At 38.1% G+C, this 70,252-nt stretch overlaps 5 protein-coding genes and 1 long non-coding RNA gene across 8 annotated transcripts; 2 read left to right on the top strand and 4 right to left on the bottom strand.

The window, feature by feature from the left end:
• Positions 1 to 23,523: 23,523 nt before the first annotated feature.
• On the bottom strand, positions 23,524 to 25,533 carry LOC106368396. 2 transcript variants are annotated; one of them, XR_001274039.3, is made up of 5 exons: positions 25,039 to 25,533; positions 24,659 to 24,770; positions 24,438 to 24,570; positions 24,056 to 24,201; positions 23,524 to 23,858 (listed from the first exon to the last, which is right to left on the bottom strand). It is a non-coding gene; the product is annotated as an uncharacterized LOC106368396 (long non-coding RNA). The 2 variants fall into 2 exon arrangements; XR_001274040.3 differs by having other exon boundaries at positions 24,696 to 24,770.
• Positions 25,534 to 27,930: 2,397 nt separating this feature from the next.
• On the top strand, positions 27,931 to 30,174 carry LOC106368395 (tobamovirus multiplication protein 1). Of its 2 annotated transcripts, XM_013808347.3 has the most exons (9): positions 27,931 to 28,233; positions 28,320 to 28,459; positions 28,594 to 28,665; positions 28,809 to 28,881; positions 28,990 to 29,035; positions 29,139 to 29,202; positions 29,275 to 29,328; positions 29,407 to 29,489; positions 29,754 to 30,174. In XM_013808347.3, exons 1-8 carry the CDS (start codon positions 28,128 to 28,130, stop codon positions 29,455 to 29,457), a joined length of 606 nt encoding a protein of 201 aa, XP_013663801.1. In that variant the 5' UTR covers positions 27,931 to 28,127; the 3' UTR covers positions 29,458 to 29,489; positions 29,754 to 30,174. The 2 variants fall into 2 exon arrangements, with proteins under 2 accessions (XP_013663801.1, XP_013663800.1); XM_013808346.3 differs by lacking the exon at positions 29,754 to 30,174 and having other exon boundaries at positions 29,407 to 29,615.
• A 7,313-nt stretch (positions 30,175 to 37,487) lies between these two features.
• LOC106365064 lies at positions 37,488 to 38,835 on the top strand. Its single transcript, XM_013804519.3, has 3 exons — positions 37,488 to 38,302; positions 38,391 to 38,468; positions 38,564 to 38,835. The coding sequence occupies exons 1-3, from the start codon at positions 37,802 to 37,804 to the stop codon at positions 38,567 to 38,569; spliced, it is 585 nt and encodes a 194-aa protein (XP_013659973.1). The 5' UTR covers positions 37,488 to 37,801; the 3' UTR covers positions 38,570 to 38,835.
• A 12,158-nt stretch (positions 38,836 to 50,993) lies between these two features.
• On the bottom strand, positions 50,994 to 52,312 carry LOC106368394. The gene has a single exon (XM_013808345.3). The coding sequence runs from the start codon at positions 52,044 to 52,046 to the stop codon at positions 51,189 to 51,191; it is 858 nt and encodes a 285-aa protein (XP_013663799.1). The 5' UTR covers positions 52,047 to 52,312; the 3' UTR covers positions 50,994 to 51,188.
• A 1,007-nt stretch (positions 52,313 to 53,319) lies between these two features.
• On the bottom strand, positions 53,320 to 55,078 carry LOC125581800. Its single transcript, XM_048747826.1, has 4 exons — positions 54,904 to 55,078; positions 54,628 to 54,829; positions 54,224 to 54,281; positions 53,320 to 53,557 (listed from the first exon to the last, which is right to left on the bottom strand). The coding sequence occupies exons 1-4, from the start codon at positions 55,076 to 55,078 to the stop codon at positions 53,324 to 53,326; spliced, it is 669 nt and encodes a 222-aa protein (XP_048603783.1). The 3' UTR covers positions 53,320 to 53,323.
• On the bottom strand, positions 55,023 to 62,055 carry LOC111204234 (transposon Tf2-1 polyprotein). Its single transcript, XM_048747825.1, has 4 exons — positions 61,821 to 62,055; positions 61,095 to 61,152; positions 58,586 to 59,915; positions 55,023 to 58,505 (listed from the first exon to the last, which is right to left on the bottom strand). Exons 3-4 carry the CDS (start codon positions 59,913 to 59,915, stop codon positions 55,123 to 55,125), a joined length of 4,713 nt encoding a protein of 1,570 aa, XP_048603782.1. The 5' UTR covers positions 61,095 to 61,152; positions 61,821 to 62,055; the 3' UTR covers positions 55,023 to 55,122.
• Between the last annotated feature and the right edge of the window lie 8,197 nt (positions 62,056 to 70,252).

Below are 70,252 nucleotides of genomic sequence, written 5' to 3'. Positions count from 1 at the left end.
GCAGGTTTGATCTCATAGTCTTGCCGAGTGCAAAGAGGAGGGTTGATGGGGGAGCGGTTAGTAGCGAAGTTCCGCGGAAGGTTCTGCTCCCCAATAGGAGCACCACGCTCTTCTCGTGCGGCGTTCTCAGCTGCTTCTTGAGCAACTTGTTGCTGATTTTAGATGGTCTACTGCATCTGCAACATCTGTTGTTGCTGAGTCTGCATTTATTGTTGAATGATTGCCAGTGCAGCAGTGAGGTCATCCTGATTGCCGTGATCACCCATGTTGGTGTCGGTTGTTCTCGGCTGTTGACGGTTCTGTCTTTCTAATCTTGCGAGTTCATCGTTGGTCAGTTGATGTAGTGGTCATTGTGCGTTGCTCCGAGTTTGTCTACTGGTCATGCACTTGGATCATCTGTTCCAACAAAGAATTAAAAGCAAGTTAGATATCTCAGACTAAATATTAAACTGAAAAATAAAGGTAAAAGCCTGGTCCCCGTCGCAACGGCGCTAAAACTTGATACACTAAAAATGAATCCTTGCTACTGTCAAGTTAATAGTGGTAATCGTAATATTTAAGATTCAATCCAGAGAACCAGTTTACTCTTTACTCTTATGAGTTCAATATTAAGCTGGGAGACAAGTGGAGTTTTAAAATCAATAGTGACGCAAGTAACTAGAATACCTAGAGATTCAAATTCGATTTAAATGAAAACCGGTTTAGGGTTGTTCATCGGTTGTCAATGCGGAACCAAACAACTATTCAAGTGCAATGATGTGCAGTCTAGAACTCGGATCACTCGGCTAGAACAATCCACTATCGCGGACTTGTTCCCTTTGCTGATCGGTCTTGAGTCCTAAGCTCTCACTTGGAACAAGACGCGATAGCAAACCTTAGAGATCAGGTTCGATTAGTTCACTTAATACCCTAATATCTACTCTCGCTGATTAGGGATATGAAGCTCATTCAATATATATCAATTTATCTCCTAAGCGGTTAGCTAGGTGATTAAACTAGAGATCGAACATTAAGTAATCAATTCAATGCAAGCAGTAAGAACAATATGAATGAAGAACAGTTAAAATCACTTATTTGCGTTTAACTCATGCGATTGACACCCTTCGGATTGATCCGACTGGCTGTTCTGCGTTAGACATTCCAAAATGACTTCTTCCTTCATGGCACTCTCTTCTTTACTCTTTCACCTGCTCCAAACCCGGAATGATATCAAATAAGCACGAATTATGATTGAGAATTAACTCAAAGAACACATATGAAATTCTTAAAAACACCATATATGAAGAAACTTATCATAGAAGTCATGCCGACCAAATTGCTTTATTGGAAATTCAAATTCATTAGATATCTATGTCGCCTGAATATACAAATAGATAAAAGTGAGATGGTAAGTTTCCAATTTAGTGTATTTAGCACCTTTGCAAATTTGTTGTACCATCCGACTACGTTCGTGTAGTTAAAATTATTTTTTTAACATAATTATTGTTTTAAACATAATTATTTCTCGAATGAAATATGAAATTATTGTTTTTAACATAATTATAAAATTGTGGGATATTGAAATTTTTTTTGCCACTAAAATTCCAGCATAGCTGATTGTTAAACAAAAATGTGATTTCATAGAATGTTTAACTCCGTAAGAACTTACAAAACTATATAACTCACGTGCTCAGATTTATTGGGTTTTAATCTTTTTTAAACCCTTTATTAATCATTTTATAGTGGCCAATAGAATACCAAAAGTGGTGGGTATGAAAAGTCTAAAAGAAAATTTTGCAAGTTTGCGGCAAAATTGAGCTTAAATTACTAAATTAGTCAAAAGGGCCTCACTCGACATTTTCGTTATGCGTTTGAAAGTGATACGGCTCCAAAGTTCTGAGGTCTATATATGCACGATTTGTTTTATATTCTGGATTGATCCTACATAAGCATATCATTATCAATCAAATTATAATTGGCTATTTACTTGGAGTTGTCGCGTTTAATTTCTTGGTTCTCATTTAGAAAATGTTATATATATTTAAGAACTTTGCGACGCCTATTTTAACCAAATAAGAACTTATAAATTCTAGAATATGCCGGTCCATGTTATTGTTAGTCTATTACCGTACTAATCTATTGTTAGTTATAAATGTTTTCACATATGTGGATTGTAGGACCAATGAATCCTTAGTTCAATTATGGGAACTAGATATGCTTTAACTCTAACTTATCAAAGTCAATTCTCTTTGTTCTTAAGTTTGATTACCAATTCTCTTTATTCTTAAGTTCAATTATTTGTGAGCATTCGCTAGCAACGGCTATAAAGAAATGAAAAGTTTATAAAATCCAGAGAGTTTTGGCGAATATTAGTATATGTATATGATGTAGACTTTAAAACAAACCCTTTTTGGAATTACATCCTGGAATGCCCTTGAAAATATTATGTGAATGGAAGTTTTATATTAAACGTGTACATATTATAAGTTTTTTTATATATACGCTATCCACTGATTCGGCAATTTCCAGTAGAAACACACTTAGTGATACATAATGAACTACCCCAAAAATGTATTGTACAGTCTAACTTGAGTTTAGAATACCTTTTAACTAATGCCAAGAAATAGACCGATCATTTGTTATGACCCAATATGTTAACCATTTGGACTGAAGCCAAAGTACAGATTGGCCAATTAATTATAATTTAGTTTCCAGCAAAAATCGAATTCAAGACTAACGTAGATCCACGCTGAGCCCCAAAATATTACGACTAGGCTACCATCACTTGGTTGTACATATCATAAGTTATGTATAATGTTTGTGCAATGTGCATGCATAAAACATACATGATCCGAATGATACCAATTCGTTTAAATGGTTGTGTGACTAGAGGTGATGATGATTATGATCCGTTTGGACAATAAGTGTGACTTTATTTCCTAAAACTCTCTCGAACAGAGCTATAATCTAGTTTGTATCTCCGGTGATTGGTGACCAGTTCTCATCGATCGGTCCCCATCTCTGACTCCCCTTTTTTTTTTGGTCTTCACCTCGTACCCTTCTTCTTTCTCTCTCTTTTTCTTACTCCAAAATGCTCTCTGTTCTGTATCACTACCGGTGTTTACTCTCCGACAGTCCTAAAAAAGATGTTCACAGGTGTCTTCGTCACCCTCTAGAACATCGGCGAGGAGTCATGTTTTAGATTCAATTGAAGGTTCCCTTGCGTGTCATCTCTATGGTGGATGACTACGAATCTAGGTCAGATCTACCTTTTTGGATCGACTACAGTTGTCAAGACTTTTGCTCTCTCTCTCTCTATTTCTCTCTCTCTCTCTCTCTCTCCCACTGTTGTTCATTTTTCACGGGTTGTCCAGGCTTCTCCTCGTCAAGCGAGAATAGCGGTACTGGAGGTTACCGTCGAGGACCCCTGCTTTTGGATCTCAGCTAATCTCGGTGATTTTTTTTTTTTTTTTTTGATAATCCAGTGGTTCCTCATTTACGTGGATCATTCCTCTGGGCCCGGTTACGCAGCGGTCCACTTCAACCGGGAGAGCTTTACCTGGGAAGGGGACAAGGCCCAACATCCAGTACCGTATTTGGTGACAAAATAAACAGTTTGGCTCCACCTGGCGTCGAACCCGTGAGCATGACAATCGGCCCACAGCATCCTTACCAAGTGAGCTACCTCATCCCATCTAATCTGGGTGATTTGGTATTATTGTTTTGACTCTTTCCTATCTATCGGAGTTTTGTGGGAATTTAGAACTAGCCTAGATCTAGGTCGTTCTTGTGCGGAGAAACTTCATTCATCAGTCTTGTCGTCTTGTTCGTTTAGAGCTATGACTCTTGTTCTTCAATCCCTCGCAAGAAGCTTCGTGAAGAGGAGTTCTACCTCATTGATGGTTGGGAAATCTTTACCCACTCCAAGGAAGTGGCCGGTGCAAGAAAAAGTTTATTCATCGCCTGTTTCCTCAAGAGTTATTGTGCTTCACCACTGGATTTTGGCTTCGGTAGTGTGGATCTCCGGTCTCCAAATCGTTTTGCCTTTGGTTTTATCGATATGGTTGTGTGATAGCGTGATGGACACCTAATCATCTCCGCCTATTTTATTGTAACAAATTCTTTGAGATTTCTGACTCTAACCTTTTTCTTGACCAATTAACTTTTTTTTTGCGAGTTTCGGCAATTAAGGGTCCTCTTAGTCCTTGTAGGCCATAATAGCTATATTTTTTTGATCTCTTGTTCTAGCTTTGGTCTGGTTCATCAAAATTAGATTGAACCTAGTGCTGGATCTAAGGATCTTTTCCTTTTTTAAAAGGGATTTAAAGTAGAATTTTGCTTTCCTAAACAATTTCAAGCGGGTCACGGTGGGTCAGGCCTGCGCGGGACGCTGTCTCTGGAATGGCTGTCCAAACCCGTCCCGCTATATGTACAAGCTTTTGTGGGTCGGCCCGCGGGACAGGTGCTAATACACGCAACATGACGCTTCATGCCATTCGAGAACGCTTTAGGCCACTCTAGGACATGATTTAGGTCGTCGATTAAATTGTATCTGATTCATCAGTCATGACTTGCTTATTTTTTTATTCAAAACAATAATTGAAGTTACTTTTGTCACACTCCAAACATATTGACATACCAACTAAAGATAATTTCAGAATATTTTTTCATTAGCTTATAACTTATAAGTTCATAACCAATGCTTTAGTTTGAAGAATCAAAAAATTAAATAAAACCAAACACCAAATCAAAGTTGTGAATCCCAAAGTAAATAAAAAGAGAACACCAAATCAAAAAATTGCCAGAGCTCGAATCACCATCGTCGGAGCTCCTTTCATTTTCTCGGGGGAAGTCACACGAATCACCTCTCTCTCTCTCTCTCTCTCTCTCTCTCTCTCTCTCTCTCTCTCTCTCTCTCTCTCTCTCTCTCTCTCTCTCTCTCTCTCTCTCTCTCATTTTTTCCGATAAAACAAGAAATAAAAAATCCCGGCCCAATACCGTCCCGCGACGGTCGTTGGCCCACCGGGTCCGCGGTCAAGGTCCATGATTGCCATCTCTAGTTCTAGATTCAAGTCACCTAGTATCTTATTACCATTTATTTGAAATGAATTCATATACATCACAAAAAAAATCATGGTACGTTTGTGCCGAAATACAAAATACAAGCACTTTATCTAGTGGAGAAAATCTGACGCTAAGCTGAAACTTATAAACAGAAAATGCATATATGTATATATATATATATATATATATATATATATATATACATTTTTTCATATGAATGTGTATTACCAAAATAAAAGAAGAACAAATTTTTATTGGAAAATATAGTGCGTACATGTAGAAAATAATAGATGTCACTAGTTAGGTAGGAATCCCCGGATACCGGAATTTGAGATAATAAGATTATTATAATCAACCATATGTATATTAATATGTAGGGAGGTAGGCCAGCGCATTTCATGTTTAAACATGAAATGGGATCCTAGTCACGATGACCCAATAATTTATATACAAGACACAAAGTATATCTTTGTTTTAGGAAGTTTAATAATGCAATAGGCAAATATATATTGTATAGATGCTATGGTGAATTGGGGCAGCTGGGCAGTACGAAACTTAAACAAAGGTTTAGAAAGTACTTTTGAACATTGATTAGTAAGAGAATTAGAGGATTGGATGGAACGATTTTAAGTTTGGTATCAGAACAGTCCACGTAGACACTTTTCAACCACTTGGAGAAATTGGCGTTTCCATAGTTGCTAAGGAGCTTCTTTGATTTTTTGTTTTTGTTTTGTGTAAATACTAAGACCATCAAAAGGTTATGGTTAGCTTTCTGGATTCCACATCGTCCACTCAGCTTTGACTGAGTCATAGTCCAATGCGTCCAAGTAAATTTCATGTGCAATGAATACCAAACTCAAATTGCTCTTTGTCAATGACTTCAAAAGAACTTATGTTATGGGATCTGTCGTATAAATCTAGGGAGTAGAAACCCACTTCATTGGTGACGATGGTCTGGTAACTACATACGTGCGTATCTGTAAAGGTACCCTTCTGGAGGGGAAACTTTTACAGAGTCCTAAAACATGCTCTTTTGCTGCATCATGTGTCCTCTTTAAGGAATCCTCAAAGTACCCATCACACAATCAATCATGCAATGTATCTACCCTAATCCTAAAGACACCCACTAAGTTATAACTTGCTGTCATTATAACTCTTGAGGGTGCGTCTTTATTTTTGTATTTGCTTTACCTCTGACAACTACACATTATACGTTGCATATATACTCTCATCTTCGTATATTATCAAATCTCAACATTTTTTTTTTTACTGAAAATCTCAACAATGTTTCTTCAATAATGTATCTCATGCATGCATCTATGCATCCCCATTCCCCACTGAGCACAAAACCAAAGTACAAGAAAATAATGGTTTCTACTTTTCTCTACACCTGGACAGTAATGTAGACTTGTAACATAGCAAAACCAAAATCTTGAATAACAAAAAAAAGAAAAAAAATCTCGAAGAACATGTGCAATATATGTAAGTGCGGATGAGTCAGAGATATATAGCAGTAAGTAAATGACACACAGAGTTTGTTAACGAGGTTCGTTTCCTACTCCCCGGGACCTTGTCCAGTATTCATATTCACTAGAATGAGAAAAAAAATTACAACCAATTCGCAAACGCGTAATACAAGCACAACCATCTTGAATCACCGCTCTCTTCTATAACATGAACTCTTCAAGGTTAACCAACCTTGAGCTAAACTCCCCCTGAGTCTAGGCTTCAACCTCCAAGTCTCTGAAGGTACGTCACCAAGTACTTCATCCAAGTACGTCACCGAGTACGTCAGAACCTAACGCACACCAAGGATACCAACGAGCACGCCAACACCAACACACAGATTGACCACCACACCACAACGGACAACTCCGCTACACGTAACGCCAACACCAACGTCACAACACCAAGTACAACGGAACACTCCGTCAGACACTACGTCAGACACTCCGTCAGACACTCACCAAGAACACAATGAAACTTTCTCTCACTTTAATCTCTGGGTGCTCTATTTCTAATAAGGGCACGTCCCTCCTTATATATAAACCGTAGACTTGCTCTCCAAGTTAATTAAATGCACCTTAATGAACTTCCATTCCCTTATAAGGAAACTTCCTATTCCTCTCCAAGTAACACTTCTTCTCCAAGCAAAGCCTCTTTGCTTAATGGAAAACGTCATTTGTCTTCAACAAGATATTCTCTTTCCTTTTCCAATCTCCAGTTACACACGCAATCACCTTAGACAATCTCCTTGTAAGTGAAATTGACTTTTCAAGGGTCCAATAATCAAATCATGTAGTAATTAAGATGTCAATCCATTTCTAAGAGTTTTGAATCAAAGAGAATTCAGGTTTTCAATTAAGCTAAATGCAATCAATAAGATGAGTGGTTTCAATCAATCTAACAGGTTTCTAAAGCAACTAAACATCAACTTTCAATCAATTGGAATAAGGAGGAATCATGGGCATAGGATTTTGATTTCAGATGACTAAGATTAAATCTAAAATGACAAGGTTTCAATCAACACATTCCCCTAAGTCTAGATATCAATTCTAAGCAAGTTCTCTTCCAAGATAAAAGCTCATTTACTCTCATGATCAAACATCAAATTCCTTTGGCTTGTGTCAATCAAGCAATCATTAAGGATAGATCATTCAAGTTTCCTAACTCCCCTAACATCAAATCCCTTTGGTAGGGTAAGCTAAGAACTTGATGAGTTGGCTCAGACATATTTCATCGAACACTTTCCGAGCAATGAAATGTCTAGAGTTTTAAACCAAAATGGCAAACTCAAGCTTAACATTAAGATCACTCAATCAAGCAAGGAAACACATTAATCTACTCTAAACATTCTAGATCATCACTTAATCATCCTAACCCATGACTCCAAAGATGACTACTCACTCATAATCATGGTAGACACTAGATCATTAGTTGATCCAAATCTAAACATGATTAATGGTCTAAGTAATCAAGCAAAGATAAGAAATTATGATCAAGATTAGATCTTTCACCCAAATGTGGCTTTTGATTAGATAGAAAACAAGATAAAATCCTAAAATTAGGTCTGATAAACATTTATAGGAGCTTAAAATCGAACCGGGTTAACCCAACAAACTTGGATTAACCCAAATACAAATGCGTAAATATCGGGTCAAACTCAGAAATGTTGACTTTCTCGAATCGCAGCGGTCTGCCTTTGGCTCTCACAGCGGCTTCTTGCAGTCTTTGTCATCAGGCCGCTGCAACAAGTACATATGCGGCAGGGAGTGGGGTGTTTTCCCAGCAGCTTCAGCAAACCGCTGCACAAGGCCGCTCCCATACTTAGTCTCCGTTCCTCGAGCGCTTGCAGCGGCTTCTCGATGGGGTCATAAGGCCGCTGGGACGTCACAAAGCCGCTGGGACACTTGATCATCTCTTCTCATGCTCGAAAATCACCAATCTTGCCTCCAAACCATCTCTAGATGCTCCAAAGTCACCATTTGAAATCTCCATCACCTGATAAGGACATATGTAGTGCAATGCAACCTAAACATGTCTAAATGTTATCCTAAATGATCAACAAATGCAAGAATGAATGGTTAAAACAATGCAAATCATGAAGATATCAGTAAGCAACTTCTCCACTCGATGTCCTGCCATACGTCTTGACATACGTCTTGACACACCTTCTGATGTACATCACGAACTACATCAAAACCTTTGTGAAAATATCATCTACAATCTTCCCCTTTTTGACTATGCATGTGAACTCAACAACTCAGGCATGAAGAAGCATCTTTAATCTCCCTGTTTGAGTCACATCATGGTCAAAAACTAATATGAAGATGATCGCCATCCTCCATACTGAGGATAGAAACCCATTCCACCATCTCCATAATGACCAAATCTTCCAGACCACATATCCATGAGCCTTATCCCTCCATGATTAGCTCTATGACCAGAATTAAGCCCACCACGCTGAACATGACCTTCAGCTTCACATTAACATACTGGATTATGAAACCTCATACCATATGTTTGCTTCATCAGATGTTTCTCCCTCAACAGTTGAAACACCTTGGCCTAATATGACCACGAACACCACAATGATGACAAACAGGAACACAAGCTCGTCGAGGTGCACTCTGCACTCCTAGAGTTTTCCTTGTAGCAGTCCCACCCCTTGCAGCAGTCGCTGTCGCAGCCCTTGCAGCAGTCACTTCACCAGTCCTTGAGACAGTCACAGTAGCAGCCTTTGCTGCAGTCGCAATAGCAGTCACAACCTTCACATCATCAGTCGCAGCTTGGCCATCTGTTACAGTTCCTCTTGAACTCTTAACAGCTGGTTTTGTAGCATATGTCGCTACATTCTCTGTCGCACCAGCAGACACAAAAACACATCCACCATTAGAAGATTTACCCTTGAACCCGAGACCACACTGATCACTTTGCTCAATGCTGAGAAGATGATCCAACTGATCCGTACCAGTATTAAGCATCCTCAGACCTTTCAGAGTTTATTCAAGTTGAACTCTAGCTTGTCTTGCTTCTTCTTCTTTCTCTGAAGCATGTTTCAATGCTTCACCAATCTGAGCCTCTAGCTTGACTTTCTCCTTAGCCAAAACGGAATTCTCCTCAACCATCGTGAGCCATTGTGCATACAATGTCTCATACTTCTTAGCCAGATCGAAACCCTCAGTATCATCCTCACTTCAAGCAACATCATTATCTCCACATGTAGACCCTGACACAGATGATGACACAGATGATGACACAGATTCTGCCGCAGACTTCTTCACAGAACCCAAGGTTGTAAACGCCACAAAGTTCTTCAGATTCTCACCATGATCTGAATCAGTATCAGAGTCACTCTTATTGTTCCTCTTCTTATCGTGCCTATGTAAATTTGGACATTCCAACCGAACATGTCCAATCCCATTGCACTCATAGCATTGTAGCTTTGATGGTGATCTTCTCGAACCACCTCTCTTTCCATTGTCTATTCAGTCTCGCTGTTGCTTCAGATACTCAGCAAGATTTCTTGACAGCATCGCCATAGGATCTCCAGAAGGTGAGACTTTCAAAGCAACACCATAAGGATCTTCCGTCACCTTATCCTTATCCTTCTCCTTATCTTTATTTCCATACGCCTTGCTCAACCCAAAGGCTTGGAGAATCCCAACAAACTCATCAAAAGCCATCTCATCCCGATTTTGAGCTTCTTCTACAGCGGAAATCTTTGACTCAAACTTCACTGGCAGCGACCTCTTCAATTTCTTCACCAGTTTCTTGTCCTTGAACTGCTTCCTAAGCGCAAAGCACTCATAGATATGTCACACAACTTGCCACTAAACTGAGCCACAGTTTCTTCTTCATCCATCCTTAGATTTTCAAATCTAGATGCTAACATATCCAGCTTTGTTCGCTTGACACTTGAAGTACCTTCAAACATGTTCTCAAATGTCTTCCACGCCTTCTGAGCTGACACACATTGAGAAATCAGCTTGAAGTAGCTCGCATCAATAGCATTGCAGATCGCCGTCTTCGCCTTAGAATTGCAGCTTGAAGCCTTCTTCTCTGCAGCAGTCCACTTCTCTCTAGGCTTAAGAACTTCAACCTTCTCATCATCAAGCATCACAGGAGGACTCCAACCAGTCTCAATTATACTCCAACACTCTTCATCAAGACCACTAATGAAGGCTTGCATACGGACCTTCCAATATCCATAATTAGATGAATCAAGCCTCGGTGGCTTTGTCATAGACGTCCCTTCTCGATATCCCTCCATCAAGACGGGTTTTCAAACTCTGTCGTACTTCCTGACGCAGTCTCTGTCACTCACCCTGATCTACTCGAAACTAGTCGTTAACTCTATCGAACCTGGCTCTGATACCATTTGTAAGTGCGGATGAGTCAGAGATATATAGCAGTAAGTACATGACATACAGAGTTTGTTAACGAGGTTCGTTTCCTACTCCCCGGGACCTTGTCCAGTATTCGTATTCACTAGAATGAGAAAGCAAATTACAACCAATTCGCAATCGCGTAATACAAGCACAACCCTCTTGAATCACCGCTCTCTTCTATAACATGAACTCTTCAAGGTTAACCAACCTTGAGCTAAACTCCCCCTGAGTCTAGGCTTCAACCACCAAGTCTCTGAAGGTGCGTCACCAAGTACTTCACCCAAGTACGTCACCGAGTACGTCAGAACCTAACGCACACCAAGGATACCAACGAGCACGCCAACACCAACGTACAGATTGATCACCACACCACAACGGACAACTCTGCTACACGTAACGCCAGCACCAACGTCACAACACCAAGTACAACGGAACACTCCGTCAGACACTACGTCAGACACTCACCAAGAACACAATGAAACTTTCTCTCACTTTATTATCTGGGTGCTCTATTTCTAATACGGGCACGTCCCTCCTTATATATAAACCGTAGACTTGCTCTCCAAGTTTATTAAATGCACCTTAATGAACTTCCATTCCCATATAAGGAAACTTCCTATTCCTCTCCATGTAACACTTCTTCTCCAAGCAAAACCTCTTTGCTTAATGGAAAACGTCTTTTGTCTTCAAAAAGATATTCTCTTTCCTTTTCCAATCTTCACTTACACACACAATCACCTTAGACATTCTCCTTGTAAGCAACTTCTCCACTCGACGTCCTGCCGTACGTCTTGACATACGTCTTGACACACTTTCTGATGTACATCACGAACTACATCAGAACCTCTCTGGAAAAATCATCTACAATATACACATGTGAAAGAAAGTAAAGCATTTGATATAGTATTAATCACACTTGGGGTCCGATTAAATCGAAGTGCTGTGGATACTAGTTAAAATGTGTTAAATCACAAAAGAAAAAACATAAAGCATATTATAATTTAACTTTAACATGCATTTTCAGAAGTTCTTTAGACACAATTAGAACTTCCAAAGAGAGTGATTTCTCAACTCTTTGAATACAACATATACCATACATGATGTGTTATGGTTGTTTACTTCGACGTGGTATTTAAATTTAATATTTTTCCCCGGTAAGTCGTCTGACTCTTATGAGATACTAGAAGTTGTCTTAACGATTTCCAAGTAGGTCATCTGGTGTTGTTGATCTTAAAAACAATTTATAAATTGTTTAAAAAATATTTTGACAAATTAAAAATTAAAACCATGTAATTATAAACAGTTTTAAGTGATCTAAATTAAGATATAATAAAATTGAATAGTTTTCAACATAGATGAGTGAAAGTATTTAATCATGACATTCTTTAGTTTAGGGTTTGGCAATATATGTTGTAGTATTGTATGTATTCTTACGGTTAGATTCTGGAAAGCTTAAATGTTTTTTTGAAAAATTTAAATTTGTACATGTATGTGTTTATTTATGTGTATAGTAAACACTTTTTGAGTTTAATTTGATTTTATGAAGTGTTTAGTTAGTTAATTTAGTTTAGAGGTTACGTTTAGGGTCTAGACGACTAACAGGTAAGTCGTCTAGGAAGTTTTCTATTTTAGTTTCCCGCTATAAATATTTTAGTTTTCCGCTAAAAATATTGAAGTCTTCTGGACGACTTACAAGTAAGTCCAAGAAATCGAGTTACAAGTATTAGAAGACTTACTTGAAAGTCTTCTGAATCGAAAATATTTAACCTAATTGAATTTTTTGTTCCCCTATATAAAGAAAAATTTACACATTCTCTCTCATTCTCTCAAATGACTGCAACAAAAATGTAATGTTCCTCATTCAAACACTCTCAAACCTCTCTCTAATCTCTTTGAAATTATAAACATCAAACTTTATATCAATTTATTGTTTTTTTCTCATGTCTTTCTCACTAATTTATTTTGTTTTTGCGGGTTTTTCATCACATGGTTCTCATCTTCCACTCATTTAAAGGTCTATTAATTTTAAATATGTATTTTTGTGTGTTCTATAAAGGTAGATCTATCTAATATTCTTCTCATTTTCTCTGTTTTTAAGTCATTTGAATGTTTTGGATATGCAGGTTTTTCAGATCTGGATTTGGATAAACAGATTTTTCAGATCTGGAAGACTTCTGGGATAGAAGACTTCCAGAAGACTTCCAGACAACTTTTAGGAAGTTTTCCAGACGACTTCAAGGAAGTCTTCTGACGGAGTCTTCTCCCATATCTCCATTTCATAACAGATCTGAGCGTTTTGATAAGTTTTTATGTCTGATTTTTCTTCATTTGGTAACCTCCTATTGCATAAAGTTCATACATTTTTCTCAAACTAAAACTATCCAAACCCACTCTAATCTCTTTGACTTGAAAACACTAAACATTATATGAATTTTTCATTTTTGTCTCATGTCTTTCTCACTAATCTATATTTTTGTTGCAGGTTTTTAATCAGATGGTTCTCCTCTTCTACTTAGATATGTACTTTGTGTGTTCTATAAAAGTATATCTATCTAATTTTCCACTCATTTTTCTGTATTTTTAAGCCATTTGAACGTTTTTGATACGATATGCATGTTTTTCAGATCTGGGTTTGATATACATGTTTTTCAGATCTGGATCAGACTTTGTAAGACTTATGGGAATTCTTCTCGGAAGTTTTCTAAAATATAGTGCGCTAGAAGACTTCCTGACGGAGTCTTCTTCCATATCAAGTGGAGTCTAAGCTTGTCTTTGTAAAGAAATGATCTATAATAGTTTTGTTTGTGGTCTGTTTTGTGATTTTCATGTGTACTCCTTTAGTTGTGACATTTCTTGTAAACTTGAAGAGATATTAATCAAAAAATTTGGTAAATATGTTCATTCTCCACTCCTACTCCCTCAACGAACTTCCTCACCTCATCATCGTACACTCTCGCCCTCAATGCACCAACAAACATAAAGGTACTAATATTTTTTTTATTACCGATGGATTGGCCAGGGAACTGGTCAACAAGCGTGACAATTTCTTCATCCTTGATCTTATCGGTCCTGAAGATACCCTTGCAAACACCGATACGGTCCTCACGGGTCGGGGCCCAGTAGAACTTCTCCATACGTCCATCACGATTGAGAGGAGCGTAGAGGGTGTAGAGGGTGGAGAAATCGTTACCGGTGACGATGATGGGGACACGCAATCGTAGTGGCTTTCATCATGCTGTGGAGACTCGCAATCGTAGGCTTCCCATTCATCGTTCTCCTCTTGATCCCTGGATTGATGTACGGATGATCCCTCATCAGCATCACTAGGAAAATACGGGAAGAGTACAAAGAAGCTTGATCTATTGCTGAGCAAGCCATCTCTTTGGTGAGAACTGTCTACGCATTCGGCAGTGAGACTAAGTTGATTGCCAAATTCTCAGCTGCACTTGAGGGCTCGATGAAGCTAGGTGTAACCGTGTAAGACAAGGATTAGCTAAAGGACTAGCCCTTGGGAGAAACAAGAATTCTTCTTGTAGACGAGTGCAATGTTTAAGATAAAAGTACGAAGAGTGCAATTTTACCTAAACAGTTTACGTTATGAGACTTGATCTTTTAGTCTAATAATTTAGATAATAAAAATTTCTTATAATGCTTAAGTCTCTGACCAATGGGAAATAAGTAAATAATTGGTATAATTTTTAAAATTACATAAAAATACAAACAAAACCCTAAAACAATATTACCTAAACAGTTTACGGCTTTACGGCTTTCACGACCAAAACCAAAAAGAAACAACCAGAAACTAAACCTAACGAAGAAGAGAGAATGAGATGACAGATGATGATTCAAGTTTCGATCCAAATTTTACGCCCTTGAATACAATGGATTTAGAGAGTCAGCGACTCATTGGAGTTCTTTTGGCAGCTGACGAGGCTGATGATGGTTCTGGTTCATCTGATGGAAAAAAAAAAAGAAACACAGAAGAAAAAGAAGGCTTATTGAGGTTGCTGATGATGAAGATGATAGTGATGTTGAAATCAATCCTCCATCAACCCAAGCTACTACTCTGCGCAAACAATCCACCTGCGGAACCGGGCAAGCCTTGAAATAAAAAAAACCAATGATACAGTCTACTCTAGATGGTGGCATTGGATCCTCTTCTAAGGCCAGTAAAAGGAAAACCAAAACCAAATCTATTCATTTTACCATCCGTGGGGGGAGAAAGAGTTCCAGGCTGACACAAAGCAATGGTAAGAAAAAGAAGAAGATTCAAGAGGAGCAGCTTGATTCGGAAGGTGAATTTGAAGAGGACGAGATGGAGAAGGAGATGGAGAACGAGAAGGAGGGTAGGCAATGGTCTGATGTATGGCCCCATTTTACTAAGATTCGAAATTCTAATGGTGAGGAGAAAGCTAAATGCAATTATTGTAAGAATGACTATGAATGGAGTTCCCACGGGCATGGAACAAGTGGTTTGAGAAGGCATCGTGATAGATGCAAACTCTTTCCAAGGAATCTCCGAGCCAAAAAACTCGATGCTGAAGCCAAATTAGTAAGTGGCAAGTATGATCATGTTGTGTTTAAGCAGCTGGTAACCAAGACTATAATTCAGCATGACCTACCTTACTCTTATGTTGAGTATGAGCAAGTCCGAGAAACTTGGAAGCACTTGAATCCTGATGTCAAATTCATTTGTCGGAACACAGCTAAAGCAGAGGTCTATCGTTTTTATGAAAACGAGAGAGAGACATTGAAGAGGGAGTTGGCCAGTCTTCCTGGAAGAGTAAGCTTCACTTCTGATTTGTGGTCATCATTGAAACGGGAGGGTTATATGTGTCTGACAGCACATTACATTGACCGGAATTGGAAGCTGAACAGTAAAATACTGACTTTTTGTGCTCTCCCACTGCCTCACACAGGTATGAATGTTGCTTTAAAGCTTCTTGAATCTGTGGAAGAATGGGGACTAGAGAAAAAAATGTTCTCTCTCACATTAGACAATGCTACAAGTGATGATTCGATGCAAGATATAGTGAAAACTCAGGTGCTTTTGAGCAATGATTTGTTGTGTGGAGGTGAGTTTTTTCACGTCAGATGTGCAGCTCACATACTCAATTTCATTGTGCAAGATGGTTTGAAGGTTATTAATGACTCTTTGCACAAAGTTAGAGAGAGTGTTAAGTATGTAACAGCGTCAGAGACGCGTGAGATGACGTTTGTACAATGCGTGGATGTTGCTGGTATAAAGGAGAATGCTGGTTTGATAATGGATGTGCAGACAAGATGGAACTCGACATTCTATATGCTTGAAAGAGCCCTTCCGTACCGTGAAGCGTTTGTTAAGTTGGAGATATATGATAGGAGAAACTATAAGTTTTTGCCTACAGCTACAGAATGGAGCAGAGCTGCGAAAATATGTGTTTTTTTGGAGCCTTTTGCTAAGATTACTAGTTTGATGTCAGGTTCGAAATACCCAACATCGAACTTGTATTTCTATCATGTATGGAAGATCCATAATTGGCTGCAGATAAATGAGGAAAGCGATGATGAGATTATCCGAGACATGGTGATACCGATGAAAGAGAAGTTCGATAAGTATTGGGAAGAAGTCAGTGATCTTTTTGCAATGACAGCTGTCTTTGATCCACGCCTGAAGCTTCCAGTTGTAGAATATTGTTTAGGGAGACTTGACATGAGTACACGTGATGCGAAAATGAAGAACTTGCGTCTGAAGCTGGAAACTTTGTTTGAATCATACGACAAAAAATCAAAGTCAACATCACCTTCTGCAGAGCCTCGTGAGATGGATCAACAAAATGTTTGTGGAGGACCGAAAGGAACATTTGAGAACTATGGTGTAAGTTTCCTTTTTCATTTTTTTTTAAAATTAATTCTGAACCTGCGCTAAGATAGCTTTGAAAGTTTGGATATTCCATCAAATTGTTTTTAATTTTTTTTAAACACTACAGGATTTTTTTGCGTTTCGCAAAAGTAGTGTTGCTGCGAGTGGAAAGACAACTCTCCAAGCTTATTTGAATGAACCTGCGCTAGATATGGATAGCTTTGAAAGTTTGGATATTCTCAACTGGTGGAAAGATAATACTCACAGGTTTGGTGATTTACCAGCAATGGCTTGTGATCTGCTTAGCATTCCGATCACAACAGTGGCTTCAGAATCCTCCTTTAGCATCGGTTCAAGAGTTCTGAACAAATACAGGAGTCGTCTACTTCCCAAAAATGTCTAAGCTCTGATATGTAGTAGGAATTGGCTAAAAGGATTTGAAGCTTCTGAACATGGTAAATTATTCACTTTGTTATATATTTTAGGGTGCCATGTTCTTTAAATCTAATTAACTTTGATTTTTTTTTAATATTTCCAGAAGATGAAATAGTTGGTGAAGACGGACAGTACCGTGGTCTGATGATGAAGTTGAAGAAGAAGAAACTTGATTTTTATTTTGATATGGTGTTTTTATTTTATTTATATTATGGATTTCGTGGCGCTCCTTTTTTCTTGTCGGGTTTTGTCCCAATGGGTTTTCCCGATAAGGTTTTTACCGAGGCCACATTACATTACTTGGATTTTGTTTTGGTGTTCATTTACAATACTTGGATTTGATTATTTGGATTTGCCATCGTTCACTCATATTTTAAAGAAGTTTTTTTCATTAAAACTCCTTAATGTAATCAAATATGGTTTGTATGCAAAATACATAGATTACTACACCATTACATAAGCTTCAGCTGATCAACTTATTCTAACCCATTTATATTAAAACACTGAACTGAAATTACAGTAATTACTCATGTTATGTACTCGTGCTGTTTCTTGAAAACAAAGTTACAACGGTTTCAATCAGCTTTGTTTTAATGTTCTGTCTCTTATGTAAGACATTGATTCCATTTACTAAGATGCATTATTTTGATGTTGGTGTTTGGTATGCAATGTTCACATGAACTGACATGCAGGTTGCAAGTCGTTTCTATGATAAAGGAGGAGAATGATATGAGCATATGAAGGACACTATCATTCTGATCTATATTAACATGTTACATTGAGTTTCTATGATAATTACACAATAACTAGGTTACTAGTATATACTTGTGTTCTTACATAGATCTCTTTCTTTCTATGTTTCTATGTTACATTGAGTTTCTATGTGCGCTTTCGATATGATTCTCAATCCTTTGGCTGAGCATCATTATGTTCAACTGATTCATAGGACATGTTGTGTTCTCATCTCTATTGGTCTCTTTTTCTTGCAGGTGCTATGCTCAGGATAGAGATCGCGGGACGGGAAAGGCGGGTCAGTACATCCCAATTGCCAACAGTAGCGCATGTGTTGATGAAGATCGGAGTCCCGCGGGCCTGTACCGCCAAGGCTTGTGCAAGTCGCGGGTCGGGATTGGGCAGCTCTTCTAGGAACCGCATCCCGCGCGGGCCTGTACCGCGAAGACCCGCATTGACTGTGTACCGCGGCGGGGCGGGACAAGGCGGGTCGGTACAACCCAATTGCCATCTCTACATAAAACCATGTTACTTGATATTCTTGAAGTTACTTAACACTTTTAAAAATTAAATAAACATATCTTAAAGTTACTTAACAAATTTACAAAAACTAACGTAGAAGACTTCATAGTTATAGAAAAACTTTACTAAGCATGAATGTTGTTAACCTCATAAATATCACCAATTAAGTTATAAATTTCATTCAGTAGTCCCAATATTGACTAACATACATGAATTAATTAAAAAGTCTTTATAGTTTTAGAGAAAATGAAAGTTTAATAAAAATTGACGCAGACGACTTCCACGGAGGTCGTCTGGTAGACTTCTAGGAAGTCGTCCATTTAGGTTAGTTTTGCAATTGATTTATAAGCTAGACGACTTACATGGAAGTCGTCCATCTTTGTTTGTTAAAAAAATTTTTTGAGACGATTTCCATGTAAGTCGTCTAGGGAAAACGAGTTAGTTTTGCATTTGACCGGATTGTGTCAGAAATTTGACTTTTCATCGACGACTTATACATAAGTCGTCTACTAGAAAATAAAAAAAAACAATATTTTGTTATACCTAGACGACTTCCATGTAAGTCGTCTCAGGTTAGTTTTGCAATTGAAAAATAAAACGAAAAATATACTTTTTTAGACGACTTACACAAAAATCATCTGTCAGACGACTTACATGGAAGTCGTCCAAGATAAGCAAGGTTTGACCAGAATCTCGGAATAAAATCATGTACGACCTTTCGTGTAAGTCGTCTGATAGACAACTTCCGTGTAAGCCGTCTAGACAAAAATAATTTTTTTTTTATTTTTCAATTGCAAAACTAACCTGAGACGACTTACATGGAAGTCTTCTAGGTATAACAAAATATTGATTTTTTAATTTTCTACTAGACGACTTACATGTAAGTCATCCAGGAAAAGTCAAATTTCTGACACAATCCGGTCAAATGCAAAACTAAACTCGTTTACCTTAGAAGACTTACATGGAAGTCGTTTCGAATTTTTTTTTTAACAAACAAAGATGGACGACTTCCATGTAAGTCATCTAGAAAAACACATTTAAAAGTCAATTGCAAAACTAACATCTGCATTGAGCTGAAGACTTAAGTCGTCTGGACGAACACATCTGGAAAAAAAAAACTAATTTCATAGTTTCAACCAGCGAGATAACTTGTTTAGCACACAAAAGTCTTCTCTAAGCACCCAAAATCTCAAACAAAAGTGACCCACCAAGAATCGTAAGCTTCAATGGCTCTATGAACCATAAAAAATTTAGAATCAAAATCTTGGGTTTTTTTTGGATGAATATGGGCAGAAAGTGAAAGATATGTTGTTTTTAGTTTATAAGAATTGAGAAAGAAAGAGTGTAAATCGATTTGAGGTGCATTAAGAGCTTCAAATTGGTTGTCCATGGTGGTTGGTGTATTGATGGCAATGACAATCTTGTAAATACTTGAAGATGATGAGGTTGAGAGAGTAAAAATGCCATTTTCGAAAAGAAAAAAAAAACTAATGGCATTTTCGTGAATAATATGAACTTGTGGGGTGAATAGGGCAAAAAAAAAATCCAAAAAAAACATTGGTTAGTTTTAAGTTTGACTTTGAGTTTTGATTCAATTTTGCAAATAGCACTTATATCATTGTAGGCATATATAAAATAGATATAAGTACACATCGACTTCATCGAAATCAGCCCCGAATGTGAAGATAAGGTAATGCCAAAGTACGTTGGAGGTTTTGGTAGGTTTGGGACAAACATTAAGAAACATCATACTGAGTCTCGTTGGTTCTCGTGGGCTTGCGTAGAAAGTGATAAGACATGAGTAAGAACAATCCATTGGGTTTGGCTTTCCTTGACGCGAAATATGGACAAAGAAGAAAGATGATGGGGTGTTTGTCGAAGTCTCGTTGGTTCTCAGTGAGTCTATAACTTGTATGCCCGAAGAAAATTCCTTTCTTTATAAACCTTTTGTAATTATGATGTCGATAGAGGAATTATATATAGGATAAGAATGAAGTACTAGATCTTGTCGGGGTAAGCCATTTTGCGATTCTCGTTTGTTTGTAAAATTTGATAATCAGATGAGAATTTTTTTTTTTCTTTGATAACAAGGCGACCGAACTTTTATCACCTGACTAATCACATGTATAGTAGTACACTCACTGGCACCATTTGGACTCGTCAAATGAGGGTGAAAGAGATCACTGACCAAACCCAAAAGAACCATGTGACATGTTCATATACCTTTACTAGATCACCCACCATTTTTTAAACAGATGAGTGAGTAACATGTACTATATACTTAAAATCAACCGAAATGAGCTTAAACTAATATGTGGATATCGACCTTCAGTCCGACAAATATCAAACTTGGGTCACAAGTCACATTGGGCATTTGCTGGTCCAGAGCTCTACTGATACTATAGCACTCACCTGATAAACCCCAAGCGTAACTGAAGTATATGAAAATGTGAAACTCCAATGAAATCTACCATTGTGGCAAATTTGAACTTAGAAATAAAGAAACCATGATTAAAATCCATGATATTTGGCAGTTTCTTGCAATAACTGTAAGATATGAATTGTTTCTAATGTGTCCTGAATTACATATTTTTATGAAAAAAATGATAAACGGATAGTTATTGACTCTTAACAAGATAAGTTGATCCGGTGACCTAGTTATCCTAAAACACACTCCATATTTTTCCGTTCGAGCTTTAAACATTATCAATGCTTGTATTTAAGCACAATCCAGGTTCTGTCAGCGTAGTCTGGGCTCTCGGTTCTCGGTGGCCTCAAGTGGTGGAGGTGGTTCTTGGGGAGTCATTGACCGCCTCCGTGCATGCCAACTCTTGAGTTTAGTTTCACATCCGAGCGCCGTAAAGCTTCTTTACTCTCTTGCGGTGGTGTTACTTGATTTTTTTATGCAGGATTAGAGGCCTTCAGGTTTGGTGGTGGCGGTGACATCAACCCGCTCTTGCTCGGTTAATGGAGACTTGGAAGTGTGTATAACTTGGGTTCTCAAGCATCTTCTAGGTAAGGTTCTTGATTCCTCCTCTTCTTTAGTCCATCAAGCGCGTCATCCGCAGTAATGGTTACAAGTTTTGAGGTGTTCATCGGAAGCTAGCTACTTCGGAGATGATTTGGAAAGTTTCAGCATCTGAGACAACGAAGAAAACTTCACCTTCATGCGATCCTCGTCGAGAACAGCAATCGATTCCAAAGAGTTTCAAAAATTGGACTAGTGTTATGTGCCGAGTTTAGTGGGTGGACGAAACTAGAATGTAATAGATTGACTTGAAAGTTTTGTTCAAATCGAGTTTGTAACGGAAACTGAATTTTCATATTTCGAGTTAAAATATTAATATTTATTTATTTTAAAAAAGGAATTAAAAACTCACATGGAGCGATTTAGCACGAAAAAAACTCACATGGAGCGTAATGTTTGCTCGTTTTAATTAATTTCTTAAGTCGTTGTTCCACAAAAAGATATCATATTGGAATTGAAGTGACCTGAACAAGAAAACAACAAACAAAGTGCATTTACTTCTTCAATACATACATTATAGTATATAATCAGTAATGAAGAGACTCGAAGTGAACTAGCGTACAAAACTGTCCTACCAGTTTCAGAACACAGGAGTGGTTTATAAACACTTCTGAGTCTGATTCTTGTCGATCTCTCATTCGTTACTTCATCACCTCTTCCTTTTATCACCATCGTTTGCTGCATGTATGTGTGTTACATAGCGTCTAATAGATATGGAATCTATGCGAACATGCAACCATTGGAAGACCCAATAAAATGGCTGAGGGTAAATTGCCATAGGCTATAAGATTATCTCCAACATCTCTTCATCCCCTCATTTTGAAAGGTTTTTGCATCCTGACAGCTTTTATCCTTTCAAAATTGAAGAAGGGTGAATAGTATATCCTAAAAATTGATGGTGCACTTTTTATATCCACCGATAGCTATTCACTTTTCAGTTTAATTCCTATAATTATATATGTTTCATAATCGTATAAAGAAAATTTTATCATCATATTAAAGTACTTACCATTATATTTCATTAAAAAAATTTTATTAACATTTTTCGTCCCACTTATGATTATATTTGACTACTTGTATTATATTTTGTCATAAATATTTTATTTATTTATGAAAGTTTAGTGACTATAATTAATTATTAATAAGATTGAAACTTAAATTGTAAATTATAAATTCTTTCTAAAATATATTTGAGGGTGACCCTCGTCCCTTTATTTTAAGGATGCTTGTTTGGAGATGCTCTAAAAATTTGTAACGGGAAAAACTCTCAGTATGGGGCACCTAAATTAATTCTTTCGATCAAAAAAAGAAAGAATTAATTTAGGTGGTTGGCCATATAATGTTATCACATTCATCATTACAGTTAAAATTTTAGATTACATTTAGGATTTAGAGTTTTAAATGTTTAATGTTATTTTTTTCTCTGTTATGAAATGTTTTCTTTTAATAGATTTTAGTTGATATGTTTAATAAAGTTGACTGTCATATTTCAGTGTTTATTATTTTTAGTGACTACAATTAGTTTTAAGTTTAAAAGTCATGTTTAATAGCTAGGAATTATACTTAATTTATAAATTAGGATACATATTTGAAAAATAAATTTATAATTTATAATTTCTATAAAAAATGGGTTCTAGTCTAGTAATTAGAATATTTGAAAAGATTAGACTTATGACTTTGTATGTAGGGTTTAAGTTTGGGGTTTAGGGTATTATATTTAGGGTGTAGATTTAAGATTTAGTGTCTGAGGTTTAAATTTAAAATTTGAGATTAGATTTTAAATATGATTAAACTATAGATTTTGTATTTAAGTTTTAAATTTAAATTATATTATGAAAAGATTTAAGTTTTAAAATGAATGTTTAGGGTTTAGGGTTTGATTTGTTTAAAAAAAATTACAAAATAAAATAAACAAAACTTTTTATACAAAATTTGTATACAAAATTACAAAACACAAATAAACAAAACTTTCTTCGTATAATCAATTACAATTCCCTTTATATAAAAACCAAACTAATATAACAGAAAACTTTAGACTCATAATTATATTTTCATTAAATTTATAAAACATACAAAATCAGTACACGAAACACATGAACTCCATTAGAGAACATGTAACCATCAAATCTAGTCATAAACAAAATCAAAGAACAAGTTAAACTAACTTTAATACTAGTAAAAACAAGACACAAAGACAAAGTAGGAACACAAGCTCAAATCTCAGAGACAAACATATACACCCAATAGCTTCTCCATTAAAAATATTCACGAGCTCCTCTGCATCGAGTACTGCATCTCACTCCATCCTGGACCTGTCTCAATGCCGATGCATCTCCGACTCCACAACTGCATCTCCAACTCGTCGCTGCAACCAGAAGACACATGTAACACATTTGTTCAAGCTATAACCAGAAACACACAGTGACGAAGATTGTCATGACTCCTAAGGTTATTAGTAACTGGAGATGTAAAGTAAGGATTTCTCACAAACAACAGATTGTTATATGAAATTATGATATAGGATGTACAATTTGACATAATGGAATAGAAAGGGAGACAAACCTAAAGGCAACCTTAGCATAATTCTGAACCCATGACTGAAACTAAAAACTCCATAGAAGAGAATGATTCACAAGAGAATGGGAGTGAAGCGTATACTTGCCAACACTTTAACGAGCTCATCCTCTGCTAGAGTTGATCTTGAAATACTGAAAATGTAATTCAAAAAGATATGTCACAGAGAAGTGATTCCATGCGCAAGATGAATTTTGATGTCTAACAAGTTGAGAAAACATTATGTATCTAACAACAGTAACAGAGGAAATATCAGAGAAAATATTTGTCAACAGCAACTTCATCGACTCGGACTATCAGAGTCACGTTTGTATGTATAAGAGGAAGTTACAGTTTTCTAAAGAGAATTCACATCAATCAAATCACATACCTTGTCACTAATCCTGATGAAATACAGCAACATATTAAGCTCCTCATTGCTCGTGGAAGGCTTTCTCTGCGGAGATTTCATCCACGTTCAATGCACCATCGAACCTTTGAGAAGCAGTCAAGGAAGAGATAACCTGAAACAAAATCACATCACTATAATCAAAATCAAATGTGGGTTAATGATAATGATATGACGAGAGAAGTAATGATAATCAAAATTACAGATGAATCTTTTTCTTAGAGGAAGAAGAGTTTTTACTCCTTTTTCTCCCCGAAGACTTCCTTCAAACCGCGCAGGCAGAGTAAGGCTCAGTAACCTCCTTGTCACCAACACCTAAAGCATAACACAGTTCTTAAAACATGAGCTAAGGAACATGACGATGACACCCAACCCAACTAGTTCTTCCACAATAGCATTTTACGTGACAAAGAAAGTACGAATCTAAAGATGCTTCCTTTCAATTCCTTAAAAGCAACTCATGTATCAAAGAGTCCAAATACACAAAAACATAGACTTGAGCGCAAATTCAATTAAACTCAAAGTAGATATCCTAGAACTAAATTCAAGCAAACCCATTGTAAGTGAAATCAATTACTCTCACCAGAGGGAGGCCGAGGCGGCGCGGAGGCAAGAAAACCTAGATCGGCGGACATACGGCTCTAACACTCGTGGAATAAAACGGACCGGGAAGCATCTGGTTTATTGACATCATCGGGTTGCCAGACCGGCGGACGTACGGCGAGTTACGAGACTAACGGACTTGGAAACGCTTCCCATTCCGGCAACAACCTTTGAGAGCTATTGACATCTTGGGTTTTCTCCTTTAGCGAGGTTTGAACTACTAGTCTCCTGAGAGAAGAAGTGAGACCCAGTTTCTCAAATTTGACGGAGGAAGAAGAAGAAGATGGATGTCGGGGAGTTCTGTCGATGGATGGAGAATGGGAAAAAAGGACTTAGCAAAAAAAAAAAAAAATTTCCCAGAAACCAAAAGTTTTTGTGTCAAGACCAAAATTTCGGCAAGTGTCGGCGCTTCCAAGTGTTGCCGAAAAGAAAAATTGGTTATACAATGGATTTTTGATTTCCGGCTTAATGAAAATTCCGTGCAGCCTAGCCTTGATTTAATGCTATGGTAAAGTTGGCATTAGGGGTGTTCAATCCGAATATCGGTTCGGTTTAGGTTCGGTTTTTTTCGGTTTTCGGTATTTCGGTTAGTAAAATATAACTACCATTCTAAATCCATAGTTACTTCGGTTCGGTTCGGTTTGGTTTATATACCGTCGGTTTTTGGTTTATTCGGTTTTATACCAAAAAAACATAATTATTTAGTTTGAGATCATATTATATGAATTTTAGAGTCATATTGTCAACACAATCATTTATTAAAAATATATTACATGTTCAAATAAATGAACAAAAAAGTAAAAATACTTCTACCATCAAATAAAATAATCAAATCTATAACTAAAATCAAAGCTTGAAATTTTGAAAATAAAAATATGAAACAAAACATAAACATGAAAGAAAAGTTTTTCCACTCTTCCATATTTAGTGTTCATTAAAGTCATGTTTTTTCAATTGAACACAAAACTCAGTTTGTTTACAGATAAAAAAAAAGTTGTGAAATTTTTTCATTAATTATTGTCCATCAAATTTATAATCTTCATATTAATTTAGTGAAAACTAAAATAAAGGAAAAAGATCAAAAGAAGACTTAGAAAATAAGATGTCTGAATTGCGATGTATTGTTATTTAATTATTGTTCAAGTGCTTTACAAATTAAGGTTCTTTATTACTATAAAATTATGGTAATAGTTATTAACACAAATTTAACTTATATAACAAATAGATTTTCATGTATTGTTATAAAATAGATACATATTTACATGTTTCTACTTTTAATCGGTTTTGTTCGGTTTATTCGGTTTAATCGGTTATATACCAAATCATATTCAAATCCTACGATTTTTATAAAATTATATCCATTCGGTTTATATAGTATATACCAAAACCAAACCATATTGTCTATTTCGGTTCGGTTCGGTTCGGTACGGTTCGGTTTTACCAAATTGAACAGCCCCAGTTGGCATCTAAAATTGTCATTTTTAGTAGCAGTTCGTGAATTTGTGCTATCATGAACTGCTATCAATATTCATATTTTTTCTAGTGAGTACAATATAAGATAGGCATGAATTTGAACTTTGGTTGAAGAAATCTCCTTGGTGTCTCAATAATCTCACGTGTGACTCCATGAAATAGAGGTACATTGAGGTTGTCCAATCGCATGCATTAACACCTTTGAATCACTGATAAAAGGTACTGTCTATATTCTAAAAATGAATCTACCAATCAACCTGATAAAACTTGCAATATAATAGCTATTAGAATTGAAGTAATTGTAACTAAGCATGCCATGGAATATAGCCATTAGTGCAAGTAAATCTGGTCAGGAATGGATCTTCATAAGACGGCTCAGATGATGCAGTTAGGCGTAGATCTTCGTAAGGCATGTAGTATTGTCGGTCGTCGATTGTCTATGTAATATTTTTCATAAATATAATGTCATAATAAATCAGCGTTAAAATTTTTTTTGAAGTAATTGTAACTAAGCATGCCATGGAATATAGCTTAAAAACCTCACTTATATATAATCAAGATATATTGATGAGTTTTTATTGGGTCAATATTGATGAGTATCATCTGTTACAACTATTTATCAGCAATTACTTAAATAACACTAAACTAAACACTATCTATAATGGATTTGGATACTCTTTTTTTTCTCGTTTTCATGTTCTTTATGGTTTTAGTACCTTCGGGTCTTTAGTTCAATCGCCAAGCTTAAGTTGTCTCTACTCCGGATTTCAAGTTTCCACTGTTTATGCTAAGTTTCCCTCTTATGAGTTTTGGTTTTCTCTTCTCCAACTAAAGATTATGGGCTTTTATCTAAACTAAAAACTCTAATGGGTAATCATTGGGCCTATGATTTTAATATAATGAAAGCATTTGGATTGGGTAGCTTGGTCGAGTTCGTTATAGGTAGCTTGGTCGAGTTCGTTATAGGTAGCTTGGTCGAGTTCGTTAGAGCATCATTATTCTACATCTCCTAAATAGATCTCTTAATTTTATTCTAAATAACAAAATATTATTATTTTAGTTGATTATGTTTAAGTAATTAAATTTAAATGTAAATAAAATGTCTAAGCTACGCATACCTTGAGAGGTGGAAGAAGTGGGTTAGAGACGTTTACTATCGTAGCAAAATAAGAACCTTTTCCACTTCTCTTTCTTACTTTTTTATGTTTTTGATTTTTCTTTAATTACAATTACCCTAACAATCTACTTAAGAGCCCAACGATAAAGATGTTCTTACAGCAAGTCCATCGGAGTCTCTTCCTCAACTTTTTAAGCCAAACTGGAAAATAAATAAATGAAAAAGAAATTAAAAGAAAAGAGCCGGTGCTAAATATAGGTTTTGTAGAACTGGTAAGAGCCCTTACGTGTCACTCTCCCACTGAACCTCACATTTATGACTCTCTCTCTCTCTCTCTCTCTCTCTCTTTCGACGTTGTCGAAATCAGTTTGGATTCCTCCTCCAATGTCGATCTATCCATCTTCTCTCTCGATTCTCTCTTGAGATCACTCCATCTTCGATTGTAAAAGACCAAAGGCAAATCCAATCGACATCACTCCATGTTCTCTGTCTGGATTCAAAGACGGTTCTGTATTCTTTCATCGAAGAGCTTCACCGAAGATGGATTCAAGGAGGAAGCAGATGATCTTATCAAGTCTCTGTATTGTGAGTTTCTGATCCTCCAAAAGAGAATCTTAAATCTTTAAAGATTAGTTTTTTGGTTCTTGTCGCTTATGCGGTTTTGATCTCAGGTCTTTTGAAATTAGACGAAGGAGTTGGAGTTCGTATAGTGAATTGCTCAAGCTTAGTGGATCAGTCGAAGCTTGTTTCTGGGACCATAGTTACTCTTCAGAGAACAACGTTTACTATAATCAGAATCCTCCCTCCTAAGGTTTCAACTCTCTGTCTTTATCATGAACTCTATGTCTCTGTTTTGATGTGTGTAGACAGACTCTCTTTTTAATATACCACACAAACTCTGAATGAAAGTGTATATATGTTACTGACAGTGACACTTATGACCAGGCAAGAAGCTTACCAACGGATAAGCTGCGGATAACCTATATATCAGTCAATGTGGCTGTTTATTTGGCTCAGGTTCATGTTTGATTCTTACTGTTTTCCATTTTTTTTTATTTTCATTGATACAAAGAATCTCTTTGAACCGTTCTCACTTTTTGTAGAAATTTGTGGTGAATCGAAAGACTTAAGTCTCATATTGTAATTGATGTCTCTATCAGGTTGTTATATGGGTATTCATCTGGGTAAATGATAACAGCACTGTGGAGTTAGTTGGAAAGATATTTATGTCAGGTAGTTTTTTTTTTGTCTGATCAAGCAAGTTTGCTAAGCCCGTTACTGAAGTTTTGATTACTCTGTATTGACTTTTTTTTTATTTGTATTATGTACTTCTTCTTCTAGTTGTGTCTTTCATCGCTGCGTTAGGCTTCTTGCTGTACGGAGGAAGGTAGTGTTTTTGTTCATCTCTGCTGCTTATCTCGTAAATTAAAGTGTCCTAAAGTTTTTCAATGGCATTTCTTATGTGTTCCCTTCCCTTGCATGCTTTGTAGATTGTTTATTATGCTAATAAGGTTCCCTATTGAGTCAAAAGGAAGAAGGAAGAAGCTCCATGAGGTAGTCACTGTGCTTGTGCTTCTTTGTCTTAGTTTCACAGAACTTTGTAACAGAAAAGTTATTCAATTGCAGGTTGGATCTGTGACAGCCATATGCTTCACCTGCTTCCCCATAAGATGCATTGTGGTAAGCTCTGAGATATAACCCAAAAAAATGAAATATTCATCTTCAGTTAATGTCCTAATCATTGTTCGGTTTTATCAGGTGGGTGTATCAGCTTTTGACAGGGATTTCAACTCTCTCTCTTTATCATGAACTCTATTCTTAAAGCAGAACGGGAGTCACAGGTTTGTCTCTGACTTCTAAATTTGCTCAGCCACTTGTATATATGTGAATATTCTCATGAGTTGAATGCTTTTTATTTTTGTTTTTGCATTCTTCCAGATGTAAAACTTATATTAAATCATTCTACTGAAAAAAAAAAGAAAATTTTAAGAACCCCTATGGGGTTTTCCCATTGGAGGAAGAAAAAATTATTTCTACAAACCAAAGTTCTAAACTTGCCAAATCACCTTATTTATTCTTAATTTAATCATTAGACTCCATTATAGGTTCTAATGGATGGAGGTGGTCTTAGACCCTTAAAAACATACAACAGCTCTCTAACCGAAATAAAAACAGAGAGAAGTGGAGACGTAGTATTCATCTTCTCAGTTGAGCTCGCTTGTTCAGAGGTGATAGAAAAGCAGCTCTGTGGCCCAAATCGGATCGTCTAAGTGTATGTGCCATATTGGTACATGATGAACATGAGTAAGAAAAAGTGATTAGAAGATTGATTGTATATAACTTGTGATTCTTTGTAATCTCCACCATAGTAGTTTTCTGGCGAAAGAGCTAGTGCAGTTGAGAGCACTGTGTCTTCCTTGAGTATTTAGATTCAACCATAAACAAACCAAGAGAATACGAACTGGAATCGCAACATATATTTATGTTTTTAACCGAGGATAAAGCTTTTGTTTGGGGTTCTCTCTCTTCAAGTTCTCGATTTCAGATTTTTTAAGTTGAATGTTTATGATGTTATAAACTATTTGATCGTTGGGTTTTTTTTTGTTTGTCTATATAGAATGTCTAGCTAGATCGCTCTATTCTGGGATGTACTCGAGTTTCGTAACTTCTTTGATAAGACTCATCTTTTATAGAAGATGTCATACTTGTTTCTTGAATTATCGCCAAAATGTCTGAAACCCGTCTCGTTTGCTCAAGTTGGGAGGGAAAGCAATTTAGAGGTCATATAAAAGATTTGAGTTGATGATAATCATCAACAGGAGTCTCTTTAGAAGGTTAGAACTGATCTTTGTTTCTTCTTATGGTTTAATTATGTCTTTGTTCTTCATTGTACCTGTTTCTTCTGTTAATAAAAATTCATAGACGAAAAACACTATTTACTGCACGATAGTTTACTAAACGAAAAGGATCGGTCAAATCAAAATAGAAGCAAGCAGGTGGTTGAACAAGCAGGAGCCTTTTCAAAATTAGATATAATGATAAGATGAGTTGTGACATTGGGCTCATACAAACTTGGCACACAATCTTGAAAAATAACCGAGAGATCAAGTTCGATGGTCAAACAAAGAGGTCCCATTTTCCACAGCCAGAAAAAAGTTTTTTTTTTTTTTTTGATAAACGAGAGTGTCCGGTGGACCAAGACCCAACCAACTAAATTTTTTTGGGGTATGTTTATCGGTGCCTGTGAAACTTGATTGCTCGCAATGGGAATTTGCTAGATGCACATAAAGATATAGCATCAAAAGCACATCTGCAAATAGACAAGACTAAATTGAGATGAAAAGGGAAAACAACCAACGGAGAGCACAATGACATAAAAATATGACCAACTTTTCGATCATTTAGAGAGGTGGACAAAACATTGTTATAAAAAGCGGGATTGTTGCTGTTAACTTATAGTTTTTTTTAATAAATTAATGAACCAGGTATCATTTTACCTACTAATATTTCATCGTTTTGTATGATCAATTTTTACTCTTCCCGTATAAGGTATATCCATAACACAACGTTACTATTGTTTGACTGGTTTCAGAATCACGATATCGAACACGCAAGAACACAAGTTGTATAACTCAGAATAAGAACTCTTCTTATTAATTCTCTCTTAAGAAAACTACTCAAAACCTTAAGCTCTCAATCACAAATCTCTCACACATTATATCATCTCATGATATCTCTATTTATATTAATAAGTAATCCTAATCTCTTTAGTACTTATAGATATAGATAACTCCTAAATCTATTTTAACTCTTATCTTCATAACTCGGTTAGGATTAGAATTACTTCTTGCTCAAGCTTCTCTCAAGCTTACTTCAACACTCTCCCTCCTAAGCTTGAAATCTCTCTTGTCTACATCATGGACACCAATCAACTCGCGCATCGCTTTGTATTTGATCCGTGCTAGAGCCTTTGTCAAGATGTCGGCTTTCTGCTCATTGCCGGGTACATGCTCGACCTCCATAAGACTTTTCTCAACACACTCCCTTATAAAATCAAACCTGGTGTGAATGTGTTTGCTCCGACCATGAAACACCGGGTTTCTTGTAAGACCTATTGCAGATCGATTATCTATCCGAATGACCGTCTTTTCTGCAGGAACACCAATGACCTCATATAGTAAATCTTGAAGCCAAATAGCTTGCCTTGCTGCTTCAGTACCTGCCATAAACTCAGCCTCGCACGATGACAGAGCCACTGTATCTTGTTTCTGAGAACACCAAGTTATTGGACTGTTTCCGAAGTAAAATATGACCTGTTGTGCTTCTTCCATCATCAGGATCTACATTTTGGCTACTGTCACTATAGCCTATTAACTTTGACGCATTCTGTCTTGTCTTCTCGAATGTCAAGCCGTATGAAGTAGTTCCCTTTAGATACCTTAAACACTGTTTCTTTGCATTCCCATGTGACTCCTTTGGACACTGCATGTAACGGCTCAACACACCTACACAGTAAGAAAGATCAGGTCGGGTGTGTAAGAGATATCTGAAGCAACCGATGATCTTTCTGTATCCTGTAGCATCAATGTCCCTTTCTCTCTCTGACTTCTCTAACTTCAGACCAGAGTCCATTGGTATCTCAACGGGGTTACAATCCTTCATACCAGCTTCCTCTAATATCTTCAACGCATATCACTTCTGATTTAAGGTAATGCCTCCTTCATGCTGTGTTACTTCGATTCCAAGGTAATAGGTGAGTAATCCGAGATCACTCATCTCAAACTTCGTTGCCATCTCCTTCTTGAATGCGTTTATACTCCTCATACTAGCTCCCGTCACAAAGAGATCGTCTACATATACCGCAATAACGAGAAGACCTTCACTAGTCTCTTTTCTGTAGATGGATGGTTCCTTTAAACATCTTGTCAACTCAAATCCCAACAAGAATTTGTTTAACTTGTCATTCCACGCTCTAGGTGCTTTCTTCAAACCGTACAAGGATTTCTTCAACTTATAAACCTTTTCTTCACTTCCTTTAACCTCAAAGCCTTCTGGCTGCGTTACATAGACGGTTTCCTTCAGCTCACCATGAAGAAACACTGTTTTAACATCCAGGTGTTGTATTTCCCAGCCATTAGTTGCAGCAAGATTAATGATGAAGCGTATTGTCTCTATACGGGCTACAGACGCGAAAACTTCCTCATAGTCTATCCCATAACGTTGAACGTATCCCTTTGCAACAAGACGAGACTTGTATTTGTTGATACTTCCATCAGAGTTCCTCTTGATTTTGAAAATCCACTTCAATCCTATTGGTTTGGCTCTTGGAGGAAGATCAACAAGACTCCAAGATTCAAGACGTGTGATAGAATCAATCTCGTCCTCACATGCTCGCACCCACTCTTTGAACTTCTTGGCCTCTTCGAACGACCGCGGTTCATCATTCAAAACCATAAGTAGTATCTCTCCTTCCTCTTCAGCGAATAGTACATAATCTTCTTGGTATTTTGGAGCCGAAGTGATTCTCTGAGATCGTCTCAGAGTGGTTTGCGACTCCTCTTGATCTTCCTCGCTTTTAGTCTCGTCTTCCTCTCCTAACAACTCCTATGTTTCCTCTGTTTTAGTCTGAAGCTCATCAGACTTTGCCTCGTGTATCCCATGATTCCCGAACTCTCCAACCATTATCTCAAAACTTCCAGTGTTACCTTGATTCTCCTTTCTTGTGATCAAGTTCCACCCTTTTCATTCGTCAAAAACGACATCTCGACTCACCACCACTTTCTGTGTTTTAGGATCAAACATTCTGTAGGCTTTTGAGCCTGGTTCTGTCCCGAGATGAACCAACAAACGTGACCTATCATCCAGCTTCTTCAGTAGTTTCCCATCAACCTTTGCATACCCTATGCAACCAAAGATCTTGAGATGACTGATATTTGGTTTCCTCCCGTGATACACTTCATATGGTGTGCGATCTTTAACCACTCTTGTAGCTATCCTATTAATGAGATAGGTAGAGTGCCTTGTCGCCTCTCCCCACAAGTAGTTTGGGATGGACATATGCTTCATTATGCTCCTTGTCATTTCTATCAAGGTTCTATTTCGCCTTTCGACAACGCCATTTTGCTGTGGACTGTATGGGGCTGTAAGATGTCTCTTGATGCCTGCCTCATCGTAGAAAGAGTTAAACTCATATGAAAAAAACTCTCCTCCTCGATCTGTTCTAAACGTTTGTATACGTGTTATTGTCTCTTGCTCTACCAATTTCTTGAAGTTTCTGAATTTTTTGAATGCATCGGTTTTGTTTTTGAGTAGAGCTGTCCACATATATCTTGAGTGATCATCTATTAGCCGAAGATGTACTTGTTCCCTGCTAGTGTGGTTGGAGTTATAGCCCCACAGAGATCACCATGAATGAGTTCAAGTACCTTTGAAGCTCGATATGATGTTGCATTTGGGAACGTTTGTCTTGCTTGCTTTCCAAGTAAACAAGAGCCACAGATCTTCTTCTCGACATCAATATGTGGAATTCCTGCAACCAGATCGCGCTGTATCATTGAATTCATTGTCTCCATGTTTATATGACCGAGTCTCGCATGCCATCTACTTGATTCACTCGTTGCGGTGGAGAGATAACACATTGTCTCCTTTAAGCCCATTTGTACCTTATATAGCCTGTTCTTTGATCTGACTTCCTTAGCGATCAATTTGCCATCTCGATCACACATTATTCGATGTTCTCCTCTCATTCTTACATCGCACCCGGACTCAGTGGCTTGCCCTAAGCTGATGATGTTGCTCTTTAATTCGGGAATGAAATACACATCTGTTATATTTCTTGGTTCTCCATTCCTATCAGTGAATTCTATTGTTCCTTTTCCTTTGATGTCGATGCGCGAGTCATCACCGAACCGTACTTTTCCTGTAATGGAGTCATCAATCACAGAAAATATCTCCTATATCCACTCATATGGTTGCTTGCTCCATTATCGAGATACCAAGTACTTTCTTCTTCATTGTTTACTTCGTAGTTGCTTGGAACGATTTTCCCTCGTTTAAGAAAACAACCTCATGCATCATAAGTTCATTAGCTTCTTGTGTCTCTTTGTTCTCATCCTCTTGAGTTTCTTGCAGCTTAAGCAACCTGTCTGGACAGTCAGCCACAAAGTGTCCGATCTTGTCGCAGCGATAACATGTTATCTGAGAAGCATCTCTTACTTCATTGTATCTATTCTCATTGTATCTTCCACGGCCCCGACCTCTGTAGGGAGCCCGTCCTCCACGTCCTCTACCTCGATACTTGTTGTTGTAATTGTTGAAGCTTCGGGAAGTCTGGGATTCACTATTAGCAAACATCAACTTGCTTTGATCTTCCTCTGTTTCTTCTTCTTCGGCCACACGCTCCTCATAAGCCTCTAAGCGACCTATAATGTCCTCAAAACTCGTGGTCTTAAGGTCAATAACTTGTTCCAGCGCAGCTACTATGTGAATGTACTTCTTTTGCCGAAGACTTCAAGAATTTCTTGACAAGTTTTGGTTCCTCTATCTCTTCTCCAAGAGCTGCAGATTTGGAGGAAATTTCAGAGAGCTTCCCGGTAAAATCATCACTTGTCTCAGTCTCTTTCATCTTAAGGCGATCAAACTCAGCCATCAGGGTTTGTAGCCTAGCCTCTTTCACACGTTATGCTCCCATATGCCTTGTTTTGATTGCCTCCCAAACCTTCTTTGCTGTATCTAGCTCTCCGACTTGAAGTATAACCGCCTCAGGTATGGATTGAAACAACAACGCCATCGCCATGTTACCTTCTCATCATCGACCGTCTCGGTCTCTATTATCTCCCATACTTTGTGAACTTTCAACAAGATCTTCATTCTCATGGCCCATACGGTATAGTTTGTTGAATTCAATATAGGACACTTGATTGAAGATCCACCTTCCTTCAGTTTTGTTGATGACACGACCAGATCCCCCATCGTAAGCTCTGATACCAATTATTGTTTGACTGGTTTCAGAATCACGGTATCGAACACACAAGAACACAAGTTGTATAACTCAGAATAAGAACTCTTATTATTAATTCTGTCTTAAGAAAACTACTCAAAACCTTAAGCTCAATCACAAATCTCTCACACATTATATCATCTCATGATATCTCTATTTATATTAATAAGTAATCCTAATCTCTTTAGTACTTATAGATATAGCTAACTCCTAAATCTATTTAACTCTTATCTTCATAACTCGGTTAAGATTAAGATTACTTCTCGCTCAAGCTTCTCTCAAGCTTACTTCAACACAACCAATGATCTTTTTCTCCAAAACTGACAAAACATAAATCAAAATTTGAAAACTGTTATAAGATAAACTTTGAAATGATCCTCCACTCCTTTACCAACTCAAGCACTATGATCATCTACTCACCAAGCACTATGATCATCTACTCACCAAGCACTATGATCACCCACTCATTTACCAAATCAAGCACCATCTTTGTTATTTTATGTATTGTTGCTCACTATAAATACCATCACTCATCTCACTCTTTTGTACACCAAAAACAAGAAGAAGAGTTTATAAACAAAGAATCATTACATCTCATCTCTATTCTCCTTCTTCATAGTAAATATTCTCTCTTGCATATTTATCATATATCTTCTTTCTGCGGGGAAAATATTTCGCCCTTATCTAAATTTTTCGATACTATAAATTATAAGTTATTTCATAACAAAAACAAAATTTTGTAGAATTCAAACACACAAAAGGAACAATAAGTGTGTGCAAAATATATTACATCAAAATGTTTTCTAAAAGATGAATTATACACGAATCTTCTAATGTAGATTTTTTTTTCTTTTTCTTTTTTTTTGCTAAGCAAATTCTTTTTTAGTAAACAAAATTTTGTAGAATTCAACCACACAAAAGGAACAATAATTCTGTGCAAAATATATTACATCAAAATGTTTTCTAAAAGATGAATTATACACGAATCTTCTAATGTAGACTTCTTTTTTTTTTTTTTTTTTGCTAAGCGACTTTTTTTAGTAAACAAAATTTTGTAGAATTCAACCACACAAAAGGAACAATAATTGTGTGCAAAATATATTACGTCGAAATGTTTTCTTAAAGATGAATAATACACGAATTTTCAAATGTCGACTCTTTTTTATTTCTAAGCGACATCTTTTTTCTTTTGAGAAAGATCCAATGTAGACTTTCTTATTTGTAACACTGATAAACTCGAGATAAATAAAAAATATATGTGAAAATCCATATTTTAAACTAAATAGGTAAACTATTCTTATTTCGTAGTGTTATAAACTTATGAGTAACATTTTAGGCGATTATCCAAGCACTAAATCGGAATATGTAGTGCTTATTTGTTAAACAATATTCAATAAAAATGTTTAAATTAAAATCCTAGCTATGACTCGTAGGCTATACAACAATAAACAATATATGTCTAAGTTAAGTACTTAAAATTATATAATGTTCATTGCAGTACATAGTATATACGTAGTTAAGTACTTAAGTTTGCAGGCAGTGATCTATGTCTAACTAGTTCAAAAACAAATGTAAGGTATAAACTGTAACTACACATTTGACATTTCTAGCTCAAGCCCAGACTAAAAAATGGTAAGGCCCAAAAGATATACCCTCCTCCCCCTCTTGGAGACGAGTTACGATTCTACGAGATTATGCGGTGGGCTAAGATCTACGGCTATGATGACAAGTCAAAGAATCGGACGGTTGATAAGCTATCTATCACTTAAAATGATTTCCCGAAAATACCCTTCTCCCCTTCCAACATTCATATACAAATACGAAACTCGTCCTTCTTTGATCTTCCATCCCTTTTTTATTGCAGCAATACAAAACCAAATCGAAAACAAAGAGTCTGATGAAAATTACACTATATTAAGTTTATATATTCTATTTGTGTGTTTTATACAATCTTAAACATGAAAAAGTATTAATGTTATACACAATTAAAGATTAACATGTTTTATAACATAGTAAACCATCTAAAAATTCCGCCCCGCATAATTTCCGATTAATCCCCGATTTTCTCTTTAGGCGTTAGGCCCAACCCGACCGACCGATTAGGGCCTAGGGCTTTCCCTAACAGGGGTTTTTTCTAGTGAAAGAGGAGACTATATGGCGAGGACGGGACGTGAGAGACCCAAGACTCTTCACAATTTCACCCTCCCGGATTTGAAGTGGGGGTTTCAGCGAAGTCTCAGGTGCATGAAGCTCCAATCTAACGGCGGCTCAGTGGAGACGGAACGGTGGAGATCAGAGGAAGGGATCGAAGAGTATGGAGAGAAGATCATCTGGGATCTTAGAACAGAGGCGGAGAAGATGAAGGCATCAATCTTCAGGGAACGGATTGTAGATTTCGAAGATGAAGATAAGAAGGAGAGGGAGAGGGAGGCTTCTCCGCCGGGAGTAGCGGCGGAGGTGAAGCCGTGGAATTTACGGAAGAGAAGAGCAGCTTGCAAGGCTCCGGTTGCAGAATCTGTAAACTGCGACGAAGACGCGAAGTTCATGTCGACGCTGTCGAAGAAAGAGATGGAAGATGATTACATGACGATGATGGGTCACCGACCACCTCGACGGCCCAAGAAACGTCTCAGAACCCTTCAGAAACAGATCGATGTAACTCCAAATACCCAATCTTTTTTCTTCTTAACAGATTCAGTTTTTCAAATTCTGAATTTGCTTCTTCTTCTCGTTTCAATTACAGTTGTTGCATCCAGCTTTTTATTTTACTCAAATTACTGAAGATATCTACCAAGTTCCAGATGCTGCAGAGTACAGAAAGGTATCATCTGTGATTTTTTACAGTCCCCAGATTTGATTCTTCTTGCAAGTAATCAAAACTATGTTTGCTAATTTATGCTTTTACTAATTTTGTAGAGGTGATGATGATGATGGATGATAAGTTCCAGTTTAAGTTTCACAGCCCTATTTTGCTGACTTGTGGAATCTATTGAAGTTTTGGAGTTTCACAACTTTGTCTCTTTAGCTATTCTTTTGTTAGTTTAGTTTGGTTTATTCGTGTTACAAAATGGATGAAATAACATGTAAGTAGGTTCTCATGTATTTAGAACAATATACTCTTTCTTTCAATATATCATCAAACTGAACAGCCAATAGCAATCAATAAAAAGGATGAACACTTTCACCAAGTCTTGCCTTTTGTGACGACTGTTCAAGCTCCTTAGCTTTAGGCTGTTGTTTGTGTGTGTATGCGTTCATGATTCTGTTTTTTGGGTGCATTCTATCCTATATGTAACGTCTTTTCCGAAGCGTGTACGGTCATTATTAATTCAAGGAACTATACGAAAAAGTGGACTTATTGTTCCGTGTGGAGAGCTTTTTCTTCTTTCTTTCCCGCGTTTGATTGTTTCCTTGGAGGCTGACTCGCTCTCTACCGGTTTACTCTCTAGTTCAATTCAAACTTTACAACTTGTAAGAAGTTAAGTATTTGGTAGTTTCTCAACTATTTAGAAAATAGAAAAATAAAAAAAATAGAAAGGAGAGTAGTCTCTTTTTTTCTTTTGTAACACTGAAAGGAGAGTAGTCTCATTTGAGAGATTTTGTTGCATTATAAGAGAACTTTTTATCCTTTGGTACTTTTTCAATACTTGTAATTTTAATATTAAAATATATTGATGAAAAAGTTCTTAAGCAATGCTGATGTTCTTAGCATTAGTGAGCTTTGTGGTTGGTTCCTAGAGCAGTTTCAACATCCCACACGATAGGCGACTGGGTTCTGTCTAGTGGTTGAGTTTTACACTTGGTCGATTAGTTGGACGAATTCGCCTTTTGCCGTCATCAAAGGCGGCCCTGTAGCTTCGGTTTGTTTTGGTCCGTTTGATGGCCATGGAATGTGATAGGTTTTGCTGGTGACTACGGGTATAGTACTAGAAGCGCCTTTGGGTGATGAAATCGTTGGTACATGGACTGAATTCAAATCACTAGGAAACTAATGGTTCATTTTGGAATAGAATCGGGATTAGACTTATCTTGTCTAGTATAACTATTTTCATTGTATCCGATGGCGGATATAGAAAATAGTTTGACTGGGAGCAAATAAAATTAATTGATATATATATATATATATATATTTAATATTATTACATAAATATATTTATATTTTAAAGAAAAACTGTAAAATAAAATTAAAGTCATACAACTAATATATTTTTTTATAAGAATCATGAAATGAATCACTAACAAAATAAAATGAAATAGAAAATAATGGAATAAATTGTTAAAAGAAAATATAAAAATTGAGTTTGAATGACAAAAAAATAATGAACAAAAGAATTGAAGGAAAGACAACCTAGGGAAAAAAAAGAGGAAGTAGTACCGCTGGAGAAAAAGAACTAGAAAAAGAAAATACAATAAAACAATAAAGCACGATAGTGTGGGTGATGGGCAGGAGGAGTTTCGAACGGTGAACGAGTGGGTGCAACTTAAAGGTTTTAACCGTCTGAGCTGTTGAACCCATGCACCCTTCTTAGGCACTGTAGATCCACCCCTGATTGTATCTTAGCATCATGCCGCTCGCAGTGCGGATTAGTTTTTTTGTTTGGTGTTTAACGGTTTGAGCTGCAGATTTCTCTTCCTGTGGTGGTTATCGCAGTTATATCTTGTCGGTTTGATTGTAATGAGTGTTTCTGTTATGGGTTTGGATCGTTGAGACTTGTTTGTGTGAAGGTTTATGGTGATCTTCTATTAAGGTGTAAAGTGGACGTCTGAGAATGCGTTCAAACGTATCGAAAGTTGTGTGGATTGTGAATTGATTCTGCTTGTCGGGTTGTGAAGCTTTGGTTCTTGGTTGCAGGTAGAGATGGTATAGTTCGGCCGGCCATAGGCGGAAGCGATAAATACGGGTTGAGAAGACATGGTGTCTTGGATTCTACAAGTGGATGGTATCGGACGGCTGATGAGGACATCATCAATATTTCCAGATCATTGCTTATTGCTATTTAGAAGGATTGTTGCATTGGATTTTCGTATGCTTGTGTGTAGTTAGTTTCAGTTTGATGTGTGTTTTACTGTTTACTAGGTTTTCTGGTTTCTCGATGTTGAATTCGTAAATTGCTCCATTGTGGATTTTTTTTTTTTTGTGGCTCAACTACTAATTTCATTCTCCAATTGAGTTCATATTTATAACATGCATATCAGCCTCACAAACAGATTTTAACCAAATTGGCAAGATAGAATACAACTTAGGAACATGATTCTCTAAAGAAAAAGCTTCCTTCGCTACTCTATCAGATGCCTTATTACCTTCTCTAGGGTAGAAAGTCACTCTGAGACCAGGATTTCCAGAGAGAATGTGTTGTATTTCTTGCAAGATCGGCTTCAGCTTTGGCCATGTACTCTCCTTTCCAACGACCATTCTTGCAAGAATTTGTGAATTGGTTTCAAAGATCACCTGCTTATATCCAAGGCTACACAAAGATTGCATTGCCCATTTAATACCTTCTGCTTCCGTTTCTATAGGTGAATTCATTCTCTGGAGATTTTTTGCCCCTGCCCAAAGCATTTGTCCGCTGTTGTTGCGAGCGATCCAGCCAACCCCACTGCGGTGATGGTCCTTTCTCCAGGCACCATCTGTATTACATTTGATCCATTGGGGAGGGGGCGCTTTCCGTTTGGCTCGGGTGTTGCTAATGGGGGGTGATCTGGTCATCGTGTGTTCCTCCTCTTGTCTCCTTTTCCATTCCTCCATGTCCTCAGTTGCTTTTGCGATCGAGCTTGGTGCTGAGTAGTCTATTCCTTTGAAGATGAATTCGTTTCTGTTTTTCCAGATTCTCCAAAGCAACCAAGGCACTAGATCTTCATAGATCTTGAGATGAGGACTGTGATGTTTTAAGTTCAGGACTCGGTAGATATTAGCATACAATGAGTCTGACATCTCACCACTTGGAGGGGCTTGGATAGGAGATACCGCCCAGATCAAGCGAGCATAAGGACAAGTGAATAGGATGTGGTTCACTGTCTCGCTGCCCGTTCCACATCTCCCGCAACTGCCATCTTTAGCAATGTGTCTGTAATGCATATTTGCTGCAGCTGGTAGAGAGTCGCTGATGCATTTCCATAGAAAATGTCTGATTTTTGGGCTAGTTTGCAGCTTCCAGATTTGTTGATAGAGTTCATCCGGACTCGGTTGGTTCACCTTTTTAGCTGCTTGATCTGTATTGATGAAGTTTCTTTGGACCCAGTAGCCTGACTTCACTGTGTAGAAACCTGTGTGTGTGTAGTCCCACGCGTATATATCGTTGCCTGCGCTCCCTTGGGGGTTTATTGCAAGTATTTTCTCTGAGGTTTCTGCAGTAAAAATTGCTTCAACTGCTTCTCTGTTCCATTCCTTTCCCGGGATTGTCATTAGTTCACTAACACACATGTCGGGCTTCACTAACTGCATGTATCTGATGGGGATTATCCTGGTTGAGGTGGGTTTGATTGCAGGGCTGCTTCCAATCCAACGGTCTTCCCACACTTTTGTTGACTCACCATTACCAATTACTCTTCTAGCTCCCTGCCTGGTCAGCTTTTGAGCTGCTAATAAGCTTCTCCATGCGTATGAAGCGCGAGATCCGAGAGGAGCATCTAGCGGGGTGGAGGATCTGAAGTAGCGGCTCTTATATATTCTTCCCAACAGTGAGTTGGGACATGTGATGATCCTCCATAGCTGTTTTCCAAGGAGGGCCACATTAAAGTCCTCAAGGTCTCTGAATCCTAGTCCGCCTTCGCTTTTGGACTTGGTGAGCTCACTCCAGCTTTTCCAGTGCATTTCCCTTGAGTCCTTATTGTTCTTCCACCATAAGTTAGACAGAAGTGACACTACTTGCCTACAGATTGCCTTTGGTAGAAGGAAGCATGCCATAGTGTAAGTGGGTAGAGCAAGGGCGACTGCTTTCAGCAACACCTCTTTCCCTCCTGCGGAGAGAAACTTGTTTTGCCATCCGTCGACCTTATGCTCGATCCTTTCTTTGAGGAAGCTCATGATTGATACCTTGGATCCTCCAAAAGACTCTGGCAGCCCCAAATACATGCCATCTCCTCCAGAGTATTCTATGCCAAGCTTGCGTTTGATGTCTTCTCTGCTCGCTTCGGGAATGTTTTTACTCGACTTCTGATAGTTGATCCTCTGGCCTGAAGCAAGGCTATATTCGTGGAGTATTGATCTAATGCTGTTGAGTTCCTCATCAGTGTTTTTGCAGTAGAACATACTGTCATCGGCATAGAGGAGGTGAGAAACAGAAGGTGCTCCTCTAGCTATCTCAAGTCCTGTGATTTCACCTCTGCGCTCTGCCTGCATTAACCTTTGCACTAGCATTTCTGTACAAATCACGAACAGGTAAGGCGAGAGGGGATCCCCTTGCCTTATACCTCTTGTTGGGCGGATATCACCGTATGGGTTGCCGTTTATCAGCACCTGGTACTCCACTGAGGTTACGCACTCCATTATAAGATTGCACCAGTCTTTAGAAAAACCTAGTGTTCTCATAGCTTTCTCCAGGAAGACCCACTCTACTCTATCAAAAGCTTTGGAGAGGTCCGTCTTGATGGCAATGTGCTCCCTGGAGCATCTGTTGTTGGAGTTTACTGCGTGTAGGAGTTCATGAGCAATCAGTATATTGTCGGATATTAGTCTCTCTTCAACAAAAGCCGCTTGCGTTTCCGTAATGATGCTAGGTATGATCTTTTTTAAACGCTTGCTCAACAGTTTTGATACAACTTTATATGCAACATTACATAGACTTATGGGTCTGAACTCATCAAGACTTTTGGCGCTCAACTTCTTCGGGATGAGGCAAATGTTCGTCTTGTTAATGCCCACCTCAAGCTTCCCCGTAGTGAAGAAGCTTGTGACCATTTCAGTTATCTCCGAACTCATGGTCTCCCAGAACTGTTAGAAGAAGTGGCCAGTCATTCCGTCTGGACCGGGGCATTTATTGGGGTTGATGTCGAAGACCGCTTCTTTGATCTCTTCGATAGTTACCGACATCATTAGCTTGGCGTTCTGAGCTGCTGTCACTATCGAGGGGATCTCTTCCCAAAATGGGAGAGTAATACCCATATCCTCCGAAGAGTGAAGGTTCCGGAAATGGCCCTCTGCTACTCTGCCAAGATCCTCCTCTGCATACCATTCCTTGCCTTCACCGTCAATCAAGCTTAGAATTCGGTTTTGTACTCTACGGTTCTTTGTAACAGCATGGAAGAACTTCGTGTTTTGGTCCCCTGATCAAAGCCAGACCAATCTGCTCTTTTGTTGCCAAAAAGTTTCCTCATTCTGATATTCTTCGTTTAGCTCCGCTCTGAGGCCATGAAGTTCTTCTCTGTCGATGAACTGTTGTCTCGTTGCTGTGTCTATCTTGTGGTGGAGCTCTTGAATTCTAGAGCTCCATTGTGGATTCTAGTTGCTTTTCTTTAGATTTTTTTTCTTTGGGTTTTCGTGTTTGAGGATTTTTTTTTGCTATCTGCCAGTTTTTTTAACAAACTTTGGATTTCACCTTTGAATAAATATTATCCGATGAAAAAGATGCTGATGTTCTCCTTTAACTTTTCGTAGTATTTGTGGCTGCATGTGTTTCAAACCCAACATACAAAACAATTTGAAGTGTTTCTATAATAAAGTTTGAATTTATCTTTTTTTACTCAAAATTTTATTGAAATTTTCAGAATAAAACACATCATGGATTACAAAAGCCGGTAAAATGGTAATATCTCTGGAAGCAATAGCCCAAAAGAGGAAGACAAAAACAATGAGGTAGAATAATACGAGAAATAAACATTAGAGAGCCACATGTACTAAAGCTGGAACTGATGGACTGATCATAACTCGCAGACACTCGTGAGGAACATTAGACCGAAGATAACCAAAGAACCAATGACTTAGGCAAACCCAACCCTGAAAGGTACACCACCAAACCAAAACAAGCGCAACATCGGAACAAGCATGTGTGAGGATAAACTTATCTAAATCAAGAGTTTTTAATTTATTTAATTTTGCGTTTCCGGTGGCGATCATTTATAGAAAACTAGTTTTTTTTATATATATAACTAGGTCGTCGTTATGTACTCGGTGAATGCGGTAATATATTGTAACATTTAACTTAATAACAATTCATAAATTATTATAGAAAATTCCATAAAATTAGATTTATATTACTGTTACACATGAGTTTATATTGATAATTTAATCCAGCTTTATTATAATTTCAAAATACTAAAATAATTTATTTATATAATTTTATTTTTGAAAATAAATTCATATATGATTTAATGTATTTCCTACTTATGTTTGAAATAAAATTGTACTTTTAAGATTAATTATTTTTTAGCTAGCTATTTATATATATATATGTACAAATGATGTTTATAGACGTATTTACATTTTTTTATAAAAGTATCTATTTTTATTTTTAAATAATACACAGTTTTTATGCATATAAATTAGTGATATATTAATGTAAATATGTTTTAATATTAAATTTATATGTATTTATATTAGAATGCAAAGACGATTACTCTATCTACATGATTTTTTTTTTTTTTGTTATAATGAAGATTGTTTGTTCTGTTTGCAATTAGTGATTTCGTTTTCAAGAATATGTCTCACTTCAAAAAATGGCTTAGAAATTGTTTAGTAAGAATTCAGACAAATTCTTGACGACCAATATTCTAACAAATTTTTAATCATAAGCTCGTTAATGTTGTCTGTAAAACATTTTCCACAAATATTTCCAACAAATTCTTCACATATAATTTCTATCAAAAATGTTTTTAACAAATTATCAAGGGAATTTATCAGAATTTGTCCATCGGGAATTTTTTAAAATTAAAAATGAACAAGTAAATGTTTTAAATCTTAAAATAATTTTTCAAAAATATTTACCAAAAAACTAAAATTATTAAAAATAATAAAATGTGTAAATATACAAAGAACACAAATACCTAATCTAACAAAAAAATATATGTACCACACATTATAATCTATATCTATAATCTAAAAAAATTAAATTAACAAATCAAAAACTGATAAATTTTAAACTAATAAAACTATAAAATTATATAAACAATTTATAAAATTTAGAAATTGTATATTATATAAAATATTAAAATGGTATGAAAAAGGAGAAACAACCTTCTGAAATGTGGAATATAGAAATAAATAAAAATTAAATTTCTAAAAATATAAAATTATTTTTAAAACCTTTTTGAACATAAAAATATTTCTTAAATATAAAAAGTTTTATATATTGTGAAAGTTCATAAAAATACTTATAAAACGTTTATATATTGTAATATATATTGTAAAAATATTTATAAAACGTTTATATATATATAAAGGTTTAGTTTTTTTAAAATAACATAATTAATTTAAAATCCAGGTTTAGTTATGAAAAAATATTTTAAATTTTTAACAAAACAAAAAAAAACTACTTAAACTAACAAATCCTAAAACAAGCATCAAAATCTTATGATTAACATCCAAATCCTAAATTACATTCCATTCTAAAATTAACATCTAAATCTTTAAAGGGAGAATTTCATATTTACCACTTTCATTGTACCACTTTTCATCTATACCACCACTAAATGGATATTTTCAAAATTACATTCTTCGTTAAGTGGTAAAAGACTCTTATACCCTTGTTCTCTATATATATAATAAATCATTATTTAAATGAAAAAAAAAAATATAATATTTTTATGTTTTCGAATTATACTTTTTCAAATTCTAACTTTTTTATTTTTATTTTTTAAATTTTTTCTTTCAAATTTCCTTTTTGAAAATCGAAAATTATGTTTGAAACTATTTTTTTATATATTTTAAGTATTTATTTATATATTTATTAGAATCCTAAATTTCACATTCCAAAATCCTACACCACTCCTCTTCTCTAAACCTTAAGTATAAATTAGTCAATCCTAGAGGTATAAGTGTCTTTTACCCTTCATTAAAAGTGAGGGTAAAAGTGGTTTGTGTAAACATGAAAAGTGGTACTATAAATGTGGTATTTGTGAGAATTTCTACATTCTAATCTATAAAACTATAAACTTAAGATAAATCTAATCTAACAATCTAATCTAAATACAAACTTACATGTTAGAAAGATAGTGTAGAGAGCGATTTTGAGTGTGTTCTTTAGGAGAGAGAGAAGACTTGATGTATTTAAAGAGAGAGAGAATCGAAGGGGGAGGAGAAGGGCTTCAGACAAGTTATGTATTAAAAATATGGACCGCATCCATCGGTAATTCGTCGAAAATTTTCCATTTAGGTGGTTGCAAAAAAATTTGACACCTTTTTCTGCATAAAATTTTAGATTACCGACAGATTTCTGATATATTGTCGTAAATCCGTTGAAATTTTTAAGTTTAGGTGGTTTCCAAAAAATATTGATGCTCTCTTGTTTTCGGAAATTTTTTCAGATTTCTGACAGATAGTGACAAAAGGTATATTTCGTTGAAAATCCATAAGGAATTTTATTTTTGATCAACAAGAACCTAAACCCCATTTCATCGGAAATCTGTCAGAAAATCTTGACGGATTTTTGACGAATTCCCGACGAATTCACGACGATTTAGGGGTTAATGTTATCAAATTCAAAAAACAGCTATCAACAATATCCATATGCAGTATACAAATGATTTGACAAGGTTTATGACCATTATACACCTTTAAAATCACTTAAAACAGATTTGAAAATACTACGAACGATTTTCGAACCATTTTTGTAAGTATATCATATGTTAGCTGATATCACTCAAATTACTCTAAGAAGTGATTTACTTTCTCAGTTAAGAGGTCGAGTTGTATCACTTATGGATCGAATTCACAGAGAGCTAAGGCAGACAATACATCTATCTAGTTATGTAGTTAAGCTAGGCAATTAGGTTTAAAGCAGTAAATAGCAAGGGTAAACAAGTAATTGTTCGATTGATTGATTGGGGGGTTTTAAGACATATATGGGAAACGTTAGACTTAGGGTTTCTATTCAAACAATCATGATTGTAGAGATATAGATTACTAAGCATATATGGATATTCTAGAACTCAAACAATAAGAATAGCCGATCAACTTCCGTATATTTAGACTATCTATCGCCGGATCTAAGACCTACCGGATCTAAGACCTCAGCTGTCGCTTGTTGGTCCTGAGAAAGTGTCGATCGATTCCAACAACGGGGTGTCGATCGATACACCTTTCAGCCCGTTGATCGATGCAACTAATGAGTTATCGATCGACGTTCCTTCGAGGGAGCGTTACGCACGGGTTTGACGTGTTCACTAGGTTAAACTGAATCAGCTTTTGCTTGTTTCTAGCAATCCTAGCACAATCTAATCTAATCAGACAGAGAACCTAACTTCCGCTTGCGCCCTACTATCTATAGACAAAGTCCTAGTTAACTACTTTAGAACACATGCATTAAGAACAGTTTAGTTGATTCATATTCCTGACACTTAGCAATTCTATATTTTCGGCTAATCCCTCATGAATATCTGAACCCTAAATCTAACAAGATGAACTACTCAGACATGGTTAAGCAATTCTTAACAATAAGATAAGAAAACTGCATAAAATAGAATAAAGTAGAAAAATTGGAGTTCCAATCACAAATCTCTGAAGGAGTTATTGGATCTTCTCTCCAAACCTAAAACTCAAAGTATTTTGCTGTATGTAAGTAATGAAGCGTGTGTTGCCTAGAACAATAGCATATCATATAAATATTAGGTTAAAACTCGTCAGGGGTAATCTGGTAATTCTTGTGGGACTTGGGCTTTAAGTCGGCTCGAACCCAATCTGTCTTCCACGCGCTTCGCCGTCGATCGACACCATAGGGTGTGTGTTGATTATTGCCTTCGCCCATCGATCGGTAGTCATGGTCGATGGTCAGCTTCGGGCCTTTGTCATTTTATCTCCAAAATGCACCAAAATCACCACTTTCCTCCAAATCACTCCAAAACCTGAAAATATATTGAAAAGACTCCAAAACAACTATAAAATATTTAAAAACACCTATATATCATAGCTAAAAATGGGTAAAATCCATGGTATATCATTAACGTTCAAGTTGATTCTTTTGATTTACTATATGTAAATTTTGTAAAATTCGATTATTGAGTATATGTTATATTATATGAAGTTTAAAGTGTTATTATAGTACTTGTGCATATTTAACGAATCAGGTGTTACCTAATTTATACATATTTTTAAATCTTAAACCCTAAATTCGCCGAGAATCCGTCGGGAATACTTGACAGAATTGCCAACGGATTTAATAAAAATAACTATTAATTTAAATTTGTCTGGAATCTATTGGAAACTCCCAATGAATTTAATAAAATAAATATTTTTAAAAATATTTGAAACTTTTTTGGAAATTTCTAACTGGTTTTCTGAGGATTTTTGTTTTATAATATTTTATGTAAATCCGTTGGAATTTCCTCACGGATTCCCGAAAGACTTAACAAAAAAATGAAAATCCATCGGGAATTTGTCAAAAACTTCCTACAGATTCCTGACGGATTTACATTATTTTGTCGATATTTGGTCCGGAAATCCATCAAAATTCTTCTTGGATTTTATTATATTGGAAATTCTTATGTTTTCTTGTAGTGTTTGTAACAAAATTTTGATGGAAAATCTGCTTTGAAGTGATTCACAAAGCTTGAATGCATCAAGAATATGGGATATGATAGCTTCTTTATGTAGCAGATAACAGCCGGGCTATTAGAGCGGGAATCATCTTCAGGGAAATATGAGTTGATCATATAATTTCAAGCAATCCAATGAGCAAGCTTAGGATTTGAAGAAGGTTTAATGATTGTGTCATAAACAAAACCAATCCTTTACTTAGTTTGAAGAGAGTTTCAAAACTTAGTAAAACATTATACATAACTCTCTACAGAGTTCCTCTTTGTATGAAACATGAAAATTATACGGAGATTTCGACAGAGTAATGTCCTTCCATTGTAAAAGTAGAAGAATAATTAGTCGACATATTTGAAAATATTATATTGTAGTAGTAGATAAGAAGTTAGTATGTATAGAATTTGCGGAAGTGAAAAATATCAAAGCGATTGAAAAAAATTAATCGGAGATTCAATTATGCTCTGATACTTATATATTATGAATGAAAAATTGATTTTATTAATGTATAAAGAAGAATATATGTACAAATTTGTAAAACTTAATCTTAATTGGGATAACTTAGATAGATTACACCAAATATATTATGTAATATTTAATAAGATAGAATATTTTCTTATTTCTGTATATCAATAGAAATTTTTCTACTTTTTATATGCTCTGACACTGTCGTGGCCCTGCTGCCATAGTTGAAGATGATCTAGCTTATTTGATGTCAACAACGAGGTGGTGAGAGTGAAAGAGGTTGAGTTGTGGATTTGATTTTACCAAAAAAGTTTAGTATTGTCGATCAGCGTTAGGAGAAGATTAAACAACTGATGCTTGTTCCTAACTTTCGAAATTAGTCGGGGTTTTACAATTTGAATGATCCATGTCATAAAAAGAAATCTAGCTAATTTGTCAGTATAAACTAAATCAATGAGAAACGTAAAAAAAAACTACTAACACAAATACTAGTCTGGTCACTACATAACAATCACATCATTATTATTTTGTTAATTAGTTATAGTTCATTCTTTGTTTTTCTAACTATTTGACTAAAAGAATAAACATATAAGCCCAGCTCTTGGCTAAGGAGTGAGACGGTCAAGTCCAGTGATGCTGAATCTACTCAAGGTTAGCACCATTTCGGTGTTGAAGAATTGGTTCGAGTCCGGAATGCATATCTTTAGGCGACTAATGCTTGGTTTCTAAATGTTAAATTTTGATTAGTTTCAGTTTATCTTCGGACTTTCCGTTGTTCACTCGTGTGGTCGAATTTAGGGGTCTAAGAGATAGTGTTTTCCGAGTCGTGGGGAATGCTCGTGCTCATTGGGTAGAATTACAACAGAGTCTCGATCGGGTAGCGTAGGATCCATCTATGTCTTCCTGCGCGATATTAGATCACTTTGTTTGTAAATGTGGTTGAATCCTTTGTGGTTAAGATTATGTACTATTCCTTTGGTTAATGAAAAGTTGAAGTTGAGCTAAAAAAAAAAAAAAAGCCCAGCTCTTCTTGTGTGCTCTCACGACCTTGTGAGCGACTTAAAAAGCCATTTAAAGTCATTATTCACACGATTCACTTACTACATCTTATCTTTATTACTTTACCACATATTATCTTATTTCTTGATAGATTTATATACACGAGATGATACATTTAATAATACTCTAATCTAACCCCAGAGATCCAATCAAACGAGGCGTTCCTATTCGTGTTTTTTTTTTTGGTTTTTGAAAATACAGACAAAACTCACATGATGTCTAATCTTCACATGTGCTGTCGATATTCCTTCATTATACAACAAACAGTAGAAATAAAAAGAAAAGACATTTTCTGTTTACATTTTTCTCTCCTCAGGCCACAAAAGACAAAAGATGTTTTCATGATATTGTCTTCCTGTTCATGTTACCATTACAGAGCGACACAATGCTGAAAAATCCGTCGGCAACATTCGAGATGAACGCCGGTGGTGGGAAATTTAAGACCGGACTAACTCGAATGCCACCGTTTCCGTTACCGAAGCTGTTTTTGGCGGGTTGTTTCTTGTAAGGGAGTGAAGATGAGAGCGAAGATGATCTTCTGAGAGAAGTTTGTTTGGGAAGATTGTGGGTCTTGTAAGGGTTACTAGATTCCTTGGGGAGAAAGTTACGTTTAGGGTTCAGAGCAGAGCCTGTGGAGTTGCTTCGCGACAGGAAATGAAGCGATCTGATGCTATTTCGGCTCTTGTCATAGTTGAGACTTATGCTTCTCTTGAACTGCAAGAACAGTCCCTTTGGCTTGTTTTCAAAATCAGAGTCAGGATTCAACAGAAGCTCTTTGAGTCTCATGATCTTTTTTTCTGGTGCTGATCTCTGGTTGTTGAACGATGATGAAGAAGAGGAGGAGGAAGAAGATGATGATGATGAGAGCGAAGCTGATCTTTGAACCTGAAAGGTTACTTTCTTGATCTGGACGGGAAGGATCTTGCCATCGGAGAAGAGCTCATCAGCCGGAGACACATCTTGAACAGAACAACTCGAGCCAAAGCAGAAATCAAACTCCGAACCTGAATCAAGAAGTGTTGAGTCTAATCTGACTTCACCGTCTGTAGAGTCTAAATCGTAGGACAAAGAGTTTCTTGGGCTGGTTCCAGAACCAGGAGCCTCCGTACAAGAAACCTCAATAGCCATAACCTCCATAACCTCCCTACGCTTTCTTGCCCTCTCTCTCTCTTTTAACCTGCCTTCTTCTTGTATCATTCAAGAGCCAATGCCCGGGAAAGGTATAAAGAGACCCTGATGATTTGAAAAGAGCGTTAAAAGAATCAAGAATGACGAATATTTTGAAGTCAAAGTATAGAGGAAAAAAATGAAGCTTCTAAAGTCAAAAATGGCTGCTGCTTCAACTTTTCTTTTGTAGGTTGTCTTACGAAAGAGAAGAATAATGAGGAGACAATATGAGATGGAAGGATTAATCAGATGTTTGTTTACCCTAATGGGTTTCACAATAAAACGAAAAAAAAAAGAAAAAGAAGAAAAGATAAAGGAGGAGGTAAAAGGAGGAGGTAAAGAACAAAATAAATAATTTTTTTTTTCGAAACACTAAAAAAAAAAAACGTAGTTGCTTAAAACGTCTAATTTTGATCTATTTGCCTAAACCAATATAAAAAGATACCTATTATATATGTCATTGTTCGTAAAAGATGCTTAAAACGTAGTTGTGCAGTTTATGCGACATAAAATATTGTTGATGTGTCGAATCTAACCGACTTTAGTAAATTTTGGTAACTGTTTGACCGATGAATTTTTTTTTTGTTTGAGTTATTTATATCAATATTATTAAGAGAAATTCTCTAAAATATTCATTTTTAAGTTTCTGTCACAAAAATAGCTTTCAATGAAGAAAATGACCAAAATAAGTTTTATTAAAGAATTTAGAGTTAAAGGGTGGTCTTGGGATATGGTTTCAAATTTAAAAAAATAAAAAATAAATATTACAAATTTCAAAATAAAAAAGCCTATTTTGTTCATTTAAAAAAAACTATTTGAAAGAATTACCCTATTAACAATTCAGAATCACTCCTATTATTTACCTTAGACTTTTCCTGGAATATTACTTCTTTTGTCATTGGACCTACTTTAAAAAAAATACAATTATTTCATAACTGCTTCTAATTATATACTAACTCTAACCACGTTCATTCTTTTTCTATAATCTAAGCAGTTACCTTTTTCCCACTTCTAATTATTAATTTACGTAACTGCTTCTAATTATTAATTTACGTTATTGCAGAAACCCAGTAACCAACCTGCATACATAAACTTCACGCTGGGGAGGTAAAAAACATATATGATTTTTTAAGCTATATACAAAAAAATATACAGAAAAAACAAAACAAACAATATAAAACGCGGATCAAGATCTGGTTTAGTGTTAAAATCGAGAATGTGTCCCAGACTTATGCTGCAAGTCGCACGAATACTGTGACACCCGTCACTTTCGAAATAGTAAAAATACTTCGATAAATACAAATATCTTAAATATCCATATATAAATATTTGAAAGTCCACATCCACGCATGAATTCCATAATATAAAATAAAATCCGAAACATAAGGTAAGACATAAACCGAGAATCCAAAATACGAAATACCATAACGATAAAAGTCCAAAGGCCTAGAGGCCCGATAACGATAAAATCGATAAAACGATAGAAGCCCAAAAGCCCAATAGCACCGGTCCGAAAAATCACTCCTGCTCATCGGTCTCACCTGAAAGGGGGAAATAAGGAGGGGTGAGCGACAGGGGAATCGCCCAGTGAGGTATGGGATGCTAAACCGCAAACCACTGACTCAGTTCATAGCACTACAACTATGTAGGCCTAGCTCTAGCATGAGACAATCACGGTGCCTATTACACCACACAGAACAATCACATATGTCTAGTGGACTAGACATGATACAACCAATGCGATAATAGCATATCACATTTCCTCATAAGGATAAAATATATATAACTCTACAGGCGTCGCTAGCACAGTAGTCCACACTGCACCCCGCAAATCTCTAAGGCGTCGTAAGTACAAACGTCTCTGTACCCCCGCAAATCTCCACAAACATGGCAGCCAGTGCAAACGTCTCTGCACCCCGCAAAACTCCTCAAACATAGGCAGCCAGTGCAAACGTCTCTGCACCCCGCAAATCTCCAAAACATGGACTCGCATATATATACATATATATAACAATTCTTAACATCAATCATTTCAATCAACCGTTGAATCCTCTATTATCCTATTTCCGGTTTAACAATCAATAATAATAATAAACAAGCAAGACTCTCAAACAGACTCGATTCACAGAGACGGATCATGTTTCGAAACTAAACTTTCCATAACGGTAGTACTAAACTAGCTCGGGATTTAACGGAGTAGCCCTCACCTTAGCAATGAATAGAAGTGGTATATATGAACTCCAGCTGCTCAAATGGACTCCAAATCTGAAATCAGATCGAAATTTCGAGTCAGAACGCCTTTCGAACGGTTTAAAACGGGTATTTACGGAAAAGTCAACCCGCTGGTCAAAGATTAATTATTTAATTACTTAATTAATTAATTAATTAATTATTTAATTAATTAATCCGGTTTATCCTAACCGATTTCCAATTGATTTAAACCGACCGGTTTAGCCTAACCGAATTGAAATCAATTCAAACCGGCTAACCAACCGGTTAACCGAGTCAACCGAGTTGACTCACCGGGTCGACTCGGCCGAGTTGGCGAGTCGCCGGCGAGTCACCGGTGTCGGTTACCGGCGGCGACGGCGGAGCTACGGCGGGGGCTTACCGGTAAGTTGGCCGGCGGCGACGGCGGAGCTGCGGCGGAGAACGGTGGTCCGGCGGCGGCGCGTGGAACTCACGCGCGCGCAGAGGCGAATCTTCGGGGGGCGCGTACGGCTTCGTCCAGGCTCCGATCGCGACGCGGTTGGTGTCTACGGCTTCGTCTTGACGAGAGGAACACGATGACGGCCTTGGATGCACGAGATTCACTACGGTTAGAAAGTTATGATCGATTTACTAAAACGACCGAAACATAACTCAAAACATGGCGGTTTCCGGTTACCTCGAGCTGCGGTTGATGGTGATGACGAGCTTGATGACGTCCTGGCGTGCGGTGGCTCCGGCGAGGACTCTTGGTGAGCTTCTTCTCTCTCTCTCTCTCTCTCTCTCTCTCTCTCTCTCTCTCTCTTTAAAGAAAAATGACTTGACCCTTGGGCAAAGCCTAGGGTTGGGGTCATTACAATTCTCCCCTACTTACAAGGAATTCGTCCCCGAATTCAATTCATAAGTTGTCATGTCCAATGTCAACCCGGAAAAGCTCCGGATAATCAATCCTCATCTGGGGCTCGGACTCCCAAGTTTCTTCCTGAATACCATCTCTCTCCCAACGAACTTTGACCAACATAGTCATCATACCATCATCTGCTTTCACTTGGCGATCCAATAGCTCTACTGGCTGACACGGCGCACGCAAATTCCTACCAAGGTCACTGGGCGGCTGCTGCAAAATGAGCTCTGGTTCTCTCACGACTTTCCTCAAAACCGAAACATGAAACACGTCATGGAAATCTGATAACTCTTCGGATAAATCCAATCGGTAAGCAACTGCTCCAATTCGCTCCAAAATGGGATATGGTCCCATATATCTCGGTTTAAGCTTCTTCAGCTTCCGAGTCTTAGATCCTCCCTGAAATGTCCTCATTTTCAGGTATACCAGGTCGCCAACCTGGAACTCCAAATCTTTACGCCGCTTATCTGCATAACTCTTCTGACGGTCATGGGCTTCCCTAAGCCGCATCTTAAGCATCTCAACCTGCTCAACTGTCTCTTGAACCATTGCAGGTTCTATCTCACGTCGCTCCCCCACTTCGGTCCAACAAAGCGGTGTGCGACAAGGCCTACCATAAAGAGCCTCATATGGTGCCATCTTAATGCTCGAGTGATAACTATTATTGTAGGCGAACTCCGTTAGGGGTAGGTACTTTGCCCAACTCCCTTCCCAATCCAAAACACAAGCTCTAAGCATATCCTCCAAAGTCTGAATCGTCCTCTCTGACTGACCGTCTGTCTGCGGGTGATAAGCCGTACTCATATGCACTTTCGTCCCAAGCGCCTTCTGGAAGGCTCTCCAAAATTCGGACGTAAACTTTGTATCTCGATCTGATACAATGCTGACAGGAACTCCATGCAATCTCACAATCTCGCTGATGTAAGTCTGTGCTAACTGATCAGCTCTGTCCGTCTTCTTAATAGCTAGAAAATGGGCTGACTTGGTAAGTCTATCCACGATTACCCAGATGGCATTCTTTCCTCCTAAGGTGGTTGGCAACCCCGTCACAAAATCCATAGTTACCATGTCCCATTTCCACTCTGGCAATGGCAGGTTCTGCAATAACCCGCTAGGCACCTGATGCTCGGCCTTGACCATCTGACACGTCTGACACTGCGATATAAATGAAGCAACATCCCTCTTCATGCCAAGCCAATGATAATAACGCTTGAGATCCTTGTACATCTTGGTGTTTCCTGGATGAATAGAGAAACGCGAGTGGTGTGCCTGCTGCAAGATTTCCTTTTTTAACAACTCATCATTAGGCACACAAACCCGGTTCCGATACATGAACATCCCACTCGAAGCTGTATGATATCCAATACTCTCAATCTCGATCTGCTTACACAAAGCCTTATCAGCATCCTGAGCCTTACGCACTTTCCATAACAAATCTGCTTGCTCCACAGCCTCGAGGCCAACTGCCTCACCTTCCACGGTAGTGGCACACAATTTGAGACTAGCAAGTGTCCTAGTAAACTCTTGAACCTCCTTGGTTCCTGAAACATCGCTCCTGCGCCTGCTCAAGGCATCTGCTACTTGATTAGCTTTTCCCGGATGATAAGCAATATCCAGGTTGTAGTCTGCTAACAACTCGACCCACCTACGCTGCCTCAAATTCAAATCCGCCTGAGTGAAGATATATTTCAAACTCTTATGGTCCGTGAAGATCTTCACCTTCTCCCCATATAAATATGATCTCCAGATCTTCAGTGCAAATACAACTGCTGCTAACTCTAAATCATGCGTAGGATAGTTGACCTCGTGAGGCCTCAACTGACGTGATGCATATGCAATGACCTGACCTTCCTGCATCAATACACATCCTAAACCAGTGCCTGACGCATCAGTGTAAACCTCATATGGTATCCCTGGCCTCGGGAGTACCAAAACGGGCGCATGGGTCAGCTGTCGCTTTAACTCAGTGAAACTCCTCGAGCAATCGTCTGACCAATCAAACTTGACGTCTTTGCCCGTCAGCTTCGTCATTGGCTTTGCAATGCTAGCAAAACTCTTGACGTACTTCCTGTAGTACCCCGCCAAACCGAGAAAACTGCGGATCTCCGTAGCATTCTTTGGCGTCGGCCACTCTGAAATGGCGGTAATCTTCTCCTGATCTACGGCAACTCCTGCTTCTGAAATCACATGGCCCAAAAATCCAATCTTCCTCTGCCAAAAGCTACACTTACTCAGCTTGGCAAACAACTGGTGTTCCCGAAGCTTATCCAGCACAATCCTCAAATGCTCAGCATGCTCTTCTCTACTCCGAGAATAAACCAAAATGTCGTCGATGAAAACGATCACACACTTATCCAAGTGCTCCCGAAACACATCATTCATAAGCTTCATGAACGCTGCCGGTGCGTTCGTCAATCCAAATGGCATCACCACAAACTCATAATGCCCATAGCGTGTACGGAAGGCCGTCTTCCGCACATCTCCATCAGCTATCGCAATCTGGTGGTATCCCGATGCCAAGTCAATCTTAGAGAACCAAGAAGCTCCCTGCAACTGGTCCAACAACTCGTCAATACGCGGAAGCGGATACTTATTCTTGATGGTCACTTTGTTCAGACCTCTATAGTCGATACAAAGTCTGAAACTCCCATCTTTCTTTTTCACGAACAACACTGGTGCTCCCCACGGTGAAGTACTCGGCCTGATAAATCCCTTATCTGATAACTCTTCCAACTGTTTCTTCAATTCCGCCATCTCAGCTGGTGCAAGGCGGTATGGGGCTCGTGAAACTGGTGTTGCTCCTGGCTCCACCTCGATCGCAAGAACGTCTGCTCTAGCTGGTGGCGGCCCTTTTAAAGCCTCAAAAACGTCTTCGTACTCGGAAACCACTGGAATGTCATGCAGCTCCTGCTGACCATCCTCCTTAACCATCGAAATGGTCGCCAAAAATCCTTCTGCTCCTCTCTCCAGTAGCTCATCTGCGCGCAACATGGAGACAATGGAAATTCCATGGTGCGTCTTAATCCCCTGGAATATGATCTTCCCTTCTGCTCTGGGGATATGGACTCTCGCTCTCGGACAATCCAGTACTACTTGATGTCGTGACAACCAATCCATTCCAAGTATAACATCGTAGCAGCTCATCTCCAGTTCCGTCAAATCTCCGAGCAACTCAACTCCTCCAAGAATAACTGGTACATTGCGATGGACGCCGACTGCTCCCAATCTCTCCGTGCCGGCAGTCTGAATCTTCTTAGCCTTCGGTTCGAATACACCCCGAAAAGGCCAAGACTGGGCTAAGCGTGGACTCACAAAACTATGAGAGGCTCCCGTGTCGAATAAGGTGTGAGCTGACTTTCCTCCAACCAAAACCGATCCTACACAAGATTTTGCTAACTACACATGGCATCCACAAACCAAATTACTCAAACACAACAAGTATGAAAAAGTCACATACCCGCTATCGGCTCAGCTCCCTGGGGATCTCCAACTGCAAAGACACGTGGAGCGATGGCTAGACGCTTCGGTGGTGGTGGAAGTGCCGCATTGCCTCTCCTCGGACAATCTCTGTAGATGTGACCCGGCTGGTTGCAGCCGTAACAGTTCCTCGTTGCCACTGCTGGTGCTACTGCTGCTGCTGGTGTTGCAACCTGAGTTCGTGGTGGCTTCCTACAGTTCTTCGCAAGATGCCCAAACTGATCGCAATTATAGCACTGGAAACATTCCCCAAAATGGTGGCGACGACAACGCCCACAACGGGGTGCTCCAGTCTGCTCCCAAGGCCTCTTCTGCGACCCCGAAGCCCCTCCTGCCTTAGGCTGAACTGCTTTGGAGAACTTCTGCTCCTCACCCATACATTTCTCCTGCACAGCCGCCTTCTCTACCAGATCCTCCAAACTGGTGTAGGTAACCACACTGCACCTACCACGAAGCTCTACTCGCATCCCATCTAAGAACCTCCTGATCAGATCCTCCTCATCTATGTTGTTACCCACAAATCTGCGGAGCTGGTTAAACTCCCGCTCATACTCCCTGACAGACTTTGCACCCTGTCTCAAATGCTCGAAATCATTCTTCTTCTCATGCAAAGCTTCCCTCGGAAAATACTTCTTGTTGAACGCGTAAAGAAAATCATCATATGTCAGCTCGCCACGGTGCATCAATCTCACTCCATCCCACCAGATTGATGCATCTCCGCGCAAATACAACTCAGCGATGTTTAGCTTGAGCCTTGGTGGGCACGAGATGGTCTTCAAACACTTATCCAAATTGTGCTTCCAATCGTGAGCAACTGTAGGTTCCGTCGTTCCAGTGAAATGCTCCAAACTCACATACTTCATCTGTCCCAACACCCTGATAAATGTCTCATCAACCTCGGGCACCTGAACTGGGAAAGCAGGTGGCGGCGGTGGAACCTGAAAAACTCCTGGAACCGGCTGAACAGGAACCTGAGGGTACTGCTGGACTGGAGCCGGCTGATGTGGAACCTGATGATAATGCTGAACCTGAACTGGTGGAGCCTGCTGCATGCGAATCTGCGGACCCTGCTGTACTGCAGCCATCTGTCTGGCAACCTCCTGAGCAGCTATTCGGGCAGCCTCCTGGGCAGCTTGCTGGACTGTCTCCTGTGCAGCCTGCCTAGCCGCATCCTGAACCATCTGTCTCAAAGCATCCTGATCAATAGGCGGAGCCGCCTGCTGCGGAACTGCGGGCTGGACATGCTCATCCTCAGCCTCTCTAGCAACTCTGGCAGTCTGAGTACGAACAACTCTCTTCCTGGGCGCCATCTGAAAGAAAAGCGAAAAAGTTAACTTATGCCGATCTGTGGATACCAACATTTAAGAAGGAGTGATACCGAACGGAAAGGTGCTATTTATTTTTATTTTCAAAGTTCCCAGATCCCTGAAAATATTTTGAAATCGTTTAAAACCGTCAAAACCGAATAAAACCAGGTCTCCAAAAATCGCCATCCCGGGTCGGAGCCGGGACGGAACCCGCTCTGATACCAAATTGTGACACCCGTCACTTTCGAAATAGTAAAAATACTTCGATAAATACAAATATCTTAAATATCCATATATAAATATTTGAAAGTCCACATCCACGCATGAATTCCATAATATAAAATAAAATCCGAAACATAAGGTACGACATAAACCGAGAATCCAAAATACGAAATACCATAACGATAAAAGTCCAAAGGCCTAGAGGCCCGATAACGATAAAATCGATAAAACGATAGAAGCCCAAAAGCCCAATAGCACCGGTCCGAAAAATCACTCCTGCTCATCGGTCTCACCTGAAAGGGGGAAATAAGGAGGGGTGAGCGACAGGGGAATCGCCCAGTGAGGTATGGGATGCTAAACCGCAAACCACTGACTCAGTTCATAGCACTACAACTATGTAGGCCTAGCTCTAGCATGAGACAATCACGGTGCCTATTACACCACACAGAACAATCACATATGTCTAGTGGACTAGACATGATACAACCAATGCGATAATAGCATATCACATTTCCTCATAAGGATAAAAATATATATAACTCTACAGGCGTCGCTAGCACAGTAGTCCACACTGCACCCCGCAAATCTCTAAGGCGTCGTAAGTACAAACGTCTCTGTACCCCCGCAAATCTCCACAAACATGGCAGCCAGTGCAAACGTCTCTGCACCCCGCAAAACTCCTCAAACATAGGCAGCCAGTGCAAACGTCTCTGCACCCCGCAAATCTCCAAAACATGGACTCGCATATATATACATATATATAACAATTCTTAACATCAATCATTTCAATCAACCGTTGAATCCTCTATTATCCTATTTCCGGTTTAACAATCAATAATAATAATAAACAAGCAAGACTCTCAAACAGACTCGATTCACAGAGACGGATCATGTTTCGAAACTAAACTTTCCATAACGGTAGTACTAAACTAGCTCGGGATTTAACGGAGTAGCCCTCACCTTAGCAATGAAGAGAAGTGGTATATATGAACTCCAGCTGCTCAAATGGACTCCAAATCTGAAATCAGATCGAAATTTCGAGTCAGAACGCCTTTCGAACGGTTTAAAACGGGTATTTACGGAAAAGTCAACCCGCTGGTCAAAGATTAATTATTTAATTAATTAATTAATTAATTAATTAATTAATTAATTATTTAATTAATTAATCCGGTTTATCCTAACCGATTTCCAATTGATTTAAACCGACCGGTTTAGCCTAACCGAATTGAAATCAATTCAAACCGGCTAACCAACCGGTTAACCGAGTCAACCGAGTTGACTCACCGGGTCGACTCGGCCGAGTTGGCGAGTCGCCGGCGAGTCACCGGTGTCGGTCACCGGCGGCGACGGCGGAGCTACGGCGGCGGCTTACCGGTAAATTGGCCGGCGGCGACGGCGGAGCTGCGGCGGAGAACGGTGGTCCGGCGGCGACGGCGGAGCTGCGGCGGAGAACGGTGGTCCGGCGGCGGCGCGTGGAACTCACGCGCGCGCAGAGGCGAATCTTCGGGGGGCGCGTACGGCTTCGTCCAGGCTCCGATCGCGACGCGGTTGGTGTCTACGGCTTCGTCTTGACGAGAGGAACACGATGACGGCCTTGGATGCACGAGATTCACTACGGTTAGAAAGTTATGATCGATTTACTAAAACGACCGAAACATAACTCAAAACATGGCGGTTTCTGGTTACCTCGAGCTGCGGTTGATGGTGATGACGAGCTTGATGACGTCCTGGCGTGCGGTGGCTCCGGCGAGGACTCTTGGTGAGCTTCTTCCCTCTCTCTCTCTCTCTCTCTCTCTCTCTCTCTCTCTCTCTCTCTCTCTCTCTCTCTCTAAAGAAAAAATGACTTGACCCTTGGGGCAAAGCCTAGGGTTGGGGTCATTACAAATACACTGAACGTCGATCACTTTGCGGTCCTCGCAGAGCAAACTATACAATTACCTAGTGATTCCTTCTGTTTATCTTTTACATTATTTGTTGGAAATGACATATGATCATAGTGTCTGTATTTGAATCTACGTAGTAACACAATAATTAATTGCCCGAGTGTATCATCTGATACAGACCCGGCCTTGAAAAACCCAAAAAAATTATGGACCGGAAGCTCAACAAAAAAAAAAGGCTGCCAACAGAATTCGAACCTACTACCGTTGCTTAGTTTACCATCTAGTTTGGCCATTGTACTTGATCATTGCCATATCATATCATAGATAATTGTTTATTACATACATATTCATACTATGGTCGGTCCGCGTTACGCGCAGAATTCGGTTTACATGTGATCTATATAATTATATAACTGTATCTTTTCATTGTGTGTATTTTATGTTCGTTTTTGCAAGAACAGTGTATTTTGACGTTTATGGTCTTAAATAATATTAGAGTTTGTAGGAATTATGTTTGAGGTGTATTCGGATTTTCTTATTGTATATTTTCATAATTAGTAATCCATATTTTTTTATTAATTGTGGGTTGCTTTAATTTGGGATCTTAAATGTGTGGGCATGTATATTCAGCACTCTGTTCAACCCCCATTTGCATGTGAAAATTATTAGCTGCATAGCGAACACATATAAACTTATTTGAATTATCTTAGGTTGGAAGTAAAGTTTGCTTTACGGTTTGGTATGTCATTTTTATGATAAAATAAGGAAATACACATGATTTTTATGAATAAATAAACTTATAATAATAACTGTATTTTAAAATGTTTAATTTATTTTGACTAAAAGTAGCATTTATTTTCAAATTTTTTCACAATTATTCTAACTATTTATATTAATATTCATTTTAGAAATTATATGATGTAGAGTTATTATAATATTTAAAATTATAATTATTTAGTTTCTCTTAATGTATATTTTAATTTAATAAAAATAAGTAAAAAAAAAAACTTTTAAAACACTACGGTGGATTGAATTCTGTGTGTGTAAATAATAAAGTAAAATAAAGTTATTTCTGTAGGAACCCGTTAAAAAAAAAAAAAAAAAAGAAAGAGAATGGTCGAGTATCATTGTGGTGGTCGAGTTTCGGGTGATAAGGATCGATCGAGAAGTTTTGAAGTACGAGGTGGGCGAAGAAGTGATCGTGAGTAAACTATGAGTCGAATAAGTTGCTCGACCATAGTTAGAAGATGTCCTAGATTGATGAGACAGACGTTTTGGAAGCATAACAATTTTGGAAGCACGACGGTTTAGAAGCTCGACGTTTTTGAAGACCGACGTTTCTTCATCACGAAGTTTTCTCGGAAAATCTTCGTATCAGTAAAATATTATTCTGGAGACATAATAAGTTGGAAGCAAGACAAGAATTAAGCAGGACGGGAAGCAAGCACGATGGGATCGAAGAACTACTGGAAAACCTGAAATTGGGCGAAAACCCTAATTTCGGTATTATGGAATTCTTCGAGGAAGCCGGAGGCTCGGAAAATATTTTTACAGGATATCAGAATTCATCTGGAGTCTATTAAAAATATTTAGAGCATCAGAACGGGAGCGGAAAAATATTCGGGATTGATCACGGGTTAGAAATTTGCCGGAAGGGTCAAAAATCGCGTAAACCGACCAAGAAGCTCGAGGTGTCTCTACGTATATGGCCAGGACGTGATAACTACCATCTAATCAGCTGAGTGTCTACAGAAGCTCGAGGTGTCGCCGTGCATGGAAGCAGTACATGCAGCCTGACATGTAGAAGCACGAGGTGGATCGACCAAGCACGAGGTGTCTCCGCGCATGTAACCGAAGCATGCTGATCGACATGTGTACTGGTGTGGCTTCTTGCATGCACTCCAGGCATGCATCCTGACATGTGGGAGGAGTGATGGCGTCCTGCATGTGTCATGGACATGTAGCCTGACATGTGGAGCACGAGGTGCCACCGCGCATGCGTCTGGAGCCATGCAAAGCGACACACGGGCTGCCACCAACCTGAAGCTGATTGGCTGGTGTCTCCTATAAATACCCCACGACCCCAACTCATTTCTTCACATCCAGACCTGTCCAAACCAAGTTAAAAATGTGAGAGGGAAGTAGAAAAAGAAAGCAAGTGATTCCGAGCTATTTCGAGAGTTTTAGAGAGTTTTCGAGGTCAGTTCTCTACTGATTTCGAGTCAGCGCCTAGGGACGGTTCTGTCCAACTGAATTCGTCCAGGCCACTCAGTTCCTTTGATGATCAAGTGGAGATGCTGTCCGGAGTTATTTCAGTTCTACGGGTTCAGATCAGTCGAAGTTCTGCTCGATACTCCGCCGGGAAGTCCGAAGAACTGTCCAGAAGCTAAAGGAGGTTCTGTCCGAGTCCAGATCAGTCTGTCGAGGCCTGTCAGTTTCTTCATGGTGAAGCCGAGGTTCTGTCCAAGTCGAGATCAGTTCAGTCCAGTCCAGTCAAGTCGTCCCTTGGGTTTTGGCTAAGTCCTCTCCGATTAACCAGCTGCTTCTCGCCTAGAACACTGTGAGTTGGTTTTGTGTGAATTCCATTTGGAATTTAGGGAAGATCGAGTGTTCATATAGATTGGAATGATCACTCTATTGAATGGTAGAGTCCTTAGAGTTATTTATTTATGGAACCGGACTCAGTTTAGCAAGGGCTAAGCTGAGATGAATGGAATGGAATTAAGACTGAGTTGATAACCTGACTAGGACTAGGGCTAGGATGCCTCATGTTTTCTACTCTTGCGTGTTGATATGGTTGAGTGCAGGTTCCCGTTATCTTTAAAGATAGTGTCGTAGCATGAGGCCGAACTATCTGGGTAACGGTTTGATTGAGTAGATAGATTGAGTAGATTTAATTAAATGCTTGCTCGTTTAATACATCTTGTTGATTGAGGTTAGTCATCTCTTGGTAAGGGAGTGACTAACTGGTTGAGTTGTTTAGTCATAATGTTGTTGTTTAGGAGATCTTTGGCCATATAGGCCGATCTCCTGGTTGTGATGTTGATACTACAGGTCCTATGCCATATAGACTGGACTACGAGTATTGGGTTGATATTGTCGTAGACTCCTATATATTGTTTAGTTTTGGGTTGGAGTCTTGTCCCTTAGGTCTTTCCTAGGGATAATTGTGTCGAGTGTGTGTTATGCCGACAGCAGGTGCGAAACCCGCCCATGCTAGGCATGTTTTGGGGTGGACTAGTGTTTCCTCGGCCTCGTATTCAGCGGGTTCAAGGAAACCCCTTATTCGCTGGATCGGGAAGACTCAGATACACGGGGTCATGGCCTATGGCTGAGTGATTACACGATGGTGTAATGTGGCAGTGACCCGAAGGACTGTGGGCTGTCGCGCGGTGACCCGAAGGACTGTGGGCCGCGGTCGGTTGAAAGTTCCTTCTTTTGGCCTTTGTGGTAGGGAGATAGGATATTGCCGATAGAGAGGAGGAACACGAAGTCACCAGGGCCCAGGTTAGAGTGTTGTGTTAGTGTGTCGTAGAGGGTTATGGAACCCTCGAGTTAATGTAGCACCGATATACGGTGTTACGAGTAATATCGAGTCATTGGTAGTTACTATCTTGTTATTATTGTGATTGTGTTTGGTTGTTGATTGTTTGCTTGCAGGTTCTGACATTAAGTCCTAAGTATGGTTTAGGTACCGGATTAGGCTTGGTGTGTATTTTGTTAGTGTAGGCCTGACGTTGGCCTGTATGTGTTTAAGGGATTGCTTGTGAAGGGTGGTGGATATTAAAGCTATGCGGTATCATTGGTTAGCCGATCATGTTCTTGTTTGATTGTTGGTCGACCGGCTCATGATACTTGTATAGTCTAAGTGTCTAACACTACATGAGTACTGAACTCAAGCGTATATATGGTTAACTAGGGATTGGTTGTTGACTTGTTTAAATGCAGGTTCCCGTTACTTGAAGTTAGATTATGGCAGGAGGCCAAGTCTAACTTAGTAACGGTTTGCTTAGACTTAGCTTATATTGCATGCTAGGGCTAGATTGATTGTTATTTTGGGTTGTCTGGGTTAGAGTCTAGGTTGCGGGTAGAGGCCGCCAGCTCACTGAGTAATACTAGATTACTCATCCAACTCCGTTGTCCTTTTTGCAGGTCGCTTTAGGTAAGGATGATTGGATAGCATGGTGCTGGACGTTAGGACCGCCGGTGTAGATTTTCATGCCTTTTGTAAACGGTATTGTGAATTGTGTTATGTTGACCCGATTTGGCATTAGGCCGGGCCCAGTCTTGAATTATTCAATGTATGAATATTTCTTAAATCAATAAAAGTAATTGTTTTATATGCGCTTCATGAGTACTCTGATATTTGACTAGTCCGGTCTAACACAACGTTAGGTCGTGGTACGGGTTGAAAAGCCTTAGGCCTCGATCTAACGGAAAACGCTAACTCTAGGTACAGGTTGCAAAGCCTTGTTCCTTGACGCAGCCGGACGTGTTAGTGGACGAACTGGTCGAGGTCGTGGAGTAAATTTTGTGACTCTGGCCGGATCGTCCCTAACCCATCACGTATCGCTTCCGGACCATGGTGTTGGGTTGGACGGTCAGTCATGTTCTTGTTTGATTGTTGGCTGGCCGGTTGGCCTTTCATCTCCAACCTTTGGTGTGGGTCGTCCGTCGGTCATATTCTTGTTTGATTGTTGGCCGATGGGTTGACCTATGCCTAGGACGGTTCGGGGGTGTTACAATTTCTATCTCATTTATATATTTATTTCATGAAATAAATTGTTTTTTCTTTTTCTTTATACAGTTTTTCTTAAAATAATGCTATACACGATATAAGAGAAATAACTTATCTTAAATAATAAAGTTGTTATAAATCCATGATATGGATATGTGGATTGCCATTAACCATCAGGGAGGTTTACATCCGACCAGACTATCCGGTCCGTCTACACCCGTCTCCGGTTCGTCTCATCCGTCCAAGACTAGTCAAGATGAAGACTCATTCAACCGGAGCATTTATGAGCTTTGACCAAGTCTAGATATTTGTGGTCAATATGTAATAAATGTGTAGATACTCTCCTTTGTTGTAAACCCTTGGAACCTCCACTATATATTGATAGTGAGAGCTAATGAGAAAGACACAACTTTCAAAGCAACACTTCTCTCATATTTCTAACACGTTATCAGCACGATTGTGCTCTCCACCTGAGAAATCTCTCTCAGCCGGCGATCCTCTTTCCGGCCAGCTCCTCCGGTGCTCAGCCTTTGCTCCACCGGCGCTCAGCCTTCTCTCCACCAGGCCACCTCTCTCTCTCCGCCGGAAAACTCCTCTCTCTCTCAAATTCCGGCCAACTCTCTCTCTCTCGGTGGTCCTCTCAGATTCTTGTGGTGAAAAAGGTAAACAAATCAAAACCTTGAAATCTATAGAACACCATTATGTCTGAAACAAATCTAGGATCTATATGAATCCATAACTTATAAACAATCTATGGATTTAAAATATTGATCTTGTTTCTATGATCCATATGATCCATATGAAACTTGATTCTAAAAGTATCTTGAATCCATAAAACTTAAAATTCTCTAAAGGTTCTATGTTTCTCTAAAAACTTATAAACTTATCAAAATACCTAAAGATCTACATGAATCTTGTTTATAAAAACTTATGAATCATAAAATTATTAGAGAAAGCTTAAACCTTTTGATTCAATCCTTTTGTTTGGCCATTTTACCAGATGTGATAAACATAAGTGTATAATCTGGCCAAAACAAAATTCCATCAATCCCTTGCTGTGCCATTTTCGGCCAGATCTCCTAAAATCAGTCAACCCATCAATAAAATCGAAATTAAAATCATTCATTGCATATCCTTGACTATTAATATTTATTTTGTAACTATCAAAGTTTTAAAAACCTTTTATGATTTTTATAAATGCATAATCGATTTTATAAATGCTTGTTTGAATTTATTAAGTGCATATCTTTGACTGAAAATTATTTCTAAAGTTTTATAAGCCATAGTCTTGATATGTCATAAGGTAGAATAAAATCTGGTTGAAATCATTTGAAATCATTTGATCATATTGTTAATTAAACCAACCATGAACAGATTTTATATCATACTGAATTTTGATCACATAGTTTGCTAGTTAAAATAAAACTTGATCTAGTTTCATCCTTGAACCTGATTCTATGATTAAATTATGAACTGATCATTTGTATACCTGATAGTATCATTTAGTAAATCATTAGATCGAACTTGAATCATCCATGAACTGACCTTTGCATGCATCCAACTATCATATTGTTAAAACTGGACATAGGTATCACATAATTGAAACCAAACATACATGTTCGCATAGCTTTAGCAATGATGATACTAGTGCGTCTGAAGTGGTTCATGTTGTTTGCATCTAAATGATTCACACTGTTTGCATATAGTTAGACAAAATCGGTTTCCATTTAAAATTTAGTACATTTGCTTTATTCAAAATTATAAACCAAGTTTTAACCGATTTTGAAAATCTACTTTGGTTTACAAATATCTTGAACATTATAAAAGTTATTTGTCTTGTCCATGATGCATTTTAATCCATCCATATTGATTGACAAAATTTTATCTTAATGCATATAAAATATTTTCTGAAAATAAAATGCATAATAAACCATCATTATAAATCATCAATCTCCTTGGCATATAAATTCAAATCCTGAATTATATTATGAATCCTTACTCCTTTATGGATATTTGATTCAGATGTCGAAAATCAACAACCTTGAATATGCTTCCCTCAATCTCTCCGGAGATAATTACCTCCAATGGGAGCTTGATACCAAAATCCTCTTAAGGTCCAGAAACCTTGGTGATACTATCACTGAAGGCACTGAGCCATCAGACAAGGATAATTACAAGGCACTTGTTGTCATTCGCCATCACCTTGCTGAAGGTCTCAAGGACCAGTATCTCACAATTGAGAATCCTCTGGAACTTTGGACAGAGTTGAAAACCAGATTTAATCATCAGAAAACTGTGATATTGCCAAAAGCCCTTTATGATTGGAGAAACCTGAGAATCCAAGACTATAAGTCTGTGGAAGAGTATAACTCGGCTTTGTTCAAAATAGTCTCAAAGTTGAAACTTTGTGGTGAGACTATTACTGATGCTGATATGTTGGAGAAAACATTCTCCACATTCCACACCAGCAATGTTGTGCTTCAGCAACAGTACCGAGAGAAGGGTTTCTCCACTTATGCTGCCTTAATCTCTTGTTTGTTGCTAGCTGAGCAAAACAATGAGTTGCTCATGATGAACAGTGAGCTAAGGCCTCCTGGTGCTAAAGCATTGCCTGAGGCACATGCGGCCGTAGAGCCAAAAGATGAGACTCCAAGAGAGTCATACCATGGTCGCATGAGAGGCCGTGGTAGATGGCAAGGTCGTAACCGTGGGTTTCAACCACGTGGCCGTGGATTTCAACCACGAGACCATCTTGGTCGCAGCCGAGGCCGAGGCTATAGCCGAGGTCATCAAGCTAACCGTGGGTATAAGTCCGACTTCAAAACCCATGGCTCGAGCTCGACCAAATCTGCTTGCTATCGTTGTGGGATGACCAATCATTGGGCTAATAAATGCAAAACTCCCCAACACCTTGTTAAGCTCTACCAGGAGAGCATAAAGGGCAAGAACTCTGAGGCAAATTTGGTCCATTATGATAATGAGAATGATCTGGACCATGAGGATGATCAAGCCCATGGCAGAGATGGTCATGAGGATTTTGAGACTTCAGACCTCCTTACAAGTGGCTGAATATGAAGATTTCGATATCATATTGCTTTTGTCTTTGCATTTTGAATTCTTGATTTGGCTTTATGTTCTATGACTTTGGCAATTCTATTTATGAAATAAAGTTTTTCTTATTTATATATATGCCTTATACAAAGTCGAAATTATTAAGAACATAAAACAAAGCCATTAAAACATACTTTAAACCTTATGTAATATCTAAGGTGTTGACTCTTGTCTATTTTTCAGAAATGAAAGAAGACAAGAACCAGCTAGTAGTGGATAGTGGATCAAGTCACACTATATTAAAAGACAAAAGATATTTTGTTAACCTCATTTTAAAGAGTGCCAATATCAATACTATAGCAGGCACGGCCAGCCTTATTGAAGGCCATGGCCCGGCCCACTTAGTGATGCCTAAAGGCACGCATTTAGAAATTTCTAATGCATTA

Source organism: Brassica napus, chromosome C2 (genome assembly GCF_020379485.1).
Source record: "Brassica napus cultivar Da-Ae chromosome C2, Da-Ae, whole genome shotgun sequence".
Taxonomy (NCBI): Eukaryota; Viridiplantae; Streptophyta; class Magnoliopsida; order Brassicales; family Brassicaceae; genus Brassica; species Brassica napus.
The sequence above is the reverse complement of the archived record's forward strand: the minus strand, read 5'-3'. Positions and strand labels throughout refer to the sequence as shown.

Excerpts from the sequence above, each read along its gene's own strand:
- LOC106368395 (XM_013808347.3), top strand. The coding sequence starts at position 28,128 with ATGTTCTCTGTCTGGATTCAAAGACGGTTCTGTATTCTTTCATCGAAG. Across the intron at positions 28,666-28,808 it reads TGGCTGTTTATTTGGCTCAG|GTTGTTATATGGGTATTCAT; the intron begins GTTCATGTTTGA and ends TGTCTCTATCAG. Across the intron at positions 28,882-28,989 it reads TGGAAAGATATTTATGTCAG|TTGTGTCTTTCATCGCTGCG; the intron begins GTAGTTTTTTTT and ends TTCTTCTTCTAG.
- LOC106365064 (XM_013804519.3), top strand. The coding sequence starts at position 37,802 with ATGGCGAGGACGGGACGTGAGAGACCCAAGACTCTTCACAATTTCACC. Across the intron at positions 38,303-38,390 it reads CCCTTCAGAAACAGATCGAT|TTGTTGCATCCAGCTTTTTA; the intron begins GTAACTCCAAAT and ends TTTCAATTACAG.
- LOC106368394 (XM_013808345.3), bottom strand. The coding sequence starts at position 52,046 with ATGATACAAGAAGAAGGCAGGTTAAAAGAGAGAGAGAGGGCAAGAAAG.
- LOC125581800 (XM_048747826.1), bottom strand. The coding sequence starts at position 55,078 with ATGACCCCAACCCTAGGCTTTGCCCAAGGGTCAAGTCATTTTTCTTTA. Across the intron at positions 54,830-54,903 it reads ACCATCAACCGCAGCTCGAG|TGAATCTCGTGCATCCAAGG; the intron begins GTAACCGGAAAC and ends TTCTAACCGTAG. Across the intron at positions 54,282-54,627 it reads CGCCGCCGGCCAACTTACCG|ATTTGGAGTCCATTTGAGCA; the intron begins GTAAGCCCCCGC and ends ATCTGATTTCAG.
- LOC111204234 (XM_048747825.1), bottom strand. The coding sequence starts at position 59,915 with ATGGCGCCCAGGAAGAGAGTTGTTCGTACTCAGACTGCCAGAGTTGCT. Across the intron at positions 58,506-58,585 it reads GGGAGCTGAGCCGATAGCGG|GATCGGTTTTGGTTGGAGGA; the intron begins GTATGTGACTTT and ends AATCTTGTGTAG.